The sequence below is a fragment of the Mirounga angustirostris genome, unplaced genomic scaffold (genome assembly GCF_029215605.1).
Source record: "Mirounga angustirostris isolate CCGP_5_RB_7025 unplaced genomic scaffold, mMirAng1.0.hap1 SCAF_10, whole genome shotgun sequence".
NCBI classification, from domain to species: domain Eukaryota; kingdom Metazoa; phylum Chordata; class Mammalia; order Carnivora; family Phocidae; genus Mirounga; species Mirounga angustirostris.
Genome location: NW_026991718.1, coordinates 70,732,493 through 70,795,879, shown reverse-complemented (window position 1 = coordinate 70,795,879; position 63,387 = coordinate 70,732,493). Strand labels below are relative to the sequence as shown.

General features: G+C 42.9%; 1 protein-coding gene across 1 annotated transcript; it reads right to left on the bottom strand.

Annotated features, from left to right (window-relative positions):
* Positions 1–2,650: 2,650 nt before the first annotated feature.
* On the bottom strand, positions 2,651–57,323 carry LHCGR (luteinizing hormone/choriogonadotropin receptor). The gene is made up of 11 exons (XM_064571778.1): positions 57,154–57,323; positions 37,482–37,553; positions 35,261–35,335; positions 32,285–32,359; positions 29,986–30,060; positions 29,820–29,897; positions 20,223–20,291; positions 15,168–15,242; positions 11,577–11,762; positions 8,276–8,356; positions 2,651–3,803 (listed from the first exon to the last, which is right to left on the bottom strand). Exons 1-11 carry the CDS (start codon positions 57,303–57,305, stop codon positions 2,678–2,680), a joined length of 2,064 nt encoding a protein of 687 aa, XP_064427848.1. The 5' UTR covers positions 57,306–57,323; the 3' UTR covers positions 2,651–2,677.
* Positions 57,324–63,387: the final 6,064 nt, after the last annotated feature.

Genomic DNA, 63,387 nt, shown 5'->3' with positions numbered 1-63,387 from the left:
ATAAGCATGCTTGAAGTGTTTAGAGCTGATGAGTACTGATGTCTGCAACTTGCTTTATTTTTTAATTTCTAATTTTTTTTTTTTTTGCTTTCAAAATTTTTAATTTTAACAGACTTCGTCAGGGTAGTTTTATTTATTTATTTATTTTATTTTATTTTATTTTATTATGTTATGTTACTCACCATACATTACATCATTAGTTTTTGATGTAGTGTTCCATGATTCATTGTTTGCACATAACACCCAGTGCTCCATGCAGTACGTGCCCTCTTTAATACCCATCACCAGGCTAACACATCCCCCCACCCCCTCCCCTCTGGAACCCTCAGTTTGTTTCTCAGAGTTGTCAGGGTAGTTTTAGGTTCAGAGCAAGATTGAGTGGAAGGTACAGAGATTTCCCATTTACTTACTCGCCCTGCCACACAACACACAGCCTCCCCCATTATCAATATCCCCTACTAGGGTGGTACATACACTATGACTGATGAATGTACATTGACTCCTCAGAGTCTGTAGTTTATGTAAGAGCTCACTCTTGGTGTACATTCTATAGATTTGGAAAAATATATAATGATATGTATCCACAATTATAGTATCATACAGAGTATTTTAAAATTAAAAAAATTTTTTAAGATTTTATTTATTTATTTGACAGAGACACAGTAAGAGAGGGAACACAAGCAGGGGGAGTGGGAGAGGGAGAAGCAGGCCTCCCGCAGAGCAGGGAACCCGATGTGGGGCTCAATCCCAGGACCCTGGGATCATGACCTGAGTCGAAGACAGACACTTAATGACTGAGCCACCCAGGCGCCCCTTAAATTTTAGAATTTTTAATTGAAATATAGTTGACCCTATAACATTGTGTTAGTTTCAAGTGTAAAACAATGATTTGACAACTATATATATTGCAAAATGTTTACCACAATGAGTGTAGTTACCACCTGTCACCATACTAATTTACTAAAATATTATTGACTATATTCTCTATGTTGTACTTTTCATCCCTGTGACATATTTATTTTATAACTGGAAATTTGTACCTTTTAATCCTCTTTACCTATTTTGTCTGTCCTCCTACTCTTCTCTTCCCTGGCAACAACCAATTTGTTCTTTGTATTTATGAGGAAGTTTTTGTTTGTTTTGGTTTTTAGGTTCTACATGTAAGTGAAATCATATAGTATTTCTTTCTCTGTCTGACTTATTTCACTTACACCCTCTAGGTCCATCCATTCAAGATTGGCAAGATTTCACTCTTTTTTTATGAATGAATAGTATTTCAGTGTGTGTGTGTGTGTGTGCGTGTGTGTGTGTATGTATGTATGTGTATATATTTTCCAAACCTTCTTTATCCATTCATCCGTCTATGGACCCTTGGGTTGCTTCCCATATCTTGGCTCTTGTAAGTAATGCTGCAATAAACAGGGGTCATATATCTTTTCGAATTAGTGTTTTTGGGTTTGTTTGTTTGTTTTGGACAAATACCCAGAAGTGGAATTATTGGGTTGTATGATATTTCTATTTTGATTATTTTGAGGAACCTCCATACTCTTTCCCATAATGGCTGCACTAATTTACATTCCCACCAACAGTGTGTAAGTGTTCCCTTTTCTCCACATCCTTACCAACACTTGTTATTTCTTTTCAAGTCCAGCCATTCTCACAGGTGTAAAGTGATATCCCATTGTGGTTTTCATTTGCATTTTCCTGATGATGAGTGATGTTGAGCATCTTTTCATGTGTCTGTTGGCCATCTGTAGGTCTTAGAAAAATGTCTATTCAGAGAGTGGATTCTATGTAGAGGGACTCCATCTCTAGAGAAGGAACAGCCCCGTCTTTGCCCATTTTTAAATCAGATTATTTGATATTTTGGTGTTGAGTTGTATGAGTTCTTTATGTATATTTGGATATCAGTGCCTTATCAGATATGTCATTTGCATGTATCTTCTCCTGTTTACCAGATTGGTTGCCTTTTTGTTTGGTTGATAATGTCCTTAGCTGTGCAAAAGCTTTTTATTTTGGTATAGTCCCAATAGTTTATTTTTGCTTTTGCCTTCCTTGCCTGAGGAGACTATCTAGAAAAATGTTGCTAAGGCTGATGTCAAATAAATTACAGCCTATATTTTCTTCTAGAGGTTTCATGGGAGAAACTACATTTTAATTTTAACTTAGCTGCATGTGGCTAGTGGCCACCAGATTGGACAGTGAATCCCTGAAGGGTGTTTTTCAAACTATGTGAGGAAAAGGACCAGTTATTTTAAATGTCAAATCTGTTATGGACTAATATTTTTATAAAATGCAATAAAAATCACTACAAAGATGAAATGAAAAAAACCCCCCAAGATATGTAAAATACCACCTCATTTAGAAAATTTTAGATTCAACAGACATTAAATTACTATGTCAAAATTGCTAGAAACGTTTCTAAACACTCTCAACATCTGTATTTTATGTCATTATGTACCAATGACAAATAATTTTTAGACTGGCAATGGTCATGGACAATACTTGGAGTTAGGTAGCTATCTCTCTTTTGCCCAGTGTGCCTAAGAATAAATAATTTCCTAAAACCAAGTCTTTGTTAAAATTATTAGTACAGATCATTTTTTATATTTTTAAGCACAATTCAATAATGTGGTTACTGATAAAACAGTTAACATTCTTTATTAGCAAGTCTTGTCTAGGACATCGTATATTGACACTGCAAAGGAGACAACTTCAGGGTGGACTGAGAAGGCTTATTTGATCCAGTAAAGCCATATTTGCAGTTGGAGGTATAAGCCACAAAATCCTTCCTTCTATACAGTTCAGCCCGACGTTTACAGCAGCCAAATTTGCTCAGCAACAGAAAGAAATCTCTTTGGAATGCCTTTGTGAAAATTGCATACAGAAATGGATTGGCACAAGAATTGACAGGATAAAAAAGAACCAGTAAAACTTTAGAGTTGGTTACTGTGATAAGGGGCACTTTGAAGGCAGCTGAGATGGCAAAAAAAGAGATTGGTGCCATGCAGGTGAAATCAGTGAAGATGAGGACCGCCATTTTCTTGGCAATCTTTGTATCTTTGTTGGTAGTCATTAGCTCTGGATTTTGAACTGCAAAATAAATTTTAATGTAGCAAGCACAAATGATGACGAAGGCCACCACATTGAGTATCAGGATGGTTAATATGTAGACTTGTGAGAGAGTGGTTTCCACATCCATGGGGAGGCAAATGCTGACCTTCATGTAATTGCTGACACCCACAAGGGGCAAAGTGGCAATTAGAGTAGAAAAGAGCCATCCTCCAAGCATGATCGGAATGGCGTGTCTTAAACGTAGCTTTTGGTCCAGCTGAAGAGCATAGGTGATGGTGTGCCATCTTTCTAGTGTGATAACCGTGAGGGTGTAGACAGAAAGCTCACTTGAAAATACAGTGAAAAAGCCAGCTGCACTACATCCCCTCCCTGTCTGCCAGTCTATGGCATGGTTATAATACTGGCCTTTGGTTTGGGAATCAACTGAGGCAATGAGCAGCAGGTAGAGCCCCATGCAAAAGTCTGCAAAGGAGAGATTGCACATGAGAAAACGGGGCACTGTCAGTTTATAACGACTAGTCAGGAGAACAAAAAGAACAGTCACATTTCCCATGATGGCTAGGATATTAATCAGCCAAATCAGGACTCTAAGGAAGTCATAGCCCATAATATCTTCACAGGGATTAAAAGCATCTGGTTCAGGAGCACATCGGAGTGTCTTGGGTGAGCAGAAACCATAGTCGTAATCCCAGTCACTCAGTTCACTCTCAGCAAAGATGGCAGAATAACTGTAAGAAGAATATTTTGTCTCAGTGTAAACTCAAGAGATTTTCTATGATTCTGTATATTAAAAAAAATGGAAGAATAATCCTTAGGGTTTTTTAAATCCTATGAAACAAAAGGAAACAAAGCCACAACAGCCTCAGTCTTAGGTTTATTTGTTAAATTATCTGAGAACTCCAAATTGATATAGGAATTCCTTAAGGGAATATATATGTATGTATATCATTGATGCAAAGGCTTAATGAAGCTGTTTACAGAGGATGATTTTTCTTTGGAAAACAAACTTAAAGACACAGTATATGCTTGCTATGTCTGAAAGAATCCTTTCTTGGCATTTTCTTAGGTATTTATTTCATTTACTTGCCAACCAAACTGCTGTCAAGCCATGTGTCTATAGTAGAACACAAATGGGATTGGAAGGCTCACCCTGCTGAAGGCTCACCGCTACCGGTAGACTAGCTTGCACATTGGTCTCTGGCTAATCACATAGCCCAGGTGAGAAGTGGAAAGCAAGGATGGACTACTGGAAACCTAGCAGAAGATGAATATAGACATGGACAACAGGGAGAAATGTCTGCTTTGGGGGAAATAGGGACAATAGATATTCCTTAGGGGTATGAATCAAATTCAGAGAGTGGAATGAAGAGGAACTCCATCTCTAGTGAAGGAGCAGCCCCACCTCTGGCACTCCCTTCCTCCCAGGCCCACTGCTAATAATTAAGTTCAGGTTTTCATCCTCTCTTACAAGACAGTTACATTAGTTTTCCCCCAGCATCCTTCCCCAATTTTAGCCCTCTTCCAGTCCATCTGTACCTTCCTCCTGGAATGGCTTTTCTTAAGTACAAATCTATTCAAACTTTTGCTAGGTTCTCCATGGCTATGGGATAAAATCCAGACTCCTTGTGATGACCTCCAAGTCCTAAATGATCTGGGTTCTGCCTCTTCCTCCAGTCTCATTTCCGAGAAGCAGTGGTGCTTCACAATTGAGAACATGGGCTTTGGAACAAAGCTGACTGGGTTCCAGTCTTCATAGGCTGTGTAAATCTGGGTGGGAGAGTTACTATCTCTGTGCCTTAATCTCTTCATTTGCCAAATAGACCTACGAATCATACTTCCCTTGTTAATGTTGTGCTAAGGATTAACTGTGTTAACACCTGTAGAAATGTTTAGAATAATGCCTGACACATATTAAGGGTTCAGTGACTGTTAGGGATTTTTATAATGATCTCTTGCACATCCCTCATGCAACTTTCCCTTCAGTTACATGAAATGACTTGTGGCTTTCAGAATCTACTCTTTCATCCCTCTGTCTTTGTATGTGCCGTTTCTTTTTCCCTTCCTCTCCTTATCTCTCTGGTGAATTCGTCCTCATCCTTAAAGGTAAGCTCCTCTTTGAAGCCTTTCTTGTTTCTACACCTCCAAGGAGTTTATCACTCCTTCTGCCATGGCTGCACTTAAGGACTATTGTCATTATCAAACTGTACTGCCGTTGTGTGATGATGCGTGTCTTCTTTAATAATCCGTGAAGCTATTCTTTAATAGCTTTGAAGGCAGGGGACTAGGTCTTACTTATTTCTGAACTCTCAGTGCCTCACACAGTTTTGGCTCGGAGTATCCATTCAGTAAATGCTTGAGGAATGAGTAAACCAGGGTGATCCTGGCTCTGAGAGGAATTGAAAGGATATAGGGACAACAAGTGTGTACAGTATGATGCATGTAGGCTCAACAAATTTTCTCTTTGTTAGGTCTGCTCATATAATCTTGGGAGCTGGAGGAATGGGCATAATTTTTCTGTCAGGGCCATCACAAATATGTATTTTACCTTAGGGTTTCTCACCCTTTAAAAGAGTATTTTTCTCTATTCTCAAAACTTAGCTTCTCACGTTCCGAACAAGGAAGTGTGAACTTGATTCTGTGAGTGCATGAAATGATATATTTGAGCAATACAATTACTGAAGGGAAATAACACAGATTAAAAAAGGAATGAAAAGAAATCTATGATCTTTGAATTCCAAAATGGTGCTAGAAATTCTTAGAAACCATTTTGGGACTAGTGAAGGATTGCTGCTCTGCATAGAAGATTACGCAGGAACCTTACCTGCTTTATTACTAAATGCAGGTGCATTTGTTTATCCTCATCTCATGCCCATTAATAGAATTACCTGTTTTTTTTAATCTTTAAAGGGATGTGGTGGTTATAAAAATGATTAAAGAAAATAGTTTATTTCTTTGCATTAGAGAGGTTCTGAAAGACAATCTTACTGAACCCCTCATTTTATTGGTGAGGAACCCAAGGTTAAAGGAGGTAGGTGATTAGCCTAAAGTCCCTCAGCACTAGGCTGTAGTGGTAGCATTAGGTCTTCATACCCCTAGTGCAGGGGCCTTTCCTCTATGTCACTGTCTCTAGGTCAGTGCTTTTCTCCAGCCCTGCGTTCGCCCCCCCGCTCAGTGGGGAGCCTGCTTCTCCCTCTCCCTCTGCCTTTCCCCTGTGCTCATGCTCTCTCTCTCTCAAATAAATAAATACCATCTTAAAAAAAAAACTACTTTAGCTGCTACTAATAAAACTATGTCAGAAACACTAATTCAAAGCTTCTAAAAATTCTGCCATGATTTCTGAATAAATTTGTGTTAATAAGAGGTCAAACATGTTCTCTCTCTCTCCTCTGGTCCTTTGCCCCCCTTTTTTTTTTTGCCCTATTGGGCATATGTCTAGCAATTTTTCTCTTTCGTGATTTGTCTTTAGACCAAATACCTACCTGCTGCTACTTACATTTGTGTCCTGGGATGGCTCCTGAGGGCAGCAGCATGCTTATTGACAAAACCCAGCAGGGAGCTGTCTTTAGTACTGAAGGGTATGAATGGACTTGTCTAGACCTACAACACTGAGTCAGAGGAAGGAGAGGCTACTCCAATCACAATGAACAAAGACAGGAGGAAAGATTGGGACTATAGGAGAAAGATGGGGCCAGCTGTAACAGCAAGGGCACTGATATCTTGGCGAGAGTAGGTAAGGATTAGTGGCTGGCTGTAGAATTTCTAAACTCCAGGGATTTAGGAATAGCAAGGTAGGAAGGGGGGGAAGGGGGCTTCATAGGGAGCACATTCTTTTTACCTAGATTATGTACTAATTTCACATAGTTTTGGGGATGCTGGAGATTAGGGGATTTGTTTTAAAGTAGTGTTAGTATAGCAAACTCAAGATTGTAGCCTTATTTGGGAAGGCTTGTGGCGGGCTGATGAGGATTATTGAGAGTGGGCTAAAGTCTCCCGTCCCCACAAACTACCCCTTGATGCTACCGTTGACTATAGCCAGAAGTGTTTCCTGTTGAGGAAAAAAGCCATAGGTTACAAAAGAGTTACAGGGAAGGTGACTGACAGAATATCGAGACAAGAGCAGGAATGATGAGGAAAAGGAACATTGGAATACACTTGGTGTTGGACCTAAATGAAAGAGAGAAGAAGGATACAGAGTATATTTCTAATGTACCCCAGATGCTGTCACATTCTTTAATAACTCCCTTTACTCTCATGGTTCTGAGAGCCAAATGATATTCCTGCTGCCCCTTACAGATGAGGAAAAAGGTCTCAAAAAAGCTAAGTATTGTCCAGGGATACCCATTGTTACAGGAACATCACTGCCAAGGATTCATGTCCAACTCAGAGAAGCCCCAAAGCCCAGGGTCCTTCCATCATACCACCCTGCTGCCTCTATATAACTTGCAGATTGATGGGAAAAAAACAAGAGAAAAGAAAAAAAGGTGAAGAGGGGATGGAGAATGGTAAGGTGTCTTAGAAGGGCATCTGGTTTTGTAGCCTGAAGGACACATGGGGGGAAATAATAAGATTTATAAATCACAGTAAATGTGTCATTGGGACACTGGGATTATCTTTTGAGGCATGCTCTTTTACATTTGAATGTATGTGAAATGCCAAGGCTGCCAGGAAAAATGTTAAAAAAAAAAAATCAGTAGAATAGAAATGGAGCTCCCATGCAGCGTATATTAGTGAGAGCATTGAGGTTGAATAATTTGAAGCTCCAGAGCATAGTGGTCAAGGTGGCCAGAGTCTTTCTGAAGGAAAGTGGCTACTTCTAGAAGCTGTATCTGCAATAATGTTAATCTTTGTTGACCACTGACTAGTGAAAATTCCTACAAATGAAGCCGTCATTTAAACAAGCCCTAAGTGACTTCAAAATACCTGTAAATAAAATTTTAATTTCTGAGGATCATTTAACTGTAGAATGAACATGTAGATACATTTTTTTAGAGTTTTTTTTTTTAACCAGTTAAAAGAGATGTCTGATCAACTGGATGCCGCTTGCAAAGAAAAAAAATTCCCATTTTAAATCTATTAAAAAGTGCTTTGCAAACATCCCCCCAGTGAAGACTTTTATCAGAAGAAAACCACTGGCACTGATAATAAGGTGCATATAGAATGAGACATGGCTTCCTGAATTTCTTTGCATGCAAATACTTACAGCGTTTCATTATTTGGTCTCCTTGCTGTGCTTTCACATTGTTTGGAAAAGTTTTCAAAAATGGAAAATGAAAAATTCTGCCTGAAAGAAAAGAGGTTTAAAAAAAAAGCAGTTGAGCTTTTGGTCTTTAAACTAAACATGATCATGTCTATTTATGCTTTGTTCATCCAAATTCTTTACCTATTATACCAGTCATGTTCTGCACCATTGTCCTAACTGAAACATTTCCTGGGGAGAGAGTAAAGGCTTCAGAATTGTCATTAGAGTGCTTCCAGCTTAGATAAAATGCTCCTGAATGCTAAATGTTTTGTGTGGGCTCTAGAGACAAAAAAGCCTAAATCGGTCATGTAGAATCATGGATTTTTCACTGCTTATTAAAAACTACCTTTATGGTATATTAGGGTTTGCTCCTTACCACTCTCCTTACCACATTGTTCTTGATGAACAAATAACCATTCAGAATTCATGGCTTCGAATCCTAGCTGGGAAATTTGTAAGGATTTGAAGATACTGGACTTCACATTATGATGTGAGTTTTCTACCTTTTTTCCTTATGTGCAGAAATATATGTGGGTGCTCCCTACTCCTCCATTGTTCCAAGAAGTTTAGCCTAATGGAAAGGAGAGAAGTATCAAGATATTAAAGGAGACTTGTACTTATATTCCTAAGATGAGACCAAAGGGAGGCACACAGGAAACTGGATGAAGAAATAGAAGGAAAGAGAAAAGGTGGTGAGAAACTCAACCTTTCCCAAGGAGGAAGGAGATACAAGGCAACTGAGACTAGAAATTTCTATCTATTCTTCTCCAATATTAACAAGACAATTCCTTGTACAAATAACTTTGTATACAAAGCAGGAAGGTGGATAATATAGCAGAACTATTTGACCTACTGGACACACTTTCAAAAATTAATCAGCTTGTTATTTTGGGTCAGGCTTATAAGTCCTCAAATTTGGATCAAAGTATGCGTGTGTGTGTGTGTGTGTGTGTGTGTGTGTGTGTGTGTTTGATGCTAGTTCCATATCTGACTCTTAGGGATACTATGTGTGAACCAGTCTATAGTTAACAGGAAATGTGGTTGTTCTTAGCCTTCAGCTCATAGCACTGGGTTCCATTTACTCTTTTTTTGCAATTTTAATCATAGATACCAAGGAGGTCTTTGGGGCCATCTGCCTAGGCAGCTGTGTGTGTTATCCAGGCCCAGCAGCTGCAGGGCAGAGGGGTGGCTCAGAGTTTGCATCAACATTCCACTGGCCCAGCTTCAGGCTCTCCAGCCTTACTAGCATCCAAGGTTTCAAGCTTTGTGGAGACAGAGGGAGTCAGTTAAACCTTGTAATCCCAAGCAAGACACCCTCTGTGTGACTATATTCCCATTGCACTTTGATACTGGCCTACAACTGCATAAGCCTGTCCTCCCCTTTTTTACCCAGAGGCTGTCTCTTTCATTTGCTGGAATAAAAAGCCCTTGAACAACTGTTTTTACATGTCAGTAATTTCAGAAGGGATGTGACCACTTTGCCTCCAAAGTTGAGGTGTCCAGAATCAGCTTTCTCATAAACCACTGTCTGTATTGTTCTTCAAATTAGTCTCTCACCAGCTTTGCTCACCTCCAAGCCATCTCCAGAGGTGCCGGAGTGTTATTTTACAAAAGCAAATCTGAGTAATTTTGCTTTGAGTTCTTCAGTGTTTCCCCATCCTCTGAGCAACCTGGCCCGGCACTCAGAGCCCATCACAATACACCTCTCCCTGTTTCCTCTGTGTACCAACAAAGCATCTTGCTCCAGTTTTCCCAAAGGACTCCCATCCTTTGTTTCTTGCCTTTGTGCCTTCACACCAGCTACTTTGTCTTCTTGGCATGGTTTCACTCACTCTTCCCTAGCCAACCCCTACCCCTTCTCCAAAGCTCAGCAGAAGTCACTTCCTCAGGGAGCCTTCTGTAAGTCCTATTGCTGTTTAGAAGCTCTTCTTCTGTGCTCCCAGAACATTCTGTTCTGTTCTCCGCTCTATCATTACCCTTGCTGTATTGTACTTAAACATTGGTCTCTTGTGTGTTGCCCCCAAACAGCTGTTTGTGACTCTCGGAGGGTGGGATGAGCTCTTAGTTATCTTTGTATCTTCAGATTTTTGTACAGTTTGGAAATAAGTGCTCAGTTAATATTCTTTGAAGGTCAGTTAATGGTGTATGGCTCTCTGAGTGCTTTGTCTTCTTTTTGGTTACCTCAAAACTTCCGATAGCACTTCATGCACCTCTGCAAGGCACAAAGTAGATGTACAATAATACATGTTGGTTGACTCATTATAAATACGTGAATTCCAAACAAAGACAGCAGCATCTTAGTGTCACTCTTCTAGCACCTCATCTAATTAATTGAGAACATCTTAGCCTGCATAATAACACTTCTGGGCAAATGTTTTCACAGCTGTGAGTTGTGACCCATTAGTGGGTCATGAAAACAGTGGAGTGCATCAAGACTAGTATTAAAAACACAAACACACGTGGAATAAAATAGAGTAAAATAGACAAGAAAAACATGTGCACATCACACATGTAAAAAAGTTTTGTTACCTATGTGACATGTGTAGTGGTTTGCGATGTAAAAAAAGATATTAGTATGTATCTCCGTCAGAAAGAAGTCTGGAAAACAATCTTTAAGGAAAGAATGAAATCCTGCACATGCTGTCCTTCCATTCTGGATTGTAGTGTATCAGTGGAATCAGCAAGATGCCCCCACTGGACACAAACCAGCCAGGAGCTCATGCCCTTTTTGTTGTGACACTAAGCTACTCCTTTGGGAGGTAGAATTCTGTTCTGAAATGAAACATGGTCTTCTTGCTGGGAGAGAAATAGCTTTAAAAAAAAGCCTTCTGTAGAGTTTTGTGTCCATTTTTTTAAATTAAAGATTAGGATGTTAGGTAAAATTTATTCTCTTGAGCCTACTTCCCTCCTTCTTTAAAAATGATGTGCTCTGATAAGGATTAGAGCTAACTGATCTTTAAGATGCCAGTTTTGTACTCCATTTTGCAGCTGCAAATTATAGCCTAATTTAAGGTTATAACTCAGTTGGCCCAGAATAGGCTACAAAGGTCTTGTAGCTGCAGGGCGAATCAACTGTTTGGAATCAGTTTTCGGGAGGAAACAGGATGGCTCGTTTTCTTCTTGGCTCTCTGAAAGTGACCCCATGGCTATGGAGCTGATCTAGAGCAGGGAGTGAAGGGGTAGGAAGCTGTAGACTAGTTGACTGTTTTGAAATCTGTTTCTGCCACAGCTTGGCAGGCTCTCCCTTTTGTTTTTTACTTACTCTTTTGTTGGCAAGTTTCTAAAAGCACAGCAGTGGCTAGGGTAAGTCAGTGTGGCATCCAGGAGGTTGGTAAATTTTTCCCTCGATGGCAGTTTTTTTAGAGAATAGGATGATGTGGCAATGAGTGTCTGGATGGACTCCAGCCCGTAGCTAGGCAAGGCTTGCAATTTGGTGGAAGAAATATCCCTGAAAAATAGAAGGGAGCAAGTCTTTTTGTTTATATATTTTATACATTTGATTCATAGGATGAAACCCCCTCCCAACAATAGTATTGTTCTAGGTTCTGAGGAATCTTTTCTCCATCTTGTCTTTCCCCTAATTCTCCATTCGGTTACTCTCATTAAGATCAAAAACAACAACAACAACAACAACAAAAAACTATGCTGTGTTTTTCCCCTCATATGCACCCCATTATTCCTTTCAAAGTTGAGTGTAACTCCTTATACCTGCCATATGTTCATTAGCATTTCTCTTCCTTCCCCCACACCCCTTTCTCCCTCTCTCCGTCCCTCTCCCTTTCTCCACTTAGCAGACATGAAATAGCTATTGCTTTATGAGACAGCAGGCACGTGCAGTGACAACAGCTTTTGTGCTCTCTCCCAGGGGGAGATATTCAGAGCTTCAGATGCCTCTGTCTTTGACTGATCAAGCCCTGCAGGGTAGGTTTTCACTAAGCACAGGACAGTTATACTATTAAGAGCTGCTGTATGGCCTTAGCCATCATCTACCTGGGAAGCAGACTGCATGTTATCTAAAGGCAAACTGGATTCATCATCAGTCCAAAGCAAGCAAGCAGTTGGGCATGCAAAGAGTACTGTGTGGAAACCTTAGGTTTTGTAAACAAGGTCCCAAACTCTGGCTTTTCTAGACTTGAGGCAATATCTGAGAAAAATCCAAACAAGTTCAATGTGAGGAGGAAGATGAGTCAGTAGAAAATTTAAAATCCTGCCCATCTCCTAAGTGGTTGCTGCTGATGCCCCATGAAACTTTTCCATCAGCACAGTCCCCTTCGGCAAATTGTCCCAGTGCTTAGTGCCCAGCACATGGAAGGGGATCAAGAGATGACTGATAGACAGATGAACTTGACAACATGGAGCGATGACTAGTGTAGGTCATTGGTGGACCAGTCAAGACGGCAGAATTTACCTCACGGGCTTCAGATTCCTGCTGCTTTTGTGTTCTTGTTGATTGAGATAACCAGTGTTCTCATTCTGCTTTATGGAGGTATCTTGGATATGTTAGGGATAGAGCACACAACTCTTTGCAGGTGGGTTTTTTGTTTTGTGTGTGTGCGTATGTTTTGCTGGGGGGTTATTTTAGGATTTTAATACTTAGGATTTTAAATTAGGATATTTAGGATTTTAAATTAGGATTCTAGAAGAGGCAAGTTCTCATTATAAAGGAGTAAATCTCTGATAATATATTTTCAGTCTCATGGAAGACCAGTGGGGGAAATGTTTCTGAGTTGTGGGTAGAAGGAATGCTTCTAGACACCACTGACACCCTAAGGGTGTAATGAGAACAGCTGCTTGTGAAATAAGACTAGGTCTGGTCTGACTGTTCTGGACAAGACAGTGCAGGTATCTCTGTTGCTCACAGTCATTTCTAAGCAAGTGGACCAAACAGCTCTTCAGGCAAAGACTATCAGGCAGGATGTCTTGTGACCACACTAACTTCATCATACACTTTGACCCAGAGGCAACTCTCTTTGACTGGCTGTCCAGCGGCTGGGTCAGTAGCCATCTTGCTCTAAGAGCTCTGCCTATAAGGTGTGCTAGACTACAGAGTCTCAACCAACCTGTATGATTGTGAGTCTGGTGTACAATGAATATGAGACTTACAGACAAGGACCCTTGGGGTAGGGTGGCGGAAGCTGAGACACAGCAGAGAAAGCAGTGGGCAGGAGTCATGAGGTAGTAAAAGCAAAAGTCATGAGGTTGAGTGGAGAGTAGAGAGAGCCTTAGGATTGAGAGTGGCAGAAGTTAGGAAGTTGAGAAGGTCAGGAGTTTTAATGGTGGGAATTAGGAAGTAAACAGAGTCAGGGGTTGATGATTACAGGAATTAAGAAGAGTCAGAATGGATACCAGCAGGAGCTGCTGACTAGGTGAAGTCAGGGGTTGACAGTGGTGGGGGCTAGAACTGGACACAGTTTGAGGTTGACAGTAGTGGGGCTAGGAGCTAGACTGGATTGGGGGTTGACAGTAATGGGGGCAAGAACTAAAGACAATGAGGCGTTGACAGCAGTGGGGGCTAGGAACTAGACACAGTCGGGGGGTTGATAGTAGTGGGGGCTGGGAACTAGAAATAGGGGGGTTGATAGAAGTGGGGCCTGGGATCTAGACACAGTCAGGGGGGTTGATAGTAGTGGGGGCTGGGAACTAGACACAGTCAGGAGGGTTGATAGCAGTGGGGGCTGGGAACTAGAGACGGTCAGGGGGGTTGATAGTCGTGGGGGCTGGGAACTAGAGATAGTCGGGAGGGTTGGTAGTAGCGGGGGCTGGGAACTAGAGACAGTCTGGGGGTTAATAGTAGTGGGGGCTGGGAACTAGAGATAGGGGGGTTGACAGTCGTGGGGGCTGGGAACTAGAGACAGTCGGGGGGTTGATAGTAGTGGGGGCTGGGAACTAGAGATAGGGGGGTTGACAGTCGTGGGGGCTGGGAACTAGAGGCAGTCGGGGGGTTGATAGTAGTGGGGGCTGGGAACTAGAGACAGTCGGGGGGGTTGATAGTTGTGGGGGCTGGGAACTAGACACAGTCAGGAGGGTTGATAGTAGCGGGGGCTGGGAATTAGAGACAGTTGGGGGGTTGATAGTAGTGGGGGCTGGGAACTAGAGACAGTCGGGGGGGTTGATAGCAGTGGGGGCTGGGAACTAGGCACAGTCAGAAGTTGACAGTGGCAGGGTTGGAAGTAGAGTGGTTCTGCTGCTTGCACCTCAGGGAGCCTGACAGAGAAGCTCAGCTCTGTCCGTATAAGTGCCAGGGGCAAGTCAGATCTTTGTCCTTTGCACGTCCATGGATGGATACCAGGCAGGCAGCCACCCCTCTGTCAGCACGTAAGACAGCCCTGCATACTTGGTGTTATAGGTTGAATCGTGTCTCTTCCAAATTCAAATGTGGAAGTCCTAAGCCCCCAGTACCTCAGAATCTGACCTTATTTGGACACGAGGTCTTCACAGAGGTAATCATGATAAAATGAGGTCATTAGGATGGATCCAGATCCAGTATGACTGGTGTCCTTATAAAAAGAGGGAAATTCAGAGACAGGCAGATCCACACAGAGAATGCCATGTGAAGGCGAGAGTTCTGTTGTCACAACCAGAAGGCACACCGAGCAGCAAGGAGGGAGGCCTGGAATAGATCCCACCTTCACAGCCCTCAGGAGGAATAAGCCTGCTGATACCTTGGTTCAGACGTCTAGGCTCTAGAATGCAGACAGTTTCCGTCACGTTAGCCCTCCCAGTTTGCGTTATTGGTTGATGGCAGCCGTTTCACATTCGGAGGCTGAATCTCCACAAACCAGCCTGGGGACAGTGTGGCTGGACACCCTAAGCAGGCCTGGGTGGGGAGGGAAGGCAGCACCCCTGTACTCACAAGATGCTAGGTCCCGTGGCCCCCCGGAAGACTCCATTGTGCATCTTCTCCAGGTGTGCATTTTCCTTGAGCTCCCTGTGGGGAAGGAAGTGTCCTTAGTGGAGTTTGTACTGTCAGGTGTTACCGGTCACAGTGGCACAGACACACGTTTGGAGCAGGCTGCCTGCGTGGTGCTCAGCGCTAGAGGGAAAGGGGGACTGTAGGGAAAGTGGAAAAAGACATGCCGGTGTCGGGCAAACTGTCCAGTTGCGGGAGTGTGTGTCTGGCCCCACCTTTCCCCTGCAGTGTCCGCCTCACTAGGTAGAATGTGTTGTCCTACAGCTCAGAGTGCTCACCGCCCCTGGCCTGGAGTTAGGACAGCTGGCTGCGGCACAGCTGCGCCAGGATGAAACTGCTGCTCCAGTGTTCAAGGCTGAAGGGTGGAGGGCAGCCTGCTCTGTGTCCCGCGCTCCGCCGCCCTGACCTTGGAGGTCTCAGAGTTGGCTAACAGTCATCTACTGAAGTTTGCCAGTACTTTACTTGAAAAGAAAAAGTAGGGTCCACTCAAAGATAGCCCTTTCATCATGGGAATTGTACTCTTTTTTTTTTTTTTTCCGGCATGCATTCTCTATGGGTAGGAAAGGGGAGGAAGAACAGCCTGTGTAGAAAATTGCCCCGCACCCTGCACGCCTCACACAGGGTCCTGTGCTGGGTATATGATTGTCACCAGTATACATGTTGTGGAAACAAAAGGGTTGAGGGCTACTGTAGTTAAAGCTGTGGCACAACCAAACGCTGCTGTGCAGTAGCTACCTGATGCTTCTGTTCCCTGGAGCTCCAAGCAGCTCAGGGTGAACTGCTCAGGATCAGCTAGCTCAGCCTGGTTCTGCCAAGTGGCCTCCTGCCTGGGCCCTGACGCTGGGGTCTCCAAGCCCAGGCCCCTCTCTGGGTGGACTAGGAAGCAAGGAGAGGAGTTCCTGGGCTCAGACTTGCTGGCCTTCTTCTGAGCACTTTCATTCTATAAGAGAAGATTGGTGCCTCAAAGAGCCTTCTAGAACATGCCTCCATTGTTGGTGTGGTGATTTCAAGCATGGGAGCATGATTCTTCTGCATCACCATTACAGTGTTGCATAGCAGAACAAATAGACCGACACTCGCTCTCCCCTCCCCTGCAGGATGCTTAGGCATCGTGGCTCGTCTCATAGCTCTACATCTTCTTCGTTGTCTTTCTGCATGTCTCCACATCATGCCTGCCATTTAAAAACTACAAACCCCCCTGCATCTTGCTCCCTGGGCGGCTGTTTTCCACATGCTTCTACTAAGCGTTTTCCTTGGAAATCCTCAGCCCTTCCATCAGAAGGCACCCGTCAGTCTCATACAGTTCCATCCCCTGGGTGTATTTCCACTTTCAAAGAGATGAGGTTGTCAGAGTCAATTGCTGTCTAAAATCTAAATCAAAAGAAAATTTCCTTTCCAAACCTCCATGGCTCTTCTTCCTGATTTGGTTTGTTTTAATTAGGTTCTGTTATGGTCACAAATCATTGAAACGGGGCTCTGTGAGCAAATAATCCTCATGTCAGCCAGGTCAAATTAATGGTTCAAATTTCATGACAGCATTTCACATGTTTTATTAAAACTCAGATCTTCCTGTGTACTGATAATTCTGCATTATGTAACTCGGTTGAAAATAAATTTGTCTGCCATGTTTTCCTGGGGGTCACTTCCATGTTCCCAAGTGACACAGCCCTCCAGGCATGAGAAGCACAGGCAGGATAACCTCTTGAGGCACGGTGGGAGAACGCCCAAACTCCACCCAAAATGTTCCTAAGTGGGGTGCTCTGGGAATGGTAGGGACTGATTCTCAGAACCCTGGAGGTGTCTGAGGGCAACCCTCTGGTGCTGCTTCCCTCCACCCTGTCTTGCATTAGTAAATAGGAAGTTTGAAAACTTTGCAGGGCCTTGGTGTCATCATTCTGAACAACTTTGAACAGGCCCACGTATGAGGAAGGTGTCAGATACTGGGTTGAATGTATGGTTTGAAAATTTGGCTTGGCGGTTTTAAAACCTACCTCCCCTTCCCTGCTTCGATCCTTCAATGGGCCTCCTTGCCCGTGGAAGAGAATTCACTCTTCCATTGCCTCTGAGTTCTGCATGATTTGTTCCTGCTTCATGTCCAGGTTTGTCTCATACCCATTTCCCCTTGCTGATGACCCTCTAGCCACACTGTCCTCTCTATTCCTGGAGCTTACAACTTCTTTTCTTTGCACATCCTGCTTCCTCTTCCTGTGACGTACTTCCCCTCACTATTGCCATGGTGGACTCTTTGTCATCCTCTAGGCTCAGCCTAAATTTCATGTCCGTGGCAAAGCTATCCCTGGGCACCTAACCTAAAGTCAGTCAGTCCCTGACTCGCAGATCTCAGTAATGGGTTATTTCCTTCATAGGATATATCCCTATCTGCAATAACTTCATTTATTTACTTGTCTTTTTGTCTGTGTCTTCTGCTAGAAGAGAAACTTCATGAGGGCAGGGACTCTTTCCACTCTGCCATCTCAGACCCAGCTCCTAATGTGGTGCCTAATATATCAGTGATTCTTAATAAATGTTATTGGATAAATAAATGAATGAGATTGATTTGTATCCTTGGCAAACTGATTTGTGTTCTTGGCTTCCTCTTTCTTGCAACAGTGAGGTGTGGAAGATTCAGAAACTTGACTAGTTGGACTTTTTGAAGTTCACACTCATTTTGGCATCACTGAAGCAGCTGGGATACTGCCGACCAAGGCCCTCCGTCCCAAAGTCCTGTTGTCCCTGACCTCCCGAAGATGTCCTCTGCTGGTGTCCCTCCCACTCCGCTTTTGCTCTGGCTTCTCCTCCTTTCTTGTTGTCCCCCAATTTTATATTCAGTTCTCTTAGTTCCCCCCTCGTCCAGGTGACCTCAGCCACAAAGGCCTTCAGTCACCCCCTGTATTCAGAGAGCTGGTGTCTGTTGCTAGCCCTGCACCCCCACCACCAACTTCTGCCCTTTCTGCTAGCAGATGAACCTTCTTTAAGTGTCTCTCACACTTCGCATCCCAGAACTTTCAACAGCTTCTCATTTTCTACAGAAGAGAGTCCAAATTCTTTACTGTGGCACCTGAGGCCCTTCCTGCTTTGTCCCTAACTCACACCTAGAACTTTCTAAAAGGTACTGTGTGCTGTTCTGTGAACATATGCTTCCTCCTCTGGGCCATTCTCTTTGTTATCCTCTGCTTAGAATGCATTTTCCTTCTCTCTTTGCCTCTCTTAGAACCAGCTCAAATTCTATGTCTCTCCTGAGGCTTTCTCTAATTTTCTTCTCTTCTGCCTTTGAAATCCCAGAGGACTTTACTTCTCTCAGGGGAGGCATCATGCTTTGCCTTCTGTTTTAGTTACTACTTAGTGTACAGTTTATTTACCATTTGGCGATGCTTCTTCCTAGGCTCTAAGCTCCTGTGGGGCAAACACTGGGGCTTATTCATCTTCATTTCCACCCCAGATATAGCATGTTCCTCAAACACAGCTGATGCTTGGCAAACCCGTGTTGAGTGAATGAGGCATCTGAAAGTACTGTGCCAGGAGAGTATATGATTTGATTTTGGCAGAAACAGATTCAATTGGCTAGAGTGAACTCTTCGTTAAATTCAAGTCAACAAGAAAATGAAGGAAAATTTACTCCATGAGTTCAAGGTACCATTTCTCGAGCACTTGGTATGTGCCAGACTCAGGCTAAGATTATAAAAATATAATCTTATTTGTCATTCATTCATTCATTTGTAGTTAATGAACTGTGCAATGTGATAAATAATAAATGAGCACATACTCTGTGCGAGGCACTGTGTTAAGTACTGAGGATTCAAAACAGACCTTTTCATTTTTGGAAATAAACAAGCCCATTAGCGGCTCTATTTTATGGCTGAGAACACTGTGGCTGGGATAGGTTAAGTAACTTGCGCAAGGTCAAGCTGATAAATACTGGCATTGGAGTTTGAAGCCTAGTCAGTGACTCTTAGCTCTGTTCTCTTCGTCACCAAGCTCTGTAGCATGGTATGGATATAATAGAGTCTTTGGTTAATATGTATAGTTAAATAGTCTATTGTATAGACATGCTACTCAACTTGAGACTGGCAACATCAGCATCTCCTGAGGCCTTGTTATAATTACAAATTCTCAAGCCCTACCCTAGACCCACTGAAGCAAAGTCTCCGGGGATGGGGCCTAGGAATCTGTGTTTTAGCAATCTCCATGTTATTCTATGTGTGTTAAAGTCTGAGAAGCCCTTGTATAGACTGTGGTTTATACAATTTATTATAAAAGCCTTTTCTTAATTTTGGCTTCAGTTGTGCTTTTCAGGGGCTCTTAGTTTTTATTATACCCAACTGTAGGGTGATTGTCACCTCACTCTGTACCTGTTATGGTTCCAATGGCCCCAGCCCAGCAGGTTTAGTGAATGAGCCACTCTTTTAGAAAAGGAGCCATCGAAGGAAAGAGAGGTGGGGAACAATGAAGGAAGAAGTTGGTAGCAATGCTCTTCTTGAGTTAAAGGCTGTGAACGCTGGGGACCGGGGTAGGATATGGTGAAAGCACCAGGCCCCCTCACTCTGTGAAAAATGTGCTCCATAATCCCCCCTAGCAGTAGGAGGATGGGACTGCGAGTGGGCCTGTTGTGGCTGATTGGGCTGGTAGCTGGAGTTACCCGATTTCTCTGCGGTGAGGCTGGGGGAAGAATTTCTTCACTGAAATCGTGCTGCTTCTAACACACCATCAACCTGAGTGAACGGGCTAGAAAGGGAGGCCGAGAGATGAGACTAAAGTAGGGTGTTGAATATTTTAGCAAACTGTCAACTTTAATGTCTCCAGGCTGCATCTATCTTTGAAATCAGGTGCTCTGGGGTTTCTAGCCAGCCAGTTGCCTAGTAACATGAGTGAAACACTGAGGACTAACCACTTGAAAGTTTATTTTTGTCCTGCGTTAGTTGCTGAAGATTGAATGTGATCTGGTAGCTAGAGTAATACTTCATTTTTATTCATGAGCTGGGGAAATAAGCACATACTTACAGGGAAATCAGCGTTGTCCCGTTGAAGGCATGACTTTGTATTTCTTCAAACCCATTTCCATATAGTTTGCTGAAGTGAGAGGAGAGAAGATTTAGCGGTGAAAGAAGCACATTTTGGAATCACACATTCTTCCTTCTGTGACATTTATTACTAAGATAATTACTGGCATTCACAGTATCTAGCTCTGTTTCTCTAACGTTTTGGATTCTAAGGTCCTGCTGATGAGATGGAGCTGTTTTTTTTTTTTTTTCTTTCTATTCTAGTTTGGCTTCACTTCGACCAGTGGCATCACCACCAATTTGTTTGTTTATTAAGTGTTTATTAAGTGCCAGGCACTTGATCAGTCATCCTACATGTATTTTGTGACTTAATCCTCATTGTCATTTCCATTATGCTGATGAGAAATCTAAGTCTCAGTGTTGTGTTGCCTCTGCTTTCCCGGTGGCTGAAAGTGCAGGGCAGAGGAAGACTCCAGTACTGAGTTAGCTTTTCTTTTCCTTGGATGAGTATGTGTTTTTGCTAATGCTGTATTTGGCTCCATAACCAAGAAGATTTCAATGCCTGTAAATGGTTCTTTAAGACCAATTAGTGGATAGTGAAATCAGTTTAGTTGGGTGCAATCAGCATTTAGCAAAATGAAATAGAACAGAATAAGACAAAGTGGAAAATATTGGAGTGTGTTTCATGTAATTAGGATAGTACCATTTATGGAATTTTGTTCCACCATTTTTCTATGTTATGTACATAAAAGTATACATACACATATATGGATAATACATATACATCTGCCCAGAATAAGACATAAGAGGGTCCTCAAGACAGATGTTGGGAAATGTTGAAGCCAGGAAGGAGCTTGGAGAGGATCAAGTGGCATACCTTCATTTTAGAAAGAAGAGAAGAGGCTCAGAAAGGAAAGTGACTTGTCTAAAGCCCAGCATAGGCAGAAATGGGACCAGAACATACTTTGTCTTGGGCTATTTCCAGTATATCTGTTTCACTGGTTGTTTTCACTTTTCTTCCCTGAGATATCCACATGGCCCCTCTTCCTCCTCCTGCAGGGCTGTGCTTGATGTCGCGTTCTTGGTGCGGCCTTTCCTGGCTGCCCGTTTAAACTCCCATCCTCCCTTCCCCCAGCATTCCCACATTCCCATCCCCCTCTTGGATTTGTGTTTCCTCTGTGGCTTTATCAGCATCTGACCTCTGATTATATCATACTCGTTCATCATCTCCCTTCCCCGGCAGAATGTAAGCTTCAGGAGAGCAAGGATTTCAAACTGTTCTGTTTCTTACAGAATCCCCTGCATCTAGAACAGTGCCTGGCATTTGGGAGGATTACAGTAAATATATGTTAAATGAATTGGATGAACAAATGGGTATATGTAAGATGAATTTCTTACTATAAATCATAGTCAACCAAGCAAGTTTGAAAGTCATAGTCTTAGAAATATTTGTGTAAGTTCTTCATGAACCATGATATAATACTCAAGTGAGAAAGGGTTATGTTATAACATAAAATTAAGCTCCAGCACCTGGCAAGACCCTAGCTTCCCTCTACAGGGTTGCTGGTAGTTGCATGGCCATGTAGGGATGGGCTGGTGGGTGCGACTTAAGATTAGACACCTTCCCCAGCTGTTCCTGTTCCAGGTGGCTGTTGTCTGCAAGGGTTCTCTAGACTTTGTTAAATAAAACAAGCATGGAATTGCATCTTGTGGTGTATGTGTATGTGTGTAGTGTGTATGTGTGTGTAGGGTCTCTTTCCATCAATCCATAGCACACCTGAGACAAACCAGTGTATAGATAAATCTAAGCAGGACTCAGGGTTGAAGCATGATATTTGAACACTGGCATTCAGAAAATAGAGATTACAAAATAATCCATAAAAGCTCCTTATTAATTTGAGTTCAGAGCGACCTCATTTTGTAAAACCCCTGGGTCTCTCATGATGCTTGCTATCTGGCAGGAGCCCAGCCTTGCCCTTCCATGTGAGGAACAGTCTTCTCTGTCTTCTGCTCTCCTGTGCTTTCTTCTGGAATTTTGAATTTACAACTTCACCTATGAACTCTTAACTGTATTCTGTAATGGATTCTGGGGTGCCATTTTTCAGTAGTTTTCTAGAATTTGAGGGGATATTTACTTGGTTTATCTCTGTTGTCTTGTGTAATTACGCACAACCTTCTTGCCTCCTTAGCAGCTCAAAAATAGAATTCTTTTTTTTTAAGCATTTTTTTAAAAGATTTTTTTTTAAAGATTTTATTCATTTATTCGTAAGAGACACACACAGAGAGAGAGGCAGAGGGAGAAGCAAGTTCCCTGCTGAGCAGGGAGCCCGATGCGGGACTTGATCCCAGGACCCTGGGGTCATGACCTGAGCTGAAGGCAGACGCTTAACCATCTGAGCCACTCAGGCGCCCTTTAAAAGATTTTTTACTTATTCATTTGAGACACAGATACAGAGAGAGAAAGAGCATGAGGAGGGGGAGAGGCAGAGGGAGAGGGAGAAGCAGGCTCCCTGCTGAGCCAGGAGCCCAATGTGGGGCTCGATCCCGGGACCCTGGGATCATGACCTGAGCCGAAGGCAGATGCCCAACCATCTGGGCCACCCAGGCGCCCCTAGAATTCTTTTTTAAATTTTACAGTTAGACTATTATTCTTTGGCAGTCCCTTATCATTTGGGGGTTTGAATTTCTTTAGAGCAATCTCTTGTAGATGAAGGAATCATATTGGACTTTTCTTTGAACTTCTTTGAAATTGGATTTCTTAGAGTCTCAACCAGGGTTTGTCAAAGCATTCCCCTTCATCCATTGACTCAGAATCAACTGGAGCTGCTTGCTGGAAATACAGACTCAAACCCACTGAGCAGGTGCCCTGCAGAGCTATGGAATCAGAATGTGGTAGTGTTGTTCAGGAATATGCACTTTTATAACAAGCTCTCCCAGTGAGCTTGGGCATGCCAGTTTGGGGCCCCTTGCCCTAAGGTACAGCATGGGATGATATAGGTCTCATCATTTCCATATGCAGATCAGATGGTCTGCTGGATAGAACTTAGTCCAGAGTTTGGTTCCCTTACTGCTTTCCCTACCTGGTAAGCAATGGAGTTACGTGCATGGTGAATTAAGACAAAGTAGCTCCCACTCTGTTTTGAGCAAAGCAAAGCTGCCAGCACTTGTCTGGATGCCCATTCCCCATCATCCTTATGTGCTGTCCTGATCCTAGTTTTGATACATATTAGGATTTTATACTTTTTTTTTTTTTTTTTTTTTAGAGGGGCTTACAATGCCATGGCTCTAAGTGCAGCTTGGTGGTTAAATTTGCAAGTCTTCAACCCAACTGCTCACTACTTATTAGCTGAGTTACTTTAGGCAGTTACTTAACCTCTTCGTGTGTTAATTTCCTAATCTGAAAATAGGGATGATAATAATAGTATTGACCTCAAAAGGCTATTGGGTGGATTAAAATACTAAACATATGTGAAGCACTTAGAAATAAGTCCTGGAACACAGTAAATGCTTAATGTGTTGCTATTATTATTATTATTATTATTATTATTATTATTATTATTATATTTTGTAGTAGCTCCATCTCTCTGACCAGAATAGAGGGAAAGGGTGTCCCTTGCCATGCTCTGGACAGGAGTTCCATGAAATGTAGCAGGCCGTTTAATTGAACTGTTGTCTGCTGGGGTCGGGGCCTTCCTGTTCTTGGCGGAGCAAGTCAGTTTAGTGGCCTGGGCTGCCTCAGATGTACTCACTCTCCAGAGGCCCTCAAACATCTTTGGTCTGTGTTAGCATCATTGACATGCTTGTATTGGGACATTTTTCAGGTCTTTTTTTTTTAAAATAGTCTGGGTCCTGCTTGTCCCGACTTTCCAAAGAATGGGGCTCACTGTTTCCTTTGCAGCTGTTTCTCTTCAGCTTTGTTCTTACCAGTTGCACACAATAGAATGTGTTGCTTTGTTTTGATTAAAACTGGCTTCCTTACTTTGGAGAAGTTACGAATGTGAGTGGGAGGCTTCCTGCTGTCAGGCCCATACAATGCTTTAAAATGCCCCTTAAAACATCTGGAGAATCACTTCAGATAACTTTTTTCCCAAAACATCATGGTGTCAGAATTAAATGAGGATGGCTCCCTTTGCCCTGAGGATGCTGTCACAAGCACAGAAATGATCCCCGCCCCCCCATTACAATAGCTGCACCTTACTTTAAAGCATTGTCTATGTGCTCTATTCAAATGTCAGTAATTGTGATTCAAAAAGAGAGAGTGTCACCTTTTTATTCAAAATAAGGTTCAGGCTTAGAACTTAATCACAGATGAGACTCTCATTCTGAATGCTGCCTTAAAACAACTCCAAATATTCCTGGGGCTCTAAAAGCATTTCTGGGGTTGTATTAACAGTATTAGATGATCTGCCATGGTTCCGTTTTGGATCATGTAAGCACCTAGTTTTTGGATGATTTTAAAGAAGAAAACTTAATATGTGTTTGCAGATTTGCAGGGTCTCAAAAAGTGGCCTCAGGGTTTCTATTTTAGAAAATATGTCCCCATGGTGATATATCTATAAGCAAATTTTTATCAAATGACTATACAGATACCTACTTAAAGAACAGGGATCCTAAATTCATCACGTTCTTCTCTGGTGGTATTTTGCTGGAGTCCTTTTATACCTGAATAATTCCTGTGTATGAAGTGTATGAAGACACTTCTTGAGTGGATGCCTTGGCCTTGGTTGTATGGATAACTTGTCACCAGTTCACTGTCACCAGGCTGATCTCTATATGCTGCTGTGACCCTAGTTTTGAATGTTCATCAGAATTCCCCCATTTCTGTGGGGCTCACAGACTCAATTGGCAAGGAAATCCTCTCTCTAATGTGGGCATACCTCCTGCCTTTCAGCAGCGCTGAGTTGTTATGTTTTCCTTCAAGTTTCCCTCAGCCAAGTTCATGTCATCTTATATGACTTTACCATATGTAATAACAAAAAGATGTCAGGCATCCAAAAGAATGATGACTGCAATGGATTGTAATATATTGAATAAAATTTTTTAAAAAATCTACTTCCACAGTGATACTTAAAAAAGACAGAGATCGAGAGAGAAGGAGAGGATTCTTTTTTTTACAGAAGAGTGCTGGTAATAAATGTAGAAGAATGATGAAATTTAAAACTTCCCTTTTGTAACTCCCTGCATAATAACCGAATAATCATTTGATGCTGAAACCGTTAGCTGAAAAGTTTTTGGCCAATGGCTAGTTGCACCAACTCAAAGTATCCCACTATCGCTTATTATTAATGACAAAGGGAAAAATGTGCCCTTACAATGAAGATGTCTGACAGTCACACTTTAACCAAATGGCCAAGGGGCATGGCATGATGTGCCTTCTGGTTTGATAAACTGGGAGAGACACAGCATGCCCTTTGCAGTGTTCTTGCAGAAATGTTGACCTGAATCTAATCCTGATCATACAGTCAGATGAATCCAGACAACTGGCCTGGGCTCCTTCAAGGAATTGGTGTCATACAGAACAGAGGAAAGTCGGGGAGCAGATCTTCATGGGTGGGGTAGGAGGTGAGGTTGGGAGCACTAAGAGACATAATAGTGAAAATGCAGTGCATAAAATTTTGATTGGATTCTGAGTCAAGAAAAATTCTATAAAAGACATTTTTATTGGAATGGGGACTGTAGATTGGACAATGTCATTAAATTCATGGTTTTTTGTTTTTGTTTTTGCTTTTTTTGGGGTGTGTGTGTATAATGGTGTAGTTACGTAGAATGTCCCTGTTTTGGGGAGTTACATGCTGAACTATTTAAGGTATGAAGTGTCATAATATCTATAAACTTTTTTTGGATGGTTTGGCCAAAAAGAAATATGTTGTATATACTTACACATATAGAGATGGGGTGGGTGTAGCAAGCTGCTAATAGTTGGTAAATCTAGGTAAGTTGTATAGGGGTGTTATTGGAAAGACAAGTGGGAAGTGACTCCACTTGTCCACTGAAAATTTTAAAATATTTAAAGAGATGATGAGACATGGTGTTTTCAGGGTGGTCTAAAACAACTGGCTTGCTGAATATTAGCTTTTAATCATGGTGGTGCCATGTAGTTGACACGATGTGGTTGAATTTGCACAAGAAGTATTAATCCCATTGGATACACAGAGACAGAGGCATGTCTGGGTGGTATAACTTGCCTAGAGGTCATTAGACACAGGGCTGGGACTAGAACCCAGGCTTTCTGTTTCAACACCCAGCAGTCTCTTCAGTGTGGCTTATCACAGGTGCAGCCTGGAAGCTTGCCATCCTTTGCCAGGCATTCTTTCTCTGAGAATTAGCTGTCACGACCTTTCCTTCTCTTTGTGGAGTTCAGACATGAATCAAAGTTGTCTCTTTTTTTGAGACTGGTATGACCAGTCATCTAGAATATTTTAAAGGTGGTGCAGCCACATCCTGCTTTCTCAGGGGGTACATTTCAAGGTAGCCTCTTGAGGAGATTTAATGAAAAGCCAAAGTGGCTATAAGGGACGTAAGAGTATAATGCATAGTTTTAGCATTAACCCCACTGAGCTTCTCCAGCATCAAGTGAAGTGTTTTGTTTTCATTAAATGAGCTCACAGTTGGTAAAGATTTGGGTGGGGGGAGGACAAGAAAGGTTCCACAAAAAGCAAAATCTCCAATACTACTAATAATGAAGAGAGAAGGCTCCTAATTAGGAAGTTGAACTTTATAGCTGAGAAAATAAAGCTTTCCTCTTTAAGTGTAATACCCTTTCTCCAACAGGGTGCTCCACAGGATCCTTCGCTTACAGAAGGGCCTATTCAGCTGAGAACAAGTGCCTAGCAAATGACTAATCACTCCCCCTCCAGATGAAGGGCTGAGAGTGAGGAGGGGGATGGAAGTCCAATGCCCCCTGGGCCCATTAGGAGAGATGAATCTGCAATCCTCATTAACTTCAGATGTGGGGCAATTATGCCCTGCTGGTAAGCACTATTCTTCTTAAAATCATAACTAACATAAGTTAATAGCCCCATAATAAAAATACTGTGCAGCTCTCATGTGCACATGCTGAAATGTGATGTGTGAAAGGAATCTTTTGTTGTTCCTTGAGTTTGGTGGGTTGGTCCAGTCTTGGTTGCTCACGAGGACCCTGTGGATCATCCCAACATTCATTTTCTTGTTGACTGTTCTCCACATCTTCTGTCTTTTCATTCATTCCATTTCCACTTCATTCCTATGGCTGTACATTTACCTGGGACAAGTACCATTTGGGTCCTGATTATTTTTAGATTTAGGTCAAAATCAAAGGAAGTCTTGGATATTTATGATCTTTGAATAAAGGCTACTCTACTGGGTGGTTTCTTATTACTTTTGTCAGAGTTACTTCTAAGCTTTTAATCCTTTATCCCAGCATTCAAGACTCAGCAATCCAATGTCCCCTCCACCTCTGCCATTTATCTAAACCTATTTCCTGTTTCTTAAGCTGGGTGTGTACTCCCCAATAAGTAAGACATACCTTGTTGTCCTCTTTCCCACAGCCATACTTTTGCTCATGATGTCCCCACACTTAGACTACGCGCTCCCCTTTTCTTGGTATGTGGTACCACATAATGGTTAAGACTGTGATTCTGGAGCCAGACGGAGTCTAAATCCTGACCCTGGGCAAATTACTTAACCCCGTAGTGCCTTGGTTTCCTCATCTAAAAATGGGGCTGATAGTCCCTACCTCATAGGGTTGCTGTGAGATGTAAACAAGTTTTTAAAAAGTACTTAAAAATAGTGCAGGCATTTACTAAGTGCTGTATAAATATTAGCTGCTATTATCACACTTACCCATACCAATGTTACTGATACTATGAGGTCTAACTCAAGTCTCAGCCCCACCGTGCAGCCTCCTCTGACTTTTCCAGCCCAAGAGGACTTCTCTAAGACTTCTAATTTCTGCGTAACACAAACTTTCACAGTGAATATCTACTGGTTTGTATTATTCTTTCATTCTTTCATGTTTACCCCCATAATTTCTCCATTTCCTCATAATTGAGATTCTGAACTCCTTGGGGATATGGATCTTATGTCTTTTGTGTTCTCACTAAAGAATCCTAAGGTATGTGGTACCTCCCCATGCAGTCTTTGCTCTGTTTCTGACGGGGGTGTGATAAATGAGTAGTTCTAGATACATGCAATGGTGTGTTGGAAATACTTTATAAAATAGAGCTGGAAGAGCTTTAGTGTGTAAGGAAAGTAGAGGAGCAGAAAGACTGTAGAGATTTTCTAGGATCTCCTTTATCCTTCCTGGTGTTTAAGAGCTGCAAGTAAAGAATTTATCTTGAAAAAAATTTTTTTTTTGGTTGCTGCTCTGTATTCCCTGATTGCAATACTCTGAGCTGGGTCTGCATGAGCTACAGCTTTGTAACGTGACAATTAAATGTGTGGAATTATACCTACACAAAGTAAAAAGTACTCTTCAAATGCAATGTACATTGATACCAATATTTAAAATCCATGTTATAAAAGAGAGTCCTCTGAGATGGTCTCTTCTCTTGCTTCACAACTATCTCCTCATTTTGGGGTCATCCAATGTGTGCTCTCTCTTTTTTTTTGCTCTCTCTTTCTTTAAGGGCAAGCTCATTTATTGATTCATTACAACTCTGCCATGAGCTGTAACCAAAGTAGAAAGAGTGAGAGGGATATGGATGTGGGGAAAAGAATTAAGTATGGGTCATTGGACTTTGGATACAAGTGAGACATGGTGCCCAGAACGCTCCTTCTGAATGGTGGGGCAAAGGCAGGTGCTCCATGTGCAGATGGCAGGGACCCCAGAGGGAAGGAAGTCAGGCAGATGAATAGTGAAGAGAGTAGGTTGGGTTATCTTAGTACAGTTCCCTGTGAACTTTATGTGCATGTGAATCGGGAACTTGCAGATTCTGAGTTAGTAGTTCTGAGTCCTGAGAGTCTGCATGTCTAACCAGCTCTTAGAAGATACAGTAGTTGCTGGTCCATGGACCATACTTTGAATAGCAAGGCCTTAGGAAAGAGCATAAAAGGGGTAGGGCCTATGAGCCTGGTAACCTGATGAGTGATTGTCAAATAAAAAGACACTATTTTCAAGTATTAAGGGATGTAGGGAATGGGCATAGATGGTGCTCTTCAGAAGCAAAGTAAAAAATCAGAGAGAGTAAGCGAGTGAATGCAGGCTCTATCGATCAACTATTTTACCTACTTGGAGAATATCGTTCCAAACTTCTCATTTGAAACTTGAAATTTCTCTGCTCTTTGAACCAGGGCAGTCATTTCCCTCCCGGCTGTCTCTTCCCAGCTTCAAAGCATTCCACTGATGCAGTGAACAATTTCATCAGTTGGAAATTTGGTCACTGTCAATCCTCAGGGCCCGTCTGATTAATTTTAAACCGAATGGGTCAGTTGGTGGTTGTGTGAACACATGGCACAGCTGCAATCCCGCACAACTGCTCTCACCCTAGCATTTTAGGTCATAAAGAATGTTACCAGTGAATGAAGAACGTGGTGAAAGATGAGAAAGAGCTCACCTCAAGCTAGAAGCAAGAATAGCAGGAGCCTGAATGGCAGAACATGAATCTGGGATTTTACTCACAGTGTTATGGATTCGTTATTCATCCCTTGAAAAGCATTTTCTGGTATGGTGGTTATGTGTAAGTTATCACAAATTTCCCTGGAGGAATAAAATGAGAAATATTTACTTTCCAAATTTTAGCTGCAAATAGGAAACTGTTATGCATAGCAATCAGCCTGGTACTTACAGAATGAAATTAAATTCAGAGGAGAAGATCTTTGTAACATCTGGAAGCTTTCGGATGCCTGTGTTACAGATGCTCCTGTGATTTGGGGTAGGGTGGGGATGTGGGCAGGGAGTGAGTAAAAGTGATTGTTATTAAGGCATAAAGATAAACGCAGTAGAGAGGCACTTTGCAAAGACTATCTTCACATTTAAAAAAATACTGAGTTTGGCTTTTTTGGTAGCACTTTTAGCTGTTGAAGATTGTCAGAATTTTAAAGCCCCTAGCACTATGGAAGAAGTTGCTCTAAAGATGCCTGTTTAAAGATCTAGGGGCCGGGACTAACCTTTCAGGTCTTTTTCATTTATATTTATGTTTCCAGCCTGTCTTTTCCTATTGTATCAATTGCGTTTTTTCTGTTGTATTCTATCCTATTCTTTTTTAGTAATTTGCTCTTGGTAGTTCTAGATGGCATCCCTCTACTTTGGAATAGGTTTCAAACTCAAACACTTTAGGAATATTAATCTCCATATGAGAAATCCATATCCCTCATTATTATTATTATTTTTAAAGATTTTATTTATATATTTGACAGACAGAGACATGGCTAGAGAGGGAACACAAGCAGGGGGAGTGGGAGAGGGAAAAGCAGGCTCTCCCAGGACCCTGGGACCATGACCTGAGCCGAAGGCAGACGCTTAATGACTGAGCCACCCAGCCGCCCCCATATCCCTCATTATTAAAAATCTTTCTTTCTTTAGCTACCTTGTGGTTCAGGAAGTTCTTCCTTATAACTTACTGAAATCATTGAACATGCTTTTCCTTATTGGGGCTTAGGTCTCTTCTTCCTCCCACCTTTTATTTAAGCTTCAAAGAAGAGAGAAGCTTCAGTGATAGGTTAAATTGAAAGATATTTTATTACACAAGAATGGGACTCCTTTAGAGGAGTCCAGGCATCCAGATTTCCCCTAGCCGAGTTTTAAATTCACCTGTGCAGGGCTGTAGAAACTGACATGAACTTCCTCACACTCTGGTGACAACAGAAGGAAGCCAGGTTTCTCCCCTGGCTCTGATGCTCCTTCTTACCTGTAACCCCAGATCGCACTGAATCCTTGTCCTCTCTGTGGCTGGTGATGGCATTGTAACTTTGACAGCAAAGTGTACTGGGGTTGGGGGACGATCACTTGTTTGGGGGGTGAAAATGCTATTTAATAGAGACAATGATTCTTAGATAACAAGGGACTATAATAGTCAAATTTGGTTCTGGGATTTTCTTATGTTTTTCTTTTTTTTTTTTTCTTTTTCGAAAGTGGTTGACAGTACAGATGCTTATGCTTATGTCCTACACAGCCCCGGAGGCCTGGAAAAGCAGAACACCTGGGCTAGGAGGCGTTCGGTGTTAGAGCTGCCGTAGGAGCTATGCTTGGGCCAGCGGCAGCTCCTGTAGGAGGCCCCAGGGCAAGGCTATCCAGGTGACACCGAACACCACGCCCAGAAAGATGTCCTCCCGTTCCTCTCCATTTTTTTTTGAAGTGGTGGGGTTTGTGGACTTCCACCCTCTGGAGATTTTATGAAATTTAACTTATCAGGAAGAAGAGAGGATGTCTGTGTTAGAGGGATTTAAATTTTTCTGTGTGAATAAGTGACTCCTTGACCCGTGAGAAGATCCATAGTGATCAATTTATAGATTGTATCAAGTTTCAGGAATTTTGGTTTTGCTGGCAAGGCAATTGAATCTGCTGGGTTACCATGGGTACTCAACTTATAATTCTAACTAGAAGACTTAATAAGATTTAATGGGAAATAGAAAACAATGATTTAGTTTATATGGCCCAGTGTCTACCTCAAGGCAATACTTAAAAAGTTTTCACTTAATGCAGAAAGGAACAAATGAGATGAAGGAATCAGTAATTCTTAACCAGGGATGGGTGTTGAATCAGAATTGCCTCTCTTACTTTCACCTGGGCTCTGTCTGTATCACCACCTCACCTTAGAGATTCCAATTTACCCTTTTTCAAGTGTCATGACCCCCCTCTCCCCATTCCCACTGTCAGTTTTGAAAATCCTTGCAAAGGGGGTGATATTCTTCTCATGTGCTTTCTAGAGAGTGAAAGTGTTGGGAGCCAGTTACACAGATTCTGAAAGCACCCAGCCTGGTGTCTGACAAGAAATGCTGATTAAATTTTAATCAGACTGCTGAAGACAGATGTGCAAATAATGCTAAATATATAGTTAAAAAATTCTTCCCAACATTTTAATTGTTTTGATTTTCATCAGATACCCAATTTCCCTCCTCAGTTGCTCAAAAAGGAAAAATCCTCACAGGTATTTTAACCGGGGGAGATTTCTAAATGCTCCAGGCTCGATGTACACCAGGTTTTTGGTGTTCTGGATCAGTCTGTAAAGAGAGAAGGAGCAATTTAAGAAATGTGTATTGTTTGGAATGTACAAGACCATCGTTACCAGAGGATGCTGGCTGAAAATGGCATCAACAAAAATCAAGAGACTTCATATGCTGGAGGGGAGCTCCTAGGAGCCTGGGGATAAAAACTGCATGGTGAGAGCCAGTTGGCTCTTGCCAGGAAGCTCTGCTCTCAACCTCTTGCTGAGGAAGGTATAAACATCATAGCTGGGAGTCTGTTCCATCCCACTCGGTGAGGCAGCACCAACTTCCAGGACTCCCGGCTCTCACCACGGAGCCTACACACTGGGGGTGATGGGAGATTCTGCTCCCAGGTCGGATGAGCAAATTGGCTACTCTCCCTTATAGGCAAACTGGTCTTCTTCATACTCGGCTGGCAGCCACACTGACCAATGATCCAGACAGGCACTCAGTCTTTGGATCAATCCGGGGGCTTGGATTTGGGGGGATTTTATGCCCATTGTTATAGATAATTTGTTGTGTGACGATGCACAGCCTCCTAACTTCCCTGAGCTAGTGTGACCTTCTATAATTTTATAATAATAATATGCACTCGTCCTACCTCATAGGTTGGTATGTAGTGAGTAATAGAATAGGTAGAGATAATGTCAGAGGCAGGGCTCTGTATAGTATAAAAGTACAGCTATGACTCCACAGTGGTATGATTGCCCTTCTCCCTACTTCTCCAGGGACTATGACCCTTTGAGAAGTAGCCACAGTTGCCTGTCTACTTTGGATTCAGTAAAAGGCCAGCAAATGCCTTTGACTCTCTTACCCCATGCCACAACCACCTGAAGAAATGATAGTTACTCTTGTTCTATAGAGAAAATATAGTGTATTGGTAAGTTGGAGGGGCTCTGCAGTCAGTTTGGTTTTACTAATTGTATGACCTTGGATACATCATTTAAAGCTCTGTTTCTTCATAGGGTAGTTTTTGAGAAGTAAATGTGTGTTTCTGGCTCACAGTAAGGCTTCAACCAGTGTTAACAATTATTATAGTTGATGAAACCAGGATGTTAAATAATTTGTCTCTAGTCACACAGCTGAGAAGTAGCCCCACTTGGAAGTGAACTCAATTTTTTGGACTCTGAGTCTAGTGTTTTTTCCCCCTTACTATAGTTACCCACCATTTGTGCCTATTTCCATCTTTTATGTTCTTTTGATTCTTTAGAGGTGAGTGATGTTTTGTTGTAATTATTTTTACAACAACTTAGTCAAGCAATCATGGGCCATATAAGGCATTATGTAGGTAGGTGGAAGGAACTTTTAAAGATCTTTTGGGGTCTGACCTTAAACTACTCAATCCATACATTCCCTCACTCAACAAACATTTATTAAGCACCTACATGTGCCAGGCGTTGTTCTAGGTACTGGGGTTACAGCTGTGAACAAAGAGAGCCTGTATGGAGCTAACATCCTAGTGTCAGGGCCTTCCTTTGGAAAAGTCCATAAACTTCCCTTAGAGCATTTTATTTTTCTTCCTGTTGCATCATGAGCACTGTATCTTAAGCTGTTCTGGTGGTTCTCAGTATAAGCTGTGCTTCATCATCACTTGGGCAGATTTCTAGGTCTGGGATAGTACTGTCATCTGTAATGGTGATGACCTCCTCTCCCCTCCACTCCCCACCCCCCAATTCTACTTCATAGCCAAGTCCAGACTATAAATCTGCATTTGAATACCCATTATTTTGGATTTCCCCATAATCAGTTGGTGAGGTAGTCTCACCTCCCTGAGTGTACTGTCATCTTCTGGGGAAGATTTATATTTTACCTCCTCTGTATTCCAGTAGCACTTGACCCTTGGTTGGACATGTGGCGGGTACTCACATACTTACCAATCAGCTATTCTCTTTAGATAATTGCTAATTGGACCATTCATAGGGAGGCCTTGTGGTGTGGTGGGAAATGCACAGCTTTGAAGAAAAGAGAGGCGGGGGTGGAAACTCAGCCCTGCCATTGTCTACGGTGCCACACTGGTCCAGTTACTGACTTCTCTGAGCCTCCCTTCCTTCCCTTGGACAAAAGGGAGAACTACTCCACTTTGCAGGGAAGCTGTGAGGATTAACACAACCTCGAGGAAATAAATGCCAGATACAAGTGCTCAGAAAATGTTTGTTGCTAATATCCTTCCCTTTCCCTTAACTTTCAAAACTCCCATGCAGGTGACATTTTTAGAAGCTCAGGTTTGAACCAAATAAGGCAGCAGTAAGAAGACTGGTTTGGGAGTCACACGACCCAATTCCTAGCCTCAGCTCTAGCACTGACTTGCTGTGTGTCATCACGCAAGTCAGTTAACCTCTTTGGGTCAGAGGTTCATCATCTGAAAACTGAATCAAGCCAGTCTTCACCCCTCTTTTTTGTATATTGGAGGAAAGTAATAATTCGGAAGGGACTGTTTTTAAGAATCAATTCTAAACCATCACAATAACAATGACAAACCACATACACATGTCCAGCACAGGGTTTTACATGGTAGATTTCCAAGAATCATTTACTAAATAAATGAACAGTCCTCAATGAACTAATTCATGATCTCTAAGCTCCCTTTCAAATTTCCCCACTATCCCAGGGACTTCATTCCCTCCCTTCCATAAGGTAAGAGCTACTTGGCAGGACTCCACAATGTCAATTTTAATTTCCAACTTTGTGTTGTGATGTTTCAGAGTTTATACAGCTCCCAGGGAGAAGAGGTTGTCACCATGGCAACCCTCAGGCCACTGCAGTGAGAGAAATTAGTGCCTGCCCAGACCTAGTAATTGCTGTAGTCTTTTCCTCTTGGATTCCTAGCAGTGGCTGCTTGAATACAAATACTGAGTGGGCTCCAGCCAGCAAGGGTAATAGTGTACAGCAATAAACTATCTGTTAGCTGATGCTTACATTTCAGACAAATTGAGGAGGTTGTCAAAGGCATTAGCTTCTACCTTTTCCAGAGAATCACTCTGAGAGATTTCTCTAGGGGAGAGAGAGAGAGAAAAAAAGAAGAAACATGAAAGAAATGACCATGCATGCATCATAATAAGCTGTGTGTGTGACCCAACAACTGGGGGCTCCAGTGTGTCCTTTTAAAAAAGAACAGGGATGTCTCACGTTGTCCTCACATCATAAAGTGCCACATCTCCCTTTAGGAGCATTGATGGGTGTCTATAACCCAGGTGCAGTTGAAATGCAGGTTTCAGTAACCCCTGTTTATGTGACAGGTTTTTTTCTTGTGACTCAGAGTCACAGATTGTTAGAAGTGGACAGGTCTTTTGAGAAAATCTAGTGAGATCAGCTTTGGAAATTGAGAGTCTCCAGAGGACAGTCAAAAAGTGCTTTTGGGAAGGCTCAGGACCAGGATCCAGATGTCTGAATTCCCAACTCCATCACCCTAGTGAGGTTTTAATGTGGGTTGCTTTCATTGTTTCATAATTCTTTCTCCTTTTCCCAAAATCCTGTTCTGAGGCAATTGCAAGGTGGTCAATTTCTGCACATAGTGTCCTTTTTGGGTTGTAACTGTCTATTTATTTGACCATTTTTCTCTTTTAGCAAGTTGAGGACAAGGAGTATATCCTGTTCACTTCTGAATCTGTGGTGACTTCATATTGCCTGGTGCATAGAGTATGAATGAATGAATGGATTAATGAATGGAGTTTTTTTTTTTTAAAGATTTTATGTATTTATTTATTTTAGAGAGAGAGAGAGAGAGAGAGTGAATGGGGGGAAGGGCAGAGGGAGACGCAGAGAATCCCAAGCAGACTCCATGCCAAGCGTAGAGCCCGACTCAAGGCTTGATCTCACGACCCCGAGATCTCAACCTGAGCTGAAACCAAGAGTCGGATGCCCAACCATCTGAGCCACCCAGGCATCCGTGAATGGATTTTTTAAAAAGACACAAACATAAAGGAACCAGCTTTGTCATATACCATCCCAGGCACGCAAATAATGTCAATGTTACCTTAAAATCCCAACATAAGCTACCATTTGCTACCAGCTGAGAAAAAAGTCTCAAATTCACAAACTGTACATTTGAGTGTTTCTAAGGTTAACATTCACTGAAGCCTTCAGACTTGAGAGCTTTAGCCCACAGAAAGGCTGAGCCTAAGGCAGTTAATGTCTTTTATGAACAACACAGTAATGGATTGTTCCTGGACTGATTCATTTTATTCATACCTAATGGTTTGTTTCTTTAGCTGTGGCTACTTTTCTCATGAGGAAGTGTAATGCATTAAAAGTTATCAAAACTCAACATTTAAACTTGAGAGAAGAATAAGGGTTAGATTCAAGGAAACTGACATTTCTGTAATTCTTGGGGATTATTTTTAATATCCTCATTGCTTGCTAATACCCTAAAGAATAGTCAGAGGCTCCCCAAGGAGCTAGGATTGATGATGCAGCATCTTTAAAGATGTAAATTGGCTTCAAAAGCCCCATGGATTGTTAAGATCAGAGATGCTTTCTAGGAACTAAATGACCTTTGAGGTCCTTTCACACAGACTAACATTAAGGAGGATGCTGGAATACTGGGCTCCTGAGAAAGTTCTCTCTCATGTATGGTGTCTTATGCCCTGGAGGCTGAGACCCAGGGAGAACGGATTGAAGTTACATCTGACACAAATGTGAGATCACGCTGTATTATCGGGTTGCTTTGCACTTTTGATAAAGGCCTTTTATCAATACAGCTATAAATACTGTGTGTCATACACTTATTATATTTTAGATATAAAGATTATCTTCTGATGCACAATAAACCTCCAACACATTTTCTTCTGTGTGGGTGTTATCTAAAAATGTGACACAAGGGAATAACTGCTCTAGCAGAAGGAGAATTTTTGTGATTGGAATCTATTTTCTTTTCTATTTGAGAAGTTTATCATCACTTATCAAAATGCATTCAGTTCACTGAAGCAAGGTTAATTATCCAGAATTTAATGACTCTTGAAAATCATACTTTTCTTCAAAGGTCCCTAGATATTATTTGTATTATAAAGATAAAAATACTGGGGTTTCTTTAACACAGTTTCTCTCCTAGAAACATTATCCCTTTTCAACTATGTTTTCCCTTACAAAAATTTTATTATTCCAATTATGAATGTCTTTGGGCATGCAGTATCTTACTTACATTTTTATGACCTCATTAAGTCCTCTGAAAGCTTGAGATGGGATTAGTTTGATAGGGAGATAGGTGAGTGACCTAGAAAAGAAGAGAGGAAAGCCAAGAGTTTAATATTTAAGACTGGGTACCTTTTAAGTTCATGAATAAAATGTGTGTGTGCACGCGCAAATGTGTGTGAATACAGAATTCCAATGACTGAATTCAGGTGGAGAATTCTAATTTACATCAATAACGAGATGGGCCATGACTCACACTTGGTCTTTATCAAAGAGTATGTTATTTTGTAAGTAAGATCCCAAACTTTGGGCTCAGACACACCTGGGTTCAAATCCCCACTCTCTCACTACTTGGTCAGGTGATCCTGAGGATGGTATGTAGGCCCTCTATTTCAGTTTCTTCATCTATAAAATTGGAATAATAATTCCTGCTTCACAGGGTTGTTATGATGACTAATCAATATAAGCCATGTAAAGAACAGGGCTTGGCACCAAGTCAATAGTTGATAAGTAGTTCTAGAGTGGCCGCATAGGCCTGGTTGGGAAGAGGGAAAAGAAACTGTCTTGGGTAAAGTGGGGAAGTGACTGGTGAAAATACAATTGGAAACCAGGCAGGCAGCAGAAGGGAAGATTCACTAGGAACATGTTCCTATTTTGAGATATACCATCTTCCCCAGACAGTTGATTTCAGTATCCTCCCAACCAGACCAGGTGGCTGCTATGATAGCTCAATTACATGGGCATCTCATGCCATTTTGGGGGAATATCTATAGAACATTTCCTTCAGGCACTCACCTATATTCAGAGGAACAATCTAAGTGTTCTTGAATTGAGATAAAAGTTATCCATTACGTAAAAGTTGAGAAAAGAGCAATTATTCAGCAATAGCAAAAGCAGAACAGGGTGATGTACACCTGCTAAAGGAAAATGGGCTTAAGATAACTCAGAAGAAAGCATCTGCAAAGCAGGAATGAATGTTCAACCAACATTTATCAAGCATCTACAATGGTTCAGGGTTTTGGACCAAATCCTGGCAGAGAGGAGGGGAGTGGATGAGGACATTTCAGGTGGGAAGTGAGTATCAGAAATTTGAGAGTAGAGGTGGGAGATGCTGTCTTGCTTTTCACGTGTCTACAAAGCAGACTGTCTTGGTTGCCAGGAAAGAACACCTTCGGCATCAGGAGTGTATTTGAATCAGGGAGATGTCTTACAGTCTCAGAAGGGACTTGCTACTGGTGTAAGGGGCTATGTGAGTTGTGCACTCCCACCTGTAACCTTATTTTATCCATTCAACGATGGTGTGAGGTGGGTATTTCCCTTTGATAGCAAAAGAACTAGATCACAAAGAGATTCAGTATCCTGAACAAAGTAACATGACCAAGCAGACTGAGCCCAAATAGTCTTTCGATGGTGTGATATTGGGCCAAAGTATGTGATTTCTAACCCAGTCTCTTTCTCCTCCCACCCCAAACTTTATTGAGGAATAATGACAAATATAATTGTGTATACTTATTTTTTAAAGATATTTATTTATTTATTTGTCAGAGAGAGAGAGAGAAAGAGAGAGTGTGCGCACATGCACAAGCAGGGGGAACGGCAGGCAGAGGGAGAAGCAGGCTCCCTGCTGAGCAGAGAGCCCGACGTGGGACTCGATCCCAGGACCCTGGGATCATGACCTGAGCCAAAGGCAGACGCTTAACCAACTGAGCCACCCAGGTGTCCCATAATTGTATATACTTAAAAGTGTATAGTGTGGTGATTTGATATACACATACATTGTGGAATCATTACAAAGATTAAGAAAATTAACACATCTGTCACCTCACATAGTTAACTCTTTTTTGGGGGAGGGTGAGAACATTTAAAATCTACTCTCATTGGATCATCAGAAGATAGTCTTATAACTCAAAGTTTGTGCCCTTTGATCTATAGCTCCTCAGATCCCCCTCCCCGCAGCCCCTGGCACCCATGATTCTCTTCTCTGTTTGTAGGAAATTGGCTGTTTGTTTGTTTTTTTTTTCTTTTAGATTCCACATGTAAGTGATACCATATAGTATTTGTCTTTTTCTGTCTGGCTTATTTCACTTGGCATAATGCCCTCCAGATGCATCTATGCTATCACAAATGGCAGGATTTCCTTCTTTTTTTATGGCTGAAAAATATTCCTCTGTGTGTGTGTGTATGTGTGTGTAATTACCACATTTTTAAAATCCATTCATCAATTGAAGAACCCTTCGGTTGTTTCTATATCTTGGCTGTTTTGAATACTACTGGAGTGAACATGGGTTGCAGATAGCTCTTAGAGATAGTGATTTCATTTCCTTCTGGTCTGTACAGGTAACCCACTCTCTGTCAGTGAGCAAGGTGGAGAGATAGGCACTGTAATCTTGTTTCTCTTGAGAAGAGAAATGCTGCACTCTCGTCATTTCTCCTGCAGAGCAGCTTACCAACAGTTCTTCTCTAGGGGCTACTGCAAAGAAATTTCATTTCAGAGAAATGCTTTTACTCAACAGTCTCTTAGAGATGGTACAACCTAGAGGAAGTAATCCAAACTTGGTCCTCTGATTTTATTCCTGAAGACAGTCCCACCAAACGCATTGTTCAATACCCAAACTTATTTAACAGGGCATCCAAGAAGAACAGGGACAGTGGGGGGAGAAATCTTCTTATGATGGCACATTTGCTTCCTATATTTCTTCTGGAATCATGTCCGCTTGGCTTACTGATTAAAAACAGTTTTATTGCTCTCTGTACTGCCAAGTCAATCAATTTCCAGAAGAGAAAGCTGTATTCTACTGTACCCCATGCAACATCAATAAAACGGACAGCCAAATTCTGATTCCAGAATCTTTATTGCTGGGGATAATGCAGTACAGAACATATTTTGGAGAGTGTTTACATAAAAGCTTAAAACGAACCCTTCAGAGCTGTTTATTCATGCAAATGGAACCCAGAAACTGCAGCCTCTCAGCAAGCAGCCTCCTCCTCCAAAAGCGAGCATAGTGTGGCTCCCAGGAGAGCAGTTTGGCTCAGGTTTGACCAGGGAGGTTGCCTGAGCTTTTGATTGATGTAGGGATGAGGGATGAGGAGCAAAGGTTGGACACAAGTGAGAGAAGCTGTAGATCATGCCCTGGCTGTCCCCAGGGACTACAGAACAGCCCTAGTACAAGATGAAATTTTGCAGCTGAGGTTGATGCTGCAGATCAGGAAAGGCAGGAGTAATGAGAATAAAAATAAAGTTCTTACCATAAAGGAGCCACTGAGCAAATAGCAGGTAGCTTTGTGGATGTGGCTGGGGCAAGGACGAGGCCTGGGGGCCAGAGAATGGGGAGACAGGTGGGTGAGGCAGGTGTACCAAGCTTTTGCCACTAGATGTACTCTCATGAAGTGAGGCGCAGAATGTGGTTCTATGAATCCAAAGCTGTTTTTCCCACTGACTTATATTTTTATTTTAGAGATGTCATGTCTTCTATCCTGATTCATCTTCAATTGGCAGCAGTTTCTAAGCAGATTTGCCAATAACCATTTGAACGTACTCCCTTTGAAGGTGCTCCCTACTCTGATGGGTGCTTTTATGAGGCCAGACATTTTTAGCAATGTGAACAACTGTCTCCAAATCCACCCTGCGATTCTACTCCTGTATACATCCCAGAGAAATTCTGACACGGTTACTTAAGGGAACCTGTGTAAGGATTTTCTTCAAGGCATTGTGGCAGCAGGGGGGTTGGATGCAAACTGAGTGTCCATTACTGAGTGGGAGATTGGTAGCGTGGACAGTACATACCTAACTAATAGGTCAGCAGCTAGAAGCAAGAGTCTAAAGGCACACACAGCAGCCTGTGTGGATCTTAGAGTCATGGTACCGAGAGCAACAAGTAAGAAATTGAAGATATAAAATCCTACTTGCAGAATTAAAATACATGCACACAAAACATTAAATATTTTAATGAAAACACCTAAGTACATATTAGGATGATTGCCTATGGCAAGTTGAAAGGAAGTGAGAGAAGGGGATAAAATGAATAACTAAAAGCAGAGCGACTTTGAATGGACCAGCGATGATGTTGGTTGCATGAAGAAGTGTGATCGACCTAGCCCTCTGTATCTGAGAGACAAAAAAGAAAAAGAAAGTTTTGTTTTGATGTATTGAGTCCTCCCCTGCTTTCCTTCCCTCCCTCCTTCCTTCTTTTCTGGTTTTGAAATTAGGCCTATGTGTATTCCAAGAATTGTGTGAACTTGAGGAACTGCTGTGGAAAAGCCTAGCAATATCATTTGCTACAAAGCAGCAGCCGAGGAGAACTGGGGACAAAAGATCAAGGGCAAGGACGGTTTAGCGGCTCCGCTGTCCAGGGTCAAAAAAGGAATGAAAGCTATGCATAAAGCAAAGACAAATAAAAGAGGGACAGAGCCTTTTCTGTCTCAGACGAGAGTGTGACAGTACCAAACCATGCAGCTCAGGCGGTGGTAAAGAGCCAGGCCACTGGGCAAACGTGAGGTTGAGCTTGCAGGGTGGAAAGTTCTCTCTGCCTCCTAAATAGCGAGATGGTTAAGGGCGTCCATGGCGGGGGATGCTCCAACTACTTATTTTTATTACATTTCACAGCTCTTTTCTTTTCTTTTCCTTTCCCCTCCCTTGCCCTCCCCCTTCTTTCTCTCTCTTCCTCCCTCCCTCCCTCCCTCCTCCTCCTTTTCTTTTTTCCTTTTCTCTTCTTCTCTTTTCTTTTCCTTTCCCCTCCCTCCCCCCTTTCTCTCTCTCCCTTCCTTCCTTCCTCCCTCCCTCCTTCCCTCCTCCTTTTCTTTTCTTTTCTCTTTTCTCTTTGAAAAGAAGAGACCTTTTCCCATATGACACTTTTTTTTTTTTTAAAGATTTTATTTTATTATTTGACAGAGAGAGAATGAGAGACAGCATGAGAGGGAGGAGGGTCAGAGGGAGAAGCAGACTCCCTGCTGAGCAGGGAGCCCAATGTGGGACTCGATCCCGGGACTCCAGGATCATGACCTGAGCCGAAGGCAGTCGCTTAACCAGCTGAGCCACCCAGGCGCCCGACACTTTGTTTTTAAATGAAGGGATGATATAACACGGATAACAGCTGGATGAGGGCCAAATCCCACTTTGCCCAAGTGCCTGTGCCGCAGATGTTGGAACAAAAACAGGATGACACAGTCTGCCTTATTTTCATCAAGTATGAAAACTCCATTTATTCATGAATCCTGTCTGCAAGTCCCCAGCCTTTCCAGTTATGGGCTAAAGTTGATGTAGAAGCATCCTTTACCCCTTTAGGATTGGAACTAAGCACTCACCCTAGTTCTGGGATCCTGTGAGTGGTCGTGACTCAGGTGGAGTCCTGTGTCTTTCTGCATTGTCTACACTAAGCCTAACAATACTTGGAGGGCAGGAGTACACCTGCAGTGTCTTGAATTACACTTGCCTCCCCTGACACCATGTTGGTGCTTGTTTTTGCCTTGAGTCCTCATCTTGTAGCCTGCCTGGTCTCCCCAGAGTCCACCGAGGAGTGGAGCCCCTTCCATCTTTCTCCTCAGTCACCAGATCCTGATCCCTATATCTCTGCTTCTTAAAAAACATTTCTGACCCGGAACAGTTCCTACTTGCTCTCTGGTTAGGTTCAACCTAGTATCTCTCACTGCTGGGTTCTGACTTTCAAACTGGGCCCCTGGCACAGATAGAGACTCTTTGCTTGGGCTACCCAGTTGGGTTAGCTCCTGTAGAGGATGCTGTGGTGGGCTGCCAAAATCCTCCTTCAGGACTGAGGCACTCATCCCCCCAGAGGCTGGGAGAGGGGGCAGCTGAAGCCCCTAAATAGTTGTTCTCCTGGAATTACCCTCAGCCTAAGATCACCACCTCATCCAAGATCACATCTTCTCTCCTGGGCAGCATGTATCCGATGACTGGTCAATGCAGGGTGAGGGCCTGGCCCCTTTGCCTCAAGGTGGGATAGTCAGAAGGGTGATCCCCCCTTCAGAGCTCCTTCCCATCCACTCTTTAACCTGGGCCCCAGACTCGCTCCCCTTCCTAGCCAACCCAATTGCCAAGCCACCAGTGTGTTTTGTGTCAGAACTCAGCACCAGGGGACAATTTACAGATAAGCAACTACCATTTACATAAACTCAGTCACCTTGAAAAGGATGATGCCACATTATCAGGTCCTCCTTAATTGTTCCTAATGTCTCCTGAATACTCAAGGGTGGGGCTTGAACCCCTCTTACTTTTTTCTTCGGAGTTTAAGAACACAGATAACCTTGGGAGGAGCCGGTTTGTCCAGCTCACTGGCTTGTTAACGAGCCCTCAAAATAATGTTAGCTGGAGAATTTCAGAGTCAGGAGGGCTGTCCCCCTCCCCCCTCTTAGTGAAATCCAGGATTTAAAATCCTTTCTCATAAAAACCTATCAATGGGATACATTTGCATTATCAAAGGGTTCTTTGTTCTGCAAAAGGATTCCATGGACGGTTCCTTTAAATAGCAAACTCCCTAGGTGAATGGAAAATACAGTTCCAATTGACACAATCTCTCCTTTTAAAGACAGGTATTGCATGAAGTCAATGACAACTGTAGGTTCCCCACATCCCCTTGGTCTTTAAGAGCTTGGATTGCATCAGGGTTTCCGGGGCAGGACCACCTACTGAAGTGCATGGGCTGAGCAGGGCCAGAGGAAGAGGAGAGCCAGGGAAAGAGTCCTGCACCAAACGGAGTCCCCAAAGACTGGGTGGAGTCCTACGTATCTTCTCAGAGCCTTTACCTGTCCTTCTGCCCAGCACAGCAGAAATGAAATATTTTTATTCACTTCCTTCTAATTATTTAGAAAAGCCATCTATATTATCGATTTAAGAAAGCTACAAACATCCATGCATCTTTCACAATTAGTTTATTGCTAGAGCTATACACCTGAATTTTTATTTATTTATTTAAAAGATTTTATTTATTTATTTGACAGAGAGAGAGAGGTCACAAGTAGGCAGACAGGCAGGCAGAGGGAGAGGGAGAAGCAGGCTCCCTGCTGAGCACAGAGCCCGATGTGGGGCTCCATCCAGGACCTAGGATCATGACCTGAGCCGAAGGCAGAGGCTTAACCATCTGAGCCACCCAGGCGTCCCCACCCTGAATTTTTAAATGCTACCAAATCAGAGGGAGGAAAAAAGACAGAAATCAGAGATGCTCAAAGCCTTTTTGCCTAACGAACTCATCAAAATGGGAGGGGAAAGCATTACCTTATTTAACAGAATGTTAATGTTTTTGTATTTATTACATAAGACCTTGATCTAAATTCAACAGAGACTTAAGAATGTCTGTGTTCTTTTCAAGGCTGCTCAGTAATTATAATAAACTTGCTTTCATCTTGGAATGAAATAAAAATGGCTTCCCCCTTTCCAAATGATTTTAAATCATTGCATTTTCAAATGCATTGATCTACTTGGCAACTTCATTACTGGGTATGTCTTCATTTGTTGGCCTCTTGTCTTCCGCATTTACCTACAGGGGGCTGAGATGTCAGTGTTACCTGAAATATGAAGTCAGTATAGATGGACACTCAATTTGTTAAGTTTTACATCTGAAAATTTGGAATGCGCCTTAAAAATACACCCAGGTGGTTTTGATTGACCACTCCTTTAAACACTTACTGTATTAGACTCAAGGAATCAGAGGAAAGGGCTGCTTGCAAGTGGTTTGGTCCAACCCCTCACTTTATAGACGAAGTATCTTCAGCTAGGAAAAGAGAAATGATTTCCCTGAAACCACGTGGCGATTCTGTGGCAGATCTGAACTAGAACATAGGTCATTTCGTTCCTGGTCCTTTGCTGTGCCCTTCACTAATCAAAGCACATCAGTGCTGTTCCTTTGGAGGTTTTGTTGATATACTTTGCTGCACAATCCTCTGGTTCTTGGGTGAAAACTTAGCCTTCTGACAGAACCGTCAGCTTCTGGAGGCCATGTGCTCACAGTCTTAAACTCCAAAGATGCTGCTCAAATTCCTGTTCCTCCATGAGCCTACCAGACTGGGTTGTCTCTCTTTCCCATATCCTCCTCAGCAAGAATGACTACTCAGTTTTTTCCCCGCTGTACTGTTATTTGAGAATTTACCAGTTACCCTGTATGACTGTTTCCTCTGTTCCACTACTGAGCGCCCATTCTCTGGTGGACCCTGCCTTCACAACTGTCTCTTGCTTCCAGCCCCTTTATTCCTTTCCCACTGCCAAATTTCTTGGGCATTCTTTTCTCCACCCCGAATAGTCCTTGACTTGGTTTCCCCTCACCCCACCCTGGGTTTCCCCTAACAGGTCTAGATTAATCTTCCTGATAACTCCCACCATGATACTATCATACTCAGTTATCTTCTGTACCTCCCCTTGGCCTGCCTACTATCTATGCATGTCTCAGCCTGCAGGCCCTCCAAATAAAGGCTCAAACCTCATTTGCTGGTCCTGTCACCCACTATTTCTCTCACATAACCCATACAATAAACTTTTGCTGCCCAATCAGGCAGCCACCAGCCACACATGGCCATTGAGCACTTGAAACATGGCTGGTCCGAATCGAGATGCACTGTAAAGTGTTCCATACATACCAGCTGTCAAAGACTCGGCAAGAAAAAAGGAATATAAAGTATCTCATGAATAACTTTTGTACTGATTACATATTGAAATGATAATATTTTGTACATGTGGATTAAATGAAACATTTCACTGAAATTGATTTCACCTTTTAAAAGCTTTTTAAATGTGGCTATTAGAAAATGAAGATCAAACACATGGTTGACGTTATATATGTATTTTTAAAGATTTTATTTATTTATTTGAGAGAGAGAGAGAATGAGAGAGAGAGAGAGAGCATGATGGGGGGAGGGTCTGAGGGAGAAGCAGACTCCCTGCTCAGCAGGGAGCCTGATGTGGGACTCGATCCTGGGACTCCAGGATCATGACCTGAGCCGAAGGCAGACGCTTAACCCACTGAGCCACCCAGGCGCCTGACGTTATATTTTTGCTGGACCGTGCCACCCTGGACAAATCAGCCTATTGTACTTCCTGAACTTGCCTCTCCCTTTTCTGCCTTCATTCACACGGTCTCCACCATCTGGCACATCCTCCCGTCTCTGCTGGTCAGCTCCTACCTTTGGTTAAAGATCTCTCTCTCAGGTGCTCTGTACTTTCCAGAATATGCCACCATCACCAACTGCATATGCTTTCTCTCTGGAAGCAGCATCGTGGGGCAGTGAAGACTACAGACTCTGGAGCCAGAACGCCTGCGTTCAAATCACAGCTTCATTCATAAAAGACTGATGATACTAACTACCCCAGCGATTTTTGAGATTAAATAAGGAAATGTTTATATAATACTAATACAGCATCTAACACAAGATAAGAGCACAGTAAGTACTTCTGACTCACAGCTGCTTACTGTGAAGGATTCAAGCTACCCCAGCTACTTCTAGTGTCAACTCTAACTTCCTTGTCAAGGGGGGGGGGCTTGGTGAGGGTGGGGGCTGATGGGTTCAGAACGTTGGGATGGACTCTTCTATTTGTCATGAGTCATGCTTTAATCTATAAAATATCTGTGACTTGTTCCTGACTCTTAACTTTCTACTGATTATAGATACGACAACCGAGAGGGAGGGTAAATACACCCACTTGGTACCTTTCTTTTGGGCTCAGTTATCTCTTACAGGTGTCACCTGATAGCCCTTTTAAGAAATGATAAAGAACAATTTTCCATTAAACATTACAATCCTAGAGAACCACTCTGCAGAGCTCTCATTTGCTCACCGACTTTAAAAAGTTCAGTCAGTTGGAACCCTCCCATGGGGAAGTGCAATTTGGGTGACTCTCCTCCAAGACAGACTTTCCAGAGCACCCAAGAAGCTGTGAGGAGCTTATGAATTATACCGTGAACCAAAATTTTCAAGAAGATCCACTGGATAATGGATTTTCCAAGTCATTTGTGCAACAACTAAATTAAAAATATAAAGCCTCTGAGGAATACAGTAACACATCTAAGCCCTCACTCAAAACCCATTTAAAGTTTTCTAAAGACACAAAGCAAAATAACCCAATCTTTACCCCCTAAACTGAATTCTTCTAGCAATAATATAACATGACAAGAATAACTCTGGTAAATAAAACTACATGTTGAATTCTCCTCAGGGAACATCTGCATCATCTATAATCATTTCTCAAAAGTATTTTTTAGAAGCGGAGAATATTATGTTGTCAGGACAGTGACACTGAAGATATGCTTCAGGAAACTCTTTCATTGCAAGCTCCAGTTCCAGACACTTACAAACCTTTTTTTTTTTTTAAGTGAGCCTGTAAAAGCTGGTTGCAACTGATATACTACATACTTTTAATTAATCTGAGGATGGATTTAAAGTGAGTGAAATGGGGCACCTGGGTGGCTCAATTGGTTAAGCGTCTTCCTTCGGCTCGGGTCAGGGTCCTGGGATCAAATCCTGCATCGGGCTCCCTGCTCAGTAGGGAGTCTGCTTCTCCCTCTGCCCTCACCCCGCTCATGTTCGCTCTCTCTCTCTCAAATAAATAAAATCTTAAAAAAAAAATGCCTGAAATTATTGGCATGTGTGCCTTCACTTTTCATTAACTCCTCAGCTCTGGTGGACACCAGTTTGTGTGGCTGTCTTGCTCAAAAATGCCCCTTCTTTAGAAGCATCTCATTGTGGGAGCATTTCATTGATTGTGAGCCTATGCTCTTGCCTTGGGGGTGGGGCCTGAGGCAGTCAGATTCTCTCTCTCTCTCTCTCTCTCTCTCTCTCTCTCGGGGATTTCAGACTTGTAGTAGAAAGGACTCTGTGGAGCTGACTCATTGTAAAGGTGGAATCCAGAGAAATGGGAACTGATCTCTTGCTGCGAAAATGCCAAATGCTTCCTGGATCTTGCCCACATCCTTCTACCTTCCTTCTTATTCGTCTATCAAGTTGACCTCTGATGATTAAATTTGTCAGAGTTGATTTCCGGTGCTTACAAATAAGAAAAGCCTTAACCAGAGCCCCGCCGACCTTTCCTGGGGGAAGTAATGCTCTGTTCCATTGAGGATCCATAGCGAGGGGTGTGGTAGTCAGTGAGAGAGCAGAAGGCTCTGAATAGTGATTCCCCGGTGGCCTCTCCAAGCTGGTGTCAGAGAGCAGGACTGAGCTTTTGGGAGGACCACACTGGTCTGGCTGCCCCCCGTAGAGAGGGAGGATCAGAGAACTACAACTCAAGCGATGCCTCCACTGAGGTTTCTTCATTACTCAGACTAGAAGGGCTGGCCCCCTTTTCTGAACTCCTACCAGACTGGGTTTATAACCTTCCCCACCTTCTGCATTTCTCTGCAGTCATCTCTCTCTCCTATGGCTGAAGACTAGAAGCTCTTGGAGGGCAGGGACAGTGTCTACAGATTCTGCACATTGTCCTGTATGCTTCAGTATGTAGTTCCCAGATGGTCTACAGGTCTGCCCTGAAGGTCTTCTGTGTGTCAGCCTGAGCCTTGGGATAGGGAATGGGGAAAAGTAAGGACCCAGAATAGATCAGATGCTCTAGCTGGATACACAGGATTAATCCAGTTGAACAATAGAAAACAGCCTCTAATCAGGTGTTAGGTGGCATGTTTGAAAGGCAGCTCAGCCTGGACTGAAAAGACTAGCATATCAGACTCCAGGCAATAATGAGCTCTGCTATTTTGAGATTCTAACTTATTCACCCTCCAGTTTGAGAAGACCTAGTGGGTCATTTTCCTCTAATTAACACCTCTCAGGAACAAAACTATTCCACCAGGCTTGCCCCTTGGATGAGAGGTATTTTCTGTTCAACCTCATACCCCAGCTGTGGGTTTGCAGTCTTCTCTGTACCATCAGATTGTTACAATCACACTTTGTAGTTATGTGAAACCTTTATTTCCCGGTACTTTTGGCTCTGCCAGCTTGGCTCGTTTATCTTCACTACAGTCAGCCCCCCTCAGGGGCAGGGACCATCCTGCCCCTTTTATAGACGGTACAGCGGTTTTATCACTGGCCCGAACCCATGGTGCAAGTTAGGGGAGGGAGACCTTGTGCTAGAACTCGGATCTGCCCAGTCTTTGTCCTGTTGATCAATTCAGATACTTGGAAGGCTGCCTTGGCCCCTACCTTGTCATACCAGAGCAGCCCTACTCCTGTGGGCTCAGAAATCTTGTCTGTTGCGGCTCCTTAAGTAGAATTAGGAACCCAGGGGTCACCTCATTTCATCAGAGCCAAGGACAAATGTCACAGCAGCGGGGGGTGGGGGGAACCAAAAAAACCTCTTCATTCTGAAAGTTGAGTTTTACTTATAAATTGGGCTTTTCTGAATTTGGCTCAGGTGGCATTAAAGAGCTGTGGCTCAGGACCACACAGTGCACAGCTGTGAGTGGTTTGCTGACTGGGAGGGGATGTCCTCTCCCTGTGAGGCAGAAGCTGGGAGGAAATGAAGCCCATGGAGAGAAGCTGTTAGAAGCTGCCCACCAATTCAGAGAGCCCACCTGCCTGGTGGGTGAGGTGGGATTATTTTAATTCTCCTCTTAAAAAAAGAGCTGGTGAGAAATTTGCTAAAATCTGCATTAAATATGATTTTTCGCACACCAAGGGAAGCTCCCAGAACAGAATACATATGCTTCTGTGGAGCCAGCCCCCTTGGGTCTGGAAGTGAGCAGCAGGGTCTCTCTCCACCACCATGACTCACCTGACTTTAAAGTTCCATATGTAAGATTATAGTTACACACTGCCAAGACACCATCTGGTGCAGCCACTCTGATAGATTACATTTTGGAAGAAAGGCTTTTGTGTCTCATTTCAAGACGTGAAAAGAAGCCAAACTGAGAGGCTTGGGAAGAAGATAGAGGGGGGTAAAGGAGAAGAACTCGAGCCCTGAATTAATCTGACTTACTGCTTTTGAAATAAAAAAGAACAAGGCAGGAAAAAACCCCAAGGACTTGTTGCTCTCCAAGGGGGGAGCTGGGTCCTATGCCAAAGGAATTGGTGTGTGAACCTTTTTGGCTCTACACTTCCACTGAGATTTTGGGAACTCTGTTGCTTGCCTTTTTAGTGTTCTGCTAGGGGCCATCATTCACTGTCCCCAAAAGGATGATTTTTAAACTAATAAAATCTGGTCCTTGCAAAGCTTCCCCCATGGAGTCTGTTTATAGGCACAGCCAGGTTTAAGAATTGCCTTAAAGGTGTGGCTGGGAGACTTGAGTCAGAAGTTCAAGATCAACCTCTACCTTGGGCCTTTGCTTTCGTTGGGTGTGTGGGGGCGGTGGTGTTAGGAGCTGGGGCATGAGTTTTATGAATTCGGAGATTTTTTTTTTTTTTTCTGGGTCAGGCCCAGCTGCATGGAAGCTGAGGGCAGGGCCAAGCTGTTGTACTTGCAAGAACTTGGTAGGCTTCTCCATGTCTTGTAAACTCTTACCTTGCACCCTGGACTGGGAACCCATTGGTCTCAATCTGGGCTCCTAGGGGATTGTTTTGGTTGGTTTTAATGGATCCTGGGCTGAGGATTGATTTTTCTCTAATAAGTGAGTTAAAGTAAACAAATAACAAAAATCAAAGCAGTTTGGATGGGATATACTCATATAGTCTTGCTTCTTTGAAGCTGATACGTTTACTATGCCCGTTCAGAGGATATACTGGAGGTCTGTGAAATCTAGAACCTAGACGTTGACACAACACAAAGAACTCCCTCCATGACCCACAGCACCTCCTCATCTCCCTATCCTGTAGGATGGAGATTTTTAAAATGATGTTTAGGTGCAGTACATGATAACTAATATACATTTTTTTTTTTTGCATTGGTTCATTGTTCCTATTCAGCTGTTTACTCAGTTTGATAATCATAATAGTTCAATAACCACTTGAATGTGTGTTGAATGTGTGCTGAATGTGAATCATAATACCCATAAAATTCAGGGATTCCTAAGTGGAATAGGATCTCTTCAAGTGGTTGTGGTTCTTACTTTAGCACAGTGATTCAAAACCAAGGGTGGGGGTGGATCTTGCCCCCAATGGGGCATTGGGCAAATGTCTAGAGCCATTTTTGGTTGTCATAATTTGGGAGGGCAGTATGACTGGCATCTAGTAGGTGGAGGTCAGGGATGCTGCTAAACATCTTATATGTACAAAACAGCCCTCCACAATAAACAATTATTTGGCTCTAAATGTCAGTTGTGCTGAGGTTGAGAAACCCTGCTCTAGCAGAAGAGGCTTATTTTGTTTTTTCTTTTCCTTAATGAATTTTATTCTTTATTTTTTTTTTACTTTTAAATTTTTTAATTTTTTTTATTCTTATGTTAATCCCCATACATTACATCATTAATTTTAGATGAAGTGTTCCGTGATTCATTGTTTGTGCACAACACCCAGTGCTCCATGCAGAACGTGCCCTCCTCAATACCCACCACCAGGCTAACCCATCCTCCCACCCCCCTCCCTCTAGAACCCCATTTGTTTTTCAGAGTCCACCGTCTCTCATGGTTCGTCTACCCCTCCGATTTCCCCCGCTTCACTCTTCCCCTCCCGCTACCCTCTTCTTCTTCTTTTTTTTTTTTTCTTAACATATACTGCATTATTTGTTTCAGAGGTACAGATCTGAGATTCAACAGTCTTGCACAATTCACAGCGCTTACCAGAGCACATACCCTCCCCAGTGTCTATCACCCAGTCACCCCATCCCTCCCACCCCACCCCCCACTCCAGCAACCCTCAGTTTGTTTCTTGTGATTAAGAATTCCTCATATCAGTGAGACCATATGATACATGTCTTTCTCTTTTTGACTTATTTCACTCAACATAATACCCTCCAGTTCCATCCACGTCATTGCAAACGGCAAGATCTCATTCCTTTTGATGGCTTCATAATATTCCATTGTATATATATATACCACATCTTAGAAGAGGCTTATTTTGAATAAATGGTTACATTATGGCAGGGTATGTGCAAAAATACAGGTAAGTACAGGGTATCAAAGGATGCCTGTATGGGAGGGAGGAGACATAGGAGAAAACTTCATGGGGAAGTGACTCCAAGTCATGATTTTTACTTAATGTCTTTATAATCAGTTGTCCAAGAATGACTCTGATTGAAAATTTATTAATTAAGAACTATATATTAGGATTTTAAAAAAATTTTGTTTTTGCACAACCCTCTGGGTAATGTAAGCAAATGTTTCTGACGATTTTATATTTTCCTTTAAAAAAATTCCCCTAAGAGCCTAGGAGAGACTTAAAAAGCTCAAATCCATTCAGCTTATTCTTTGCTTCTCAGCAAGGAATCTGAATCTACTCTAACCTGGTGTTCTTCCACTGGGACTCTTCTTCCTTTCTCTCTTTCAAGGTTCAGCCCCATAACCCTTTGCACGTGAAGTCTTCCCTTGGAGATTTCAGTCCATAGTAATTGCTTTGTTCTCTGAATTCCTAGACCCTTGTTGCCTCTCTCCTTGGCCACACCACTCTCTTGTGTGTGTTTCTATCTAGATTGTGGACTCCTCGAGGACTGGAACCATGCCCTTCACCTGTACATCCCTCTACAGCATTGAATGCTGTTCTGGACCTGATTTTCACAGAAGGTATGAGAAGGAGAAATACATTCAGGAAAGATGTCAGGAGACTAACATCTTCCTGTAACATTGGATTGATAGATACAGCACATTTTATCCTTCCAAAGACTTTGGATTGTGTCTTATAATAAAGTTTAAAGTTTAATCTCTGTTCAGTAGGCACGACATGCAAAAAATAAATTGCCATTATTATTATTAGCATTTTCTAACTAACAGATTTTTCAGAAGCTATTTCCATATCAAGAAGATCAACCTTTCTGTTGTCATAGAGACAAAGATCTTAATATAACCATGGCAAGGTGAAAAACATTTTTTTCCCCTCTCCTTCCAGTTGTCTGAAACTAATAAGAAAAGGAAAAGGAAATGTTTTAAATCAATTTTTTTCTTTTACTCCCCCCCATTAGAATGAATGAACATGTGGGAGGTTATTTTTTGTATCACATTTTAGATTTTAAATACCTAAGTTTTTAATAAAACATGGAAGAGGTAGAAAGATATAAATGATTGAACAGTGCCATTTTCAAAATTTGCAAACAGTAGGCTTGTCAATGACAAACAATCGTAATCCATATTCCTTTTTTCCCCCCTTTAAACCAAATAATGGACTTTAGATGGAAGTCTTACAAGGCAGACCTCCAAGGCCTGGAAGATTAAAATACAAGCTAGCACCTACTGAGAGGCAATGATGAATTCTAAAATGTTGTGCAATAATACTTGGCTCCTCCAACCCCCAGAAACAAGAGTGCTGCCCTTCTTTCTGCAGAGTCAGACCCTGTGCGTGACTTCGTAAGACTCTATCTCTCTTCTTCTGGTTGCCTTCTTTCATAATTTCAGCTTTTTTTTTGTGGCAACCCCCTGATAATTTGTTATTCATAACATTTTTTTCCTATCTTGTAATTAGTTTACCATTTCATTCATTCATCGTCAAGGAAAGAGGATTTCAGTATGAAGCTGTTCACTTTTCCTGTCTTCTGCCTCAATGCGAAGTTATACCTTTATCCATCCCCCCAGGACTCAGAAGCATCCTCTCTCAGATTAACCCTTCCCCTGTGATCTGAGATGATACTCTTCTCCCACTCTCACAGAGATCTTACTCCCTTAAATATATTCTCCCCCGGCCCTCCTATCTTCAGTCTGTCCTCCATGCATTCCTTCCCTTATTCCTCTTTGAAGACAAAAACGAACAAAACCTTTTCTCAATCCTGCATATTCTCCGTATGTATCAGAGTTTGGGCTTTTAATTTGATCATAGCTGCCTTTTGCAATAAATAGGTATTTTGTATGTGTGTGTGTGTTGGGGGGGGCATGAGGAAGGAAAGTATATGGCAAAGGAATTTGAAAGCATACTCTTGCTTTCCACAAGATTATATCCTTCATGGAGAGTAATATCTTGGTTCTCAAACTTTAGCATGCATCAGAACCACTTGGGGAGCTTGTTAAAACACCAGCTGTTGTACCACATCCTCAGAGTTTCTGATTCAGTAGATTGGGGGTGGGCTCAAGAGTGCACTTTTCTAACATTTCCCAGGTGATGTTAATGGTGCTGGTCTAGGACCACACTTTGAGTAACATTGCCTTAAAGTAACTACCCTTCTATCCCTTCTTATGTATTTCTCTTGGTATATGGATGGATGTTGAGGTCACTTTATCGTGCCCATAGGGTTCTCGCCTAAAGGAGGATTACTTGATGTTCAGGAAGCCTGACCTTGTGAGGGGCAGCATGCTTGCTGACCTAAGGTGTCTACATGTCTAGAAGATGCTCTTAGTGTGGATGTCAGGATAGTGTGTGCGTGTGCGTGTGTGCATGAATTTAGGAAAGGGTACTTTTCTTACAAAGACAAGCAAATATAAAAACACAATTAACAGTCTTTGCTACTCAATAGCAAAAGGGGACCTTGGTCAGGTTATTCCAATTCTTTGGACCTCAGTTTCTTGCAGTCTGTATGAAAGTACTGGGCGAGTGAGAAAGGCTGTTAGTGGTACAATCATTCATAAGAGCAAGACGGGAGGTTTGTCAGGGAAGGACAAGGGCTGGGACTTGGGAGGCAGCTTCCATGAATTTGTTGATTGATTGAAACCAATTGTCTCAGCATGGTCCTCACCTTCAGGGAATTGAGCTGACAAGATAATTAATGGAAACTAATTAATATAAACCCCTTAATCTTTAAACTGTATCCCTCAACTGCAAACATTGCCTGAAGGCCACTAACTTTCTTTCTTTCTTTCTTTTGAATCTCTCTCTCTTTAAGATTTTATATATTTGTCAGAGAGCGAGAATGAGAGATAGCGAGCACAAGCAGGGGGAGCAGCAGGCAGAGGGAGGGAGACCGGCTCCCCGCTGAACAAGGAGCCCGATGTGGGGCTCGATCCCAGGACGCTGGGATCATGACCTGAGCCGAAGGCAGATGCTTAACCGACTGAGCCACCCAGGCGCCCCGAGGGAGAGAGAGAATCTTAAGCAGGCTCCATACCCAGTACTGGAGGCCGATGTGGGGCTGGCTCTCTCAACCCTGAGATCATGACTTGAGCCAAAATCAAGAGTGGGATGCTTAACCGATTGAGCCACCCCGGTGCCCCATGATCATCGGCCACTAACTTTTTGAGGGGAGAGGCTCAGCTCCTCAGGAGGAAGGGGAACTCCCTTCATAAAGTGGACTCTTGACTGACTGCTGGGGCCCAAGGAGACATGGGGGATTGCCTCTTTCCTCCCCAAGAATGGAATTTCATCACTGCCAATGGTTAGAATATAACCACAGCCCCCACCAGCCTAGTGCCTTTTGGATACTTTTACAGTACTTTTCTTTCTTTTCTTTTAACAACTTTATTGAGATATAATTTATATGCTGTAATATTCACCCATTTAAAGTGTACAGAATGGTTTTTAGTATGTCTGTGGAGTTGTGCAATCATCACCACAATCTACTTTTAAGCAACTTTTGTTATCCCCAGAAGCCACAGCCATTAGCAGTCACTGGGCCTTCACCCCTACCCGGCAGCTACTAATCTGCTTTCTATCTGGACATTTCATGTAAATAGAATCATATAATGTGTGGTACCTTTTTCTTTTCTTTTTTTGTTAAAGATTTTATTTATTCATGAGAGATAGGGAAAGAGAGAGAGGGGGAGAGAGAGAGAGAGAGAGAGAGAGAGAGAGAGAGAGAGAGAGAACAAGCAGGGGGAGGGGCAGAGGGAGAGGGAGAACCAGACACCGCCCCCTTCCACATGGAGCCGGATGCAGGGCTTGATCCCAGGACCCTGAGATCATGACCTGAGCGGAAGGCAGACGTTGGACTGACTGAGCCACCCAGGCGCCCCACTGTGTGGTGCCTTTTTCTAAATCGCAGAGAAGAGACCAGGTTGACACTGATACACTTCCACCAAAGGCCCTTCGTCTCTCCACCCCATCACGTCAGTAAACAACTTCCTCCACCTGCTTGCTGATGTATGCACTTCTTTTAGTCACCTCTGTAAACGGGAGGCCTGGGTGGTGTGTGGGAGGTGTGACAGAAGGCACACCTTGATCAGACAACCGGATAGAACTTCAAGTGCGTCCGGGAAGGGGCAGAGCAGTGGCTCATAAGCTTACTAAGGTGCGCCTGGGCACTGGTTGGGAGAGGCGGCCAGCCAGCAATCCCGGTTGAGTGACTAGGTCACCCCTTGCCATAGGGCGCGCCAACCCATGCCTAGAGGAGCGCAGGGTGCCAGAGGCCACAGTAACCTTCACCGCGCTGGCTGGCGCAAGGGTCAAAGACGGAGACAGCTGCTGATTGAGAAGCATCACGCCCGCTCCCCTTCCAGCAGCAGCAGGGAGCAGGCCTTACCCCGTGGCTTGTGGGCAATTCCACGCCCCTTGCCACAGCCCCGACGGGGGAAATCGCGGGCCTGGGGTCGCCAGGGGCTGCAGGGTGCGCCCGCAGGCGGGGCCTCCACCCAAGGCGCGGCGCGGGATGGCAAAGACAGTCCCCAAGCTTTGCCTTCTCACCACTTTAAAAGGTGGTGGAATTTGATAGGGCGAAGCCGTCTTCTCCAAGCTTCCAGGTAAAGGGGGCCAAAGAGCAGGGAGACAAGGTGGCCCGGAGCGAGCGAGGGTGCCGGGGCGGGGCGCCGCGTACTCACAGTCGGGTGAGGCCGGCCCGCGGGCCGGGGCAGCGCAGGGCGCCGTCGGGCGGGCAGCGGCAGGGCTCCGGGCAGTGCGCCCCGGGAAGCGCCCGCGGCAGCAGCAGCAGCAGCGCCAGCAGCGGCCGCAGGGCCGGCACCCGCCGCCCCATGGCAGGCGAGCGTGAGCGCGGGCTCTGGCGGCCGCGCGGGTGCCCTGGCCAGCCCCGGAGTGCCGCCCGCGCCCCTCTCCCCGCCCCTTGGTCTGCCCACCCCCTCTCCCGCGCCCGCCCGCCGCCCTCGGCTGCTGAGACCGTTGTGCCCCGACCTGGGGTAGTGGCCAGCGACCCCCCCCCCTCCTTTCTGCGGCTTTCCCTGGCCTGCCCTCCAGTTATAGGAAGGGGAGTGTGGTTAATGGTGAATGCTTCGGGCGAGGGCTGGGGAGTTCTGAATTCTCACCCAGGCCCTGCTGCAACCGAGTGTGAAGTTGAGTGAGATTTGTCGCTTCCAGGAACGAGAATTCTCTTATTTCATCTGTGAGAGGAGCAGACGAATTACTCTACCCTGCGCCGATGCTTTTCCTCTCCTTGGTTCTCAGCCCTAAAACCTTTCTCCTTCTCCCCCACCAACTCCCTCCCCACAAGTAATCTCTGTTCTCTCAACTTCGCAAGTAATTTCTCTGTATTTTTCTTGGTAGTAACCACTTTTTTCCCTTATAGTATAGCTATTTGAGTCTGTTCTCTATCTCCACTATGGATTGTGACGTCCTGGAGAGCAAAATCCAGTTCAGATTTATTTTTCTATCCCCGGCTTCTACATGTTAAGTCTTTAATAAAGATTTGTTGAATGAATGAAAGAGTGATGATAATGTACAGCAACTGCCCCAAGGAGAGGCCCCTTACAGGCTAGACCCTGTGACAGGTGCCCTCCTGCCAGTCATGTCTAAACTTTACAACAAACTCCCCAGGCGTTTGCAGCAAGAAAAATGATGTCGGGAGAGGTTACGTGACTTCCCTGACATCACACAGTTCTTAAGCAGTGGAAACCTGTTTGAACTTACATCCATCACCCACTTTATCTTACCAGTGCAAAAAATCACTCTGTGATCTGCATATGAAGGATTTAGAAAGGAGACAATTTTATGGTTAACTATGGGAACGCATAATTTCCCCTATTCAGTTTCATCATTAAAACGCTTTTCCTTCCGCCTTTACAATGACTCTGTTTGGACTCTGGAAATCCTGGAAGTCTTGCTGGAAGAGGTGGACTTTGAGAGCCTAGAAGGCGTCTAAGACTCTACAGACAGGAAGTGAAAGAACAGATTTCTTTCTTTCTTTTTCTCAAGTCAGACTGACTCAGTCACGAGTATGTAGTCGCTTGTGAGTTTTTTTGCCCAAGGAAGGTAGATTTTTAAAAATTATTATTAAAAAAATGGCTTTCCCCACATTATGCTAGATAGCACGAAAAACAAAGCTTATGCCTATAATACTGTCTTTCTTTTTAGGATCCCTCTCTCCAACTGCTTAGTTGATCTCACCCTTTCATACTTCTGCATATGCTATTCATTTTTAAATTTTTTAAAAAGATTTTATTTATTTATTTGACAGAGAGAGAGACAGTGAGAGAGGGAACACAAGCAGGGGGAGTGGGAGAGGGAGAAGCAGGCCTCCCGCAGGGCAGGGAGCCCAAAGTGATGCGATGTGATTAGGTGCTCGACCTGGGATCCTGACCTGAGCTGAAAGCAGATGCTTAACGACTGAGCCACCCATGTGCCCCTGCATATGCTATTCATTTACCTGGAATGATTTTTTTTATTCCTTTCCCATATCCCATTAGTTAAACTCCTGGTTTTCCTTGAAGACTGAGCTCAATGTCATTTTCACTGTAACACCATCTTTGACACAACCTAGCTGAGTTTGTGCCTGTGACACCTGATTCTATAGTCTGTAATGTAACACATTGTAATGATGGCTTTAGTTTTCCTTCCCCCGTCTATTGATCTTAACATTGCTTGAACATGTCATAGCTTCTAGCTTCTAGTAGGTGCTCAGTCTATATCTATTGAATAACAGAATGAATAAGTGAAACCCAAGTGCAGACCTCTAGCATATGTTTAGTAAATCATCTGAGAAGAACTTAACAGCCTTGCTTGATTTATTCTCCACCACACTGGATCAATCTGGATAGGTATCAGGTAATTACTCATGACTACTTTGGGGTCACATATTCTCTCCTCTTCTAATTTGTCAAATTTTGGTAGGGAAGTTGGAGTAGCACTGGGGTTTTCAAATCTTTCCACCATGTAGCTTGAATTGTAGGAGAGAAGGAATAACTCACGGTGGCTGAGTGGTATTTATTTCAAATCTTACATTTCATGTGGCTTTTTCTTTTTCCTTCACAGCATATCTGTTATGTAAAAAGAATGGTTGCTTCCACTTGCCCCTGAAGAACCATTTGATTCTGTGCTTGGGTATCCTTGGGGGCTACTTATACTCTAATAGGAGAAGGACTGGGCCATCAGGGCATCTGGATTTTTTTTTTTTTTTCCTGTTCTGTCATCAGCTGTGTGACTTGGTCTTTGGTTTCTTCATCTAAGAGGAGGGGTTGGAGTTCACAATCCCTAAGGCTCTTCTAGCTCTAAAATGCAAGGTCTTTGTGGACAGTATTAGTGGTGGAAAGAGTCAGACTGTGTACATTGACTTCTTATTGCTTGTCTTGGATTGAAAGTAAAATCCTGTTTATGAAGAGGGTAAGTTGTTCATTTCGAGGAGAATTCACAACCTTAATGAGTTTTCATAAAATTTTTCTATCTAACTGAAATTAATTTCAGTTGGATTTTAATTATTGTGTCAGTTGGATTTTAATTATTGTGTCGGTTCTTGCAATGTACCTATGTACCTATTTTAACAAAATTACATTGAATTGTTTGTTATAATCACAAAAGTTTGTTACAATGGAATTTACCTCTCCTACTCATTAATATGTGACCTATTTAGATGAGATATTTTTAAATCTGAAGGGATTCTGTGTACTATAACTATGCTTATAGTTACTTTTGTCACAGAACTTCAAAAGAGCATGACCCATGGGGATTGCTATTATATTTTACTGACAAACTAAAGTTCATGGAATTCACAAGAAGTTTATCCTGCCTTAGAGATACAGAAATATCTGATACCACAACTCAGAAATCCTAATAAAACTCTCCCAAATTCTAGAGCAGGGCTTCTTATATTTTAGGATGCAAAGTATCATTTGGGAAATTTTAAAGACAAAGACTCCTGGGACACTGTCCCCAGAGAAATTCTGATTCAGCTGGTATGGAGTGGGGCCTAGGAGTCTGCATTTTTAAGGGGGGTGGGGCAGAGGGAGAGGGAGGGAGAGGGAGGGAGAGGGAGGGAGAGAGAGAGAGAGAACCTTGAGCAGGCTCCACACTTATCATGGAGCCCAACTAGGGGCTCAGTTTCACAACCCTGAGATCATGACCTGAGCAAAAATCCAAAGTCGGTTGCCTAATTGACTGAGTCACAGAGGTGCCCCCAGGAGTCTGCATTTTATTTTATTTTTTAAAGATTTATTTATTTGAGAGAGAGAGAGAGAGAGCATGAGTGGGGGTGGTGGTGGTGGAGGGGCAGAGGGAGAGAGAGAGAATATCAGGCAGACTCCCCACTGAGCAGGGAGCTGGAGGCTGGGCTCAGTCCTTCGACCCATGAGATCATGACCTGAGCTGAAAGCAAGAGTCAGAAACTTAACTGAGTGAGCCACTCAGGTGGCCCTAAGGAGTCTGCGTTTTAACAAGCTCCCCATGTAATTATGATTCATGAGGTACTCAGAGCATAATTGGTGAAACACTAAAATGGAAATTTTAGAATTAAATTTACCTCAGGAAGACAAGGCTCAAGAATCCTTACTAAGGACTCTGAATGAAGCCTAAGAATTTTGGTGCACTGTTAAAGAAACATGGCATATGTAAGCACAAGTATACAAATAGTAGTGTGCATTTGTGTAAAATTGCTCAATTGGTTGTAATGCTGAGGCATTTTTTTAAAAATAGCAATCAGTTTATTTTAATTTTTAAATTTAAATTTATTTTAATTTGTCAGTGGGGGGAGTGAACAATTTCACAAGATTATGGATCCTATTTTTCTTTTCTTTCTTTTTCTTTTTTTTTTTTAGAGGGGAATCCTATTCTTCTTTATGCCTGACTAGATCAGAACTCAGTAGCACTTTATGTCATACTAAGACATTGGAGTTGGAGGAAGTCAGCAAAATAATAATAAAAAAAAAACCTCAAGTAGAATAGGCAAATTTTCTGATTCTTGAACATATGTCCTGTTAGTACCGTAACAGATATTTGTTCCTCTTGAAAACAGTAGTTTTACCTGTCCCTCAGAAGAAAAGGTGAATGTAGGGCAGAGGAAAGAAAAATGTGTAAGGAAAGAAAAATACAGTTACCCCTGTGAGCTTCTCACCTTGCCACCTGGAACAAAACCAAACAAAACAAGAAAGGTGACCCCTGCAAGTTACACTCAGAAATTTTGTGCAACACCTCTTGTAGCTTGCTTGGGAATTTTGTTCTCCATTTCACTGTCTACATGGTGTGAATCAGAGATGTGATCAGCTGTGCCCACCTCCAGCGCTGCTCTGGGGCTTCTGTGGCCTTAGGAGGAACTAACTAGAAGCTGCAGGCTGATGGGCGTCTGGGCCCTGGTCCTGGGGGTAGGTCTGGGAGTGGAGGGTGAGACCTTCCTGGGGCCTGAGACTCCCTCTCTAAAGCTGACACACTTTCTGGTCATGATGTTGCCCGAGGATGTGAATGAATTGGCGGTTGCTGTCCTTGTCTCATGAAAAAAGCCCATCTGCTCTGACAGTGACTAAAGCTACAGAGAGAAAAACAGAGATGAGAGACCGTTGGGGGCAAACCGTCTGAGGCCAGCACCTCCCTTGGACTTCCCAAGTAATGAGCCAATACATTTCCTCTTTTGCTTAATTAAGCTCGTTGGAGTTGAGTTTCACTTGCCACCAAAATTTCTAACCTCTACTATCTCTACTGTCTGTGACCTTTCTTTGACCCACTACTTCCCCTACCTGCTCTCAGATAGGGAAGAAATAGGGTTTTTCTATTCTTACCTCCGTTACAGGACTCATCGCAAACACAGTGGATTTTTTCTCCTTTGCATCGATAGTATTTATCGACGTGCTTCTGGGATTAAACTGGTGGAGGGGGTGAATGAGCAAATGAATGAATGATGAATGAGTGAACAAAGAGGTAGTGGCATAGAGCCACATTCTTCTTCTTTTTAGAGAAGTGGCACTTTGCTAAATAATTCACCAAGCATTTTCTTTCCATTTTAGAGAGGGCCTCCTAGTAAACTTGTGACCTTGGTGTAGAAATCAAATTAGGTAGAGCCAACAGGAGGAGAGAGACAAAACTTTCTGAAATGATGAAATAAATCAACAATGAAACAGGATTTGATTTTTAAAAAAATGGATGTAGACTTTATCGAAGTGTATGCCACAGGATACTGGTTGCCCACCATGCTAATTGGCAGTATTTAGGGAAAAGTTGTCAAAGCTGAAGAAATTTGGGAAAAACTGGGTTAAAAAAGTTAAAATTTTGTACTAGACGATTTCTCAGAACTTTTAACACACATTCTGAATCTCTAAGAGGGCTATAGAGTATACGTGGAGGATAGATGTTTCTTCAGGACACACTTTGAGAATACTGATTTGGGAATACACCTTGAGACAGCTGATTTATTCACAAATTTTCAGGTGTCTGACTTTTATGGCAAAGAACCCCTTCAACTGAACTGGAAGCCAGAACCTACCTTTGCATGGATATAATGTGTGAATTTGGTGGTGAGAGGAGAGATTGCCCTTATCTGTCTTCTTCTCCCTCCGTTCTTTCATGTGGATACTCAAGGTCTATAAATCCCAAAGTTATCAGTATATCCCTCTCTCCGTTTTAAAAGTGAAAATACAGCACAGGGAGGGAGCACATTGATTTGATTATATCTTCATCTGACTTATTTACTTCCAGAATAATTTCTGAAGGCGCAGGGTGGTGTGAAGACCCAGGGTGTGTAGAAGTGTAGAGTTTAGGAGGTAGATGCAGCTTGTTGAGGGGAGGGAGTTTCCATAGGAATCTTCCTCCCATCAGAGCTCTGCCAGGATCCGTCTGTAGGCTTTGCCCTCAGATGCATTCAGAACATGGAGATGGGGGCCTGGAGGGTGAAAAAAAAAACCTCCTGG

Coding starts and splice junctions, on each gene's coding strand:
- LHCGR (XM_064571778.1), bottom strand. CDS start 57,305: ATGGGGCGGCGGGTGCCGGCCCTGCGGCCGCTGCTGGCGCTGCTGCTG. Junction 29,898..29,985: donor TCTGAATTTAATTTCATTCT/GTAAGTACCAGG, acceptor TTATTCCTCCAG/GGAAATTTGTGATAACTTAC. Junction 8,357..11,576: donor AGAAACTTGCCAACAAAAGA/GTAAGTAAAAAA, acceptor CTTTTCTTTCAG/GCAGAATTTTTCATTTTCCA.